The sequence below is a fragment of the Somniosus microcephalus genome, chromosome 28 (genome assembly GCF_052327205.1).
Source record: "Somniosus microcephalus isolate GS21.2 chromosome 28, FLI_Smic_1.0, whole genome shotgun sequence".
NCBI lineage: Eukaryota > Metazoa > Chordata > Chondrichthyes > Squaliformes > Somniosidae > Somniosus > Somniosus microcephalus.
In genome coordinates this window covers 26,209,226-26,281,314 of record NC_141014.1, presented here as the reverse complement: position 1 = coordinate 26,281,314, position 72,089 = coordinate 26,209,226, and the positions used below count along the sequence as shown (strand labels likewise).

General features: G+C 47.3%; 1 protein-coding gene across 1 annotated transcript; it reads left to right on the top strand.

Annotated features, from left to right (window-relative positions):
* The first annotated feature begins 34,544 nt into the window (after nucleotides 1-34,544).
* LOC147099464 (cytochrome P450 2J2-like) lies at nucleotides 34,545-64,487 on the top strand. Its single transcript, XM_085969639.1, has 9 exons — nucleotides 34,545-34,844; nucleotides 41,360-41,522; nucleotides 45,595-45,747; nucleotides 50,672-50,832; nucleotides 52,925-53,098; nucleotides 55,646-55,787; nucleotides 60,047-60,234; nucleotides 62,605-62,746; nucleotides 63,292-64,487. Exons 1-9 carry the CDS (start codon nucleotides 34,635-34,637, stop codon nucleotides 63,483-63,485), a joined length of 1,527 nt encoding a protein of 508 aa, XP_085825765.1. The 5' UTR covers nucleotides 34,545-34,634; the 3' UTR covers nucleotides 63,486-64,487.
* The last annotated feature ends 7,602 nt before the right edge of the window (nucleotides 64,488-72,089 follow it).

Genomic DNA, 72,089 nt, shown 5'->3' with positions numbered 1-72,089 from the left:
CACACGACCTCACTTAGTGCGGGACAGAGCGAACAGGGAATGTGCAGTTGAACAGGGAATATGAACATACGAACAAGGAGGGACAGGTAAAGACCCTCTGGTCCATCCAGCCTATCCCACACAATTGTGATACCTCTCCACCCCATCCAAAACCATGTGACTACAGAGAAGCAGAAGGAAAATAACTTAAAGCTTCTTTGCTATTTCTCTATATGCTTTCACCCTCTATCTTTTTTTAAAATTCATTGATGGGATGTGGGCGTCGCTGGCTAGGCCTGCATTTAGTGCCCATCCCTAATTGCCCTTGAGAAGATGGTGGTGAGCCGCCTTCTTGAACCGCTGCAGTCCATATGGTGTAGGTGTGGTAAACCACTGTTACCGTTCACAACCGTTCACTATTGTTACACTGTTGTTATCACTGTTTACACTGTTGTTATCGCTACACAAGGTTACCTCTTGCCACGCACGCTGTTATACCTAGGCATACCTCAGCTGACTCCGCCCATGGCTCCGCCTGCTTGCCCAGGTATAAAGGTGACCGCTTGGCTAGTATTCTTCCTTGTTGGAACCGATCACCCACGAGGGTGGGCTCTGTTATTTAGCCAATAAAAACCTATAGTTACTACCTTAACTCGTCGCTTTTCATGGACTGAATTGATAGGTATATCAGTAGGTACATCCACAATGCTGTTAGGAAGGGAGTTCCAGGATTTTGGCCCAGCGACAGTGAAGGAACGGCGATACAGGTCCAAGTCAGGATGGTGTGTGGCTTGGAGGGGAACTTGTAGGTGGTGATGTTCCCATGCGTCTGCTGCCCATGTCCTTCTAAGTGGTAGAGGTCGCGGGTTTGGAAGGTGCTGTTGAAGGAGCTTTGGCGAGTTGCTGCAGTGCATCTTGTAGATGGTGCACACTGCAGCCACAGTGCGCCGGTGGTGGAGGGAGTGAATGTTTAAGGTGGTGGATGGAGTGCCAATCAATCGGGCTGCTTTATCCTGAATGGTGTCGAGCTTCTTGAGTGTTGTTGGAGCTGCACTCATCCAGGCAAGTGGAGAGTATTCCATCACACTCCTGACTTGTGCCTTGTAGATGGTGGACAGGCTTTGGGGAGTCAGGAGGTGAGACACTCGCCACAGAATTCCCAGCCTCTGGCCTGCTCTTGTAGCCACAGTATTTATATGGCTGGTCCAGTTCAGTTTCTGATCAATGGTAACCCCCAGGATGTTGATAGTGGGGGATTCAGCGATGGTAATGCCATTGAATGTCATCTCTCTGTTCTGGAGTGATCGCTGAGCACGGAAGCAACTGTGACATGGAGGAATGAGGCGGATGAAAGAAATACTTGCATTTACTTCCACTCCTGGCCGGCCTCCCACATTCCACCCTACATAAACTTGAGGGCCTAGAAATTCACTATGGCCCCGCCAGCTGGCTAGCGCCCAAAAGTTAGCGCTGGGCGGGAAGCCTATAGCGATCGTCAGATATTCATTGTTAGCGCCCCAATTCGGAAGCGGGCACTATACCAGGGTGTGCCCGCCTCCGCTTGGTGCGCTGACACTGAATATCAGCGCTCTTGGCGCCGCTGCGCCAGGCGCTGCGCAGCGGCAGGCTGCGGTACTGCAGGCCTCCTCCTTCTCTTAAGGGGGAGCTGCCTGCAACGGGGAGATCGCCGCTGGATAGTGCCGGCAAATGAGCCCGGCACCACGGAGAAGTGCCAGGCTCGCGGAAAGCAGCCGGCAATGCCGCGGGGGGGGGGTGGAGGAGGCCGGGGAAGGAGGTGCGGGCAGGCGGCCGCCGCAAAAGCGGCCGGCCGCACCTTCCGCTTTAAAGCGCCCCACTAAGGCAGCAGGACGGCCCCGTTTTCTGGTCGCTGTTTGCGGCCGCTTCGGAGGAGGCGGCCGCAACTAAATATGGGGATCGGCGTGGTTTCGGGGCGGAACCGGGGCACTGCGCACACCGATGACGTCATCGGTGCCGGCGCAGCACTAACGGCTACCGCCGCCAATACCGCTGCGCTGAATATCTGCGCAAACTCATTTTTGGCGCAAAATCACCCTTTAGGCGTTAACTGGGCGCAAAGCTGGCAGCGCCTTAATGAATTTCTAGGCCGAGGTCATCCAAAACTCTGCTGCCCGTGTCCTGACTCGCACCGAGTCCCGTTCGCCCATCACCCCTATGCTCGCTGACCTACGTTGGCTCCCGGTTAAGCAATGCCTCAATTTCAAAATTCTCATCCTTATTTTCAAATCCCTCCATGGCCTCACCCCTCCCTATCTCTGTAATATCCTCCAGCCCCACAACCCCCCCGAGATATCTGCGCTCCTCTAACTCTGCCCTCTTGAGCATCACTGATTATAATCGCTCAACCATCGGCGGCCGTGCCTTCAGCTGCTAAGGCCCTAAGCTCTGGAAATTCCCTCTAAACCTCTCTGTCTCTCCACCTCTCTTTCCTCCTTTAAGACGCTCCTTAAAACCTACCTCTTTGACCAAGCTTTCGGTCACCTGGCCTAATTTTTTCTTACGTGGATCGGTGTCAAAGTTTTGTATTATAATACTCCTGTGCAGCGCCTTGGGACGTTTTGCTATGTTAAAGGCACCATGGGGGAGAAATTCGGTATCGCCCCATTTGGGGCGCAATTATTGGCCGGACGCAACGTTTAGCGCCTGGCGCTAATTATCACCTCCGACTGCAAACTTGGCTTCTATCGCCCCTGGAGGTGATTGGAGCGCTAAATCGGGCACTACACACCTCTTTTAAGGCGCTAACGCCGAGGAGCGAGGTGCTACCTCAGAGCGCTGGCGAAGCTCATGTGATGTCAGTCAGCAATGGAACACAGACACACTGGCCAGTTCTTAAAGGGGAGGGTCGATCTTGCTCTCCAGCCACACCGCTCATTGCAGCCTTGAATCTCGGCCTGGAGAGACCTGTATATCAATTCTGCTGGAAAGAACAATGGAGAGGCCCAGGGAAAGAGCTCAGAGTGCTGCCCCCATATTCTCTTCTAAATTGATGCAAGGAAGGTCAAATCAAAATGAACCTGCAAAGTGCTGCTCAGTACCCAAAACTCCTTCACACAGCGTTGAATCTCTCCAGAAGTCTCTCTCTCTCTCTCAGAATGCATGGTGCAAAAATGTCGGCAACAAAAAAAGGCAGGAAGCGGTCGCCTTTAAATAGCGCTCCCCCAGTCCCTTCCTGACTGCAAAATGTTCCCCTCAACCTGTCGTTGTTAGCGGCAGGCGGTAAGGAAGGGGGCGCCACTCAATATCTGGTCCGGGGCGCTGCCAGGGCATTGCACGCTCAACTGACGTCACGATCTGCCGGCACAGGATATCGTGGTGGTAGTGTTTAGCGCCGCCACAAAATGTCTGGTCAATTCCGCGAGCGCCGCAAACATCGCCGTGCCCAGGCGCTAGTTGCTTTGCACCCCATTAGTGCCCACTTAAGGCGCTAACAGGAGGCGCAAACCAACCAAATCTTTCCCCCCTATATAAATACAAGTTGTTGTTGTTGTTGTTTATATAGCACCTTTCAGGACATCCACTAGGCACTTCACAGCCAATGAAGTTGCAATGTCGCAGCAGCCAATTTAGGCACAGCAAGCTCCCACAAACAGTAGTGTGATAATGACCAGATAGTGGCTTTTTAGAGGGATAACCAGGACTTGGATATGAATGTAAAGGGTATGATCAGTAAGTTCGCGGATGATACAAAAATTGGTAGGGTGGTAAATAGCGAGGAGGGTAGCCTCAGTCTGCAGGACGATATAGATGGGTTGGTCAGATGGGCGGAACAGTGGCAAATGGAATTTAACCCGGAAAAGTGCAAGGTGATGCACTTTGGGGGGACTAACAAGGCAAAGGAATACACAATGAATGGAAAGACCCTAGGCAAGACGGAGGGTCAGAGGGATCTGGGTGTGCAAGTACACAGATCCCTGAAGGCGGCGGAACAGGTGGATAAGGTGGTAAAAAAGGCATATGGGATACTTGCCTTCATTAGCCGAGGCATTGAATATAAGAGCAAGGAGGTTATGATGGAGCTGTATAAAACACTGGTTAGGCCACAGCTGGAATACTGTGTGCAGTTCTGGTCGCCACACTACAGGAAGGATGTGATCGCGTTAGAGAGGGTGCAGAGGAGGTTCACCAGGATGTTACCAGGGCTGGAGCGCTTCAGCTATGAAGAGAGACTGGGCAGATTGGGTTTGTTTTCCTTGGAGCAGAGGAGGCTGAGGGGGGACATGATTGAGGTGTACAAAATTATGAGGGGCATAGATAGGATGGATGCTGAGGAGCTTTTTCCCTTAGTAGAGGGGTCAATAACTAGGGGGCATAGATTCAAGGTAAAGGGCGGGAGGTTTAGAGGGGATTTGAGAAAGAACTTTTTCACCCAGAGGGTGGTTGGAGTCTGGAACTCACTGCCTGAAAGGGTTGTGGAGGCAGAAACCCTCACAACATTTAAGAAGCATTTGGATGTGCACTTGAAATGCCATAGCATACAAGGCTACGGGCCAAATGCTGGAATATGGGATTAGATTAGACAGGGCTTGATGGCCGGCGCGGACACGATGGGCCGAAGGGCCTCTATCCGTGCTGTATTACTCTATGACTCTATGACAACAGGGAGAACTCTTTTGCTGTTCTTCAAATAGTGCCATGGGAGCTTTTACATCCACCCAAGAGGGCAGACAGGGTCTCGGTTTAACATCTCATCCGAATGACAGCACCTCCAGCAGTGCAGCACTCCCTCAGCACTGCACCGGAGCGTCAGCTGAGATTGTGTGCTCAAGTCTCTGGAGTGGGACCGAGGGAACTTATTTCAGTTACGTGGATAGACTGGAGAAGCTGGGGTTGTTCTCCTTAGAGCAGGGAAGGTTGAGAGGAGATTTGCTGGAGGTGTTCAAAATCATGAGGGGTCTAGACAGAGCAGGTAGAGAGAAACTGTTCCCATTGATGGAAGGATCGAGAACCAGAGGACACAGATTTAAGATGATTGGCAGAAGAACCAAAGGCGACATGAGGAAAAACATTTTTACGCAGCGAGTGGTTAGGATCTGGAATGCACTGCCAGAAAGGGCGGTGGAGGCAGACTCAATCATGGCTTTTAAAAGGGAGTTGGATAAGTACCTGAAACAAAAAGGGCTAGGGGGAAAGGGCGGGGGAGTGGGACTAGCTGAAGTGCTCTTGCAGAGAGCCAGCACGGGCTCGACGGGCCGAATGGCCTCCCTCCGTGCTGTACAAAAAAGAAAAAACCGCAACCTTCTGACTCAGAGGTGAGAGGGCTACCCACTGAGCCATGGCTGACACATGAAGATCGGAGAGGAGGGTTTTATACTGTGTCCACCTCGTTTCTGACCAGTGACTGTAAAGTTGGAAAACTTCTATTCCTCAATCACAGAAAAATAAACCAGCAAACCCTGTTTAAAAACGATAGTGTCTGGAAAGAACATTGGGATATAAAAAAAAATGTATTTAATAAAAATGGAATGCTGCCTTGAAAGTTGCAGGCAGTGTAATCTTCCTTTTATGAACACCATTATTCCATTGCACAGTAATTTGAAGCACAGATGTAGTAAACATGAAATGAAAGTTTAATGGATCGATATGTTGGATAACACATCCATTTGGACTCCTGCAATTGCGCAACACCAGAGGGTATTTTATAGAGATCTGCACTACACATGTTAAATTTATATTCATAACAATGTCAATATATCTTCTTAATAACGTAGGATTGCATTACTTAGGATATACGGCACAGAAAGAGGCCATTCGGCCCAACCAGTCCATGCCGGCGTTTATGCTCCACTCGAGCCTCCTCCCGTCTTTCCTCATCTAAATCTATCAGCGTAACCCTCTATTCCCTTCTCCCTCATATGCTTGTCCAGCCTCCCCTTAAATGCATCTATACTATTCGCTTCAACCACTCCCTGTGGTAGCGAGTTCCACGTTCTCACCACTCTTTGGGTAAAGAAGTTTCTTCTGAATTCCCTATTGGATTTCTTGGTGGCTATCTTATATTGATGGCCTCTAGTTATGCTCTTCCCCACAAGTGGAAACATTCTCTCTGTATCCACTCTATCAAAACCTTTCATAATTTTAAAGACCTCTATTGGGTCACCCCTCAGCCTTCTTTTTTCAAGAGACATATATCATGTTGCAGCAATGAATATAACTAGCGTGTATGGCAAATGTGAGAGGAAATAGGTTGATAAATTTTAATCTTTGGTAAAATAGAAACTATGGCTGGTGTTAAATACAGTAAAAGCAAATGTGTAGCAATGAAGCCTTTCAATTCTCAACAGTTAACATAAAGCTGTTTCAACTTCGAAAAGCCTCTCATAGAATCAGAGAATGAACAGCACAGAAGGTGGCCATTCGGCCCGTTGTGCCTGTGCCGGCTCTTTGAAAGAGCAATCCAATTAGTCCTACTCTCTTGTTCTTTCCCTATAGCCCTGCAAATGTTTCCCCTTCAAGTCTTTATGAGATACAGGAAACTTTGTTATATCCGGCACCAACGGGACCGAGCTGTTGCCGATCTATCAAAACTGCCGGACATACAATGTTAATGTTGAAGCATACGGAGGTTTTCATCTCCGTATCTGTCAACAAACACTGTTGCTTAGCAACAGCTTGTAAACAGTCGGCCCGTACCTTGGAAGCGTCTCTGTAGCTTAGCAACAGCTTCAGAGAGACTTTCCAGAGCCCGACTGTTGAAAACAAAGCCACGAGAAGAAAAAAAACCTAACAAAACAGCTCCTGATTTCTGCCGGTAGATCGAGGTTTCCGGACATACAACCTCCGGATAAACCAAAGTTTCCTGTATGATGGTTTTTGAAGCTGTGTGGTCCTCTCTGTTTTAGACCCTTCGTATTATCTTGCCAAGTGAGATTGTGCGGGCTTTTTGGTGTTGTGCACTCATCAAGAATATGCTCTGAGTGAGAGGGGATTTTCACCTCAGTAACAGCCTCAAGAACACTCACAACCGTTCCAACGGAATGTAGTTCAAAGCTCCCTCTATAGGCCCTTCCCCCTCACTGCACCACTGTGACGTTTCCATCTTCCACACCAGCCATCTTTGAGTCTGAATGCATTTCGTAAGGATGAGCAGAAAATTGAATCAAAAGATCTCTGTTCTTCTGAATTCAGCTAGATAGGGTCTATTAGAGATTTAAGTTAGATGCTGATTTTTGGGCCATTTGGGAGCGATTTTAACCCAACTCACTCAACAGAAACCTGGCGGGCGGGCAGTTAAAGTCGCCCCTGTCCGAAAGCCGCCATGATCGCAACATCTGCAAGTTTAACCTGCTCTCATGATCAAAGGCACATGTCCGGAGCCAACAGGATCCTTCTTTACCTATGCATGTTGTGGCCCAATGACATCATTGAGACCTGACTGTAATTTTAACTCAGGCCTGAGCGGGGAATCCATCTGGAGTTAAAATTGGGGCCCTCGGAGGTTTCCGTTTACATATTGTAATGGCGTTTGGATGCTCCACCACAACTTTTCTTCAATATATATTTATTCTCAGATGTGGGCAACGGCGACAAGGACCCATTTATTGCCAGTCATTAGTTGCCCTGAGAAGAGCATCTAAAAGTGGTGGACCTTCTACTTTAAACAACTGGCTAAGCAACTTCAGAGAGCATTAACAATCAACTACGTAGTGGCTGGCCTCCCACATTTCATCCTACGTAAACTTGAGGTCATCCAAAATTCTGCTGCACATGTCCTAACTCGCACCAAGTCCCGTTCGCCCTTCTCCTCTGTGCTCGCTGACCTACATTGGCTCCCGGTTCAGCAGCGCCTCGATTTCAAAATTCTCATCCTTGTTTTCAAATCCCTCCATGGCCTCGCCCCTCCCTATCTCTGTAATCTCCTTCAGCCCCACAACCTCCCCGAGATATCTGCGCTCCTCTAATTCTGCCCTCTTGAGGATCCCTGATTATAATCGCTCAACCTTTGGTGGCCGTGCCTTCTGTTGCCTGGGCCCTAAGCTCTGGAATTCCCTCCCTAAACCTCTCCGCCTCGCTACCTCACTTTGCTCCTTTAAGATGCTCCTTAAAACCTACCTCTTTGACCAAGCTTTTGGTCACCTGCCCTAATTTATCCTTATGTGGCTCGGTGTCAATTTTTTTTTGTCTTAAAATACTCCTGTGCAGCACCTTAGGACATTTTACTGCGTTAAAGGCGCTATGTAAATAAACATTGTTGTTGTTGTTGTAGTGTAAATTTCTAACAGGACTAGACAGACTAGATGCAGGAAGGATGTTCCCGATGGCGGGGGAGTCCAGAACCAGGGGTCACAGTCTAAGGATAAGGGGTAAGCCATTTAGGACAGAGATGAGGAGGAATTTCTTCACCCAGAGAGTGGTGAACCTGTGGAATTCTCTACCACAGAAGGCAGTTGAGGCCAATTCAATAAATATATTCAAGAAGGAGTTAGATATATTTCTTAAGGCTAAAGGAATCAAGGGATATGGGGAGAAGGCAGGGACAGGGTACTGAATTTGGATGATCAGCCATGATCTCATTAAATGGCAGAGCAGGCTCGAGGGGCCAAATGGCCTACTCCTGCTCCTATCTTCTATGTATCTGTGTGTGGAACTGGTCACGTGTAGGCCCGACCTGGTAGAGATGGCAGGTTCCCTTCCTTAAATACCTCAGCAAATTATTTTCTTGCTAGCAGAGACAAGGCCCTTTTAATTGCGTCTTAAACCAATTTTTCCAGTCAGTCAGCCAAACAGACACTTGGGCCTAGAAATTGGGTTGGGGCGCCAAAGTGGCGCAAAAGTCGGCTGAGCGCAGGATTTAGCGCAGCGATCGGAGTGATACCGCTCGAGGGAGACGGGGCGAGGCTCGAGGCGCTCCGCGTCCCTCTTAGGGCGCTGAAACTGATTATCGCAGCGCAACGTGCCGCAGCGCCACATGCTGCGGCACGGCACGCTGCGGTACTGCAGGCCTTCCTCCCACTGTTAAGGGGGAGGTGCCTGCAACAGCGCGATCCCCGCTCGTGAGTGCCGGCAAATGAGTCCGGCACCAAGGAGAAGTGCCGGGCTCTCGGGAAACAGCCGGCAATGCCGCGGGGGTGGGGGGGGTTAGGAGGCCGGGGACGGAGGTGCTGGCAGGCGGCCGCCGAAAAAGCGGCCGCCCCACACCTCCACCTTAACTTGCGCCGCTGCCGGCACGGTAAGGCCCCGTGAACCGGGCGCGGGTAGCGAACGGCGCAACTGCGGCGTTCGCTACCAAATATCGCGAAGGGGGCACGAATGGGGCGCTGCGCACACCGATGACGTCATCGGTGGCGGCGCAGTGCAAATGCCTAACGCCACCATTAGCGCCCCTACTGAATATCGCGGGAGACGCAGCCAGTGGCGCTACAGCCACTGACTGCCTCTTTAGGCGCTAACAGGTGGCGCTACTCACCCAATTTCTCCCCCTAGATGCTCGCGAGGGCAGTGTTGTTGATATCTCTGTGTAACAGGCAAGCACTCACACAGCAAGCCTCACCGGTATGATGAACCCTGCGGCAAACCCCACTCAAGTATCCTCCATTTAATTCGATTTAAAAAATAAAACGTCGTGAACTTTGAAGGATTAAGAATGGTTTTAAAACGATGTATAAAAGCAGGGAAGTCAGGGAAGTCCTGCTACAACTGTACAGGGCGTTGGTGAGACCACACCTTGAGTACTGCGTACAGTTTTGGTCTCCTTATTTAAGGATGGATATACTTGCGTTGGAGGCAGTGCAGAGACGATTCACACAGTTGATTCCTGAGATGAGTGGGGTTGACTTATGAAGAAAGGTTGAGCAGGTTGGGCCTATACTCATTGCAATTTAGAAGAATGAGAGGTGATCTTATTGAAACATATAAGATACTGAGGGGGCTCGACAGGGTAGATGCAGAGAGGATGATTCCCCTCGTGGGAAAATCTAGAACTCGGGGGCATAGGGGGCGATTTTCCCACTGGAGGCGAGATGGAGGCGGGTTTCGGTTTGGGTGGGTTTGAAAGCCGCCTCCACTGATAGTTTTCAAAAAATTGAGATTTTTCCATGATTGGCCACTTGATTTCAGAGGTGTGGGATGCCCTTGGTCAATTAGTGTTTTGGGACTGAAACTCGCTTCTGTTGACAGCACTTTTCCAGTCTGATTTTATGGCTTCTTGCTCCCTTGGCTCATTCAATAACATTTCTGCCTATGCTTCACCTCCTGCAACATATTTTGAGAAACCACTATGTCCAATTCCAAGGCAAGGGCCTCCCCGAGGCTCTCGGATGAGGAGCTGCAAATGTTGTTTGAGGGGGTGACAGCTAGCAGGGAGGTGCTCTTCCACTCAAGAAAACTCTGTGGGTACAGCTGGCAAGGGATATAACCTCCAGATCTGTGTGCAGATTGGGAGACTGTTTATGTGTATTGATGAAATGCCATCCCTGTTGGAAAGCATTAAAATGATTTGAAGCCAAAATGTTGGCGTTATGCCATCTGTTCTTTCGCCTTAGGCAGCTCCACATTGCGGGCACCGCCACACTTGCCTTGTCAGGTTGGTGGCCTGAGTGAAAGGAGGCCAGAGAGTCATGTCCATTGTCAATGATGTCCTAGGATGGAGCCAAGGACATGTGCCAACTTGGGCAACCTATGCAAATCTGGCCATGATACGTTCATCCCTTGCATCCCGGGCAGCCATGTGTCCGCGTGCTGCCGCTGGTCGATACACCGGCGCTCTGATCTCCTCCTGCTCCTTGTCCTCCTCCAGATCCTCTCCTCCTCCTCAGCCTCCTCCTCCTCCTCATCCTCATCTGAGGTCCATGCAGAAAAAAAATGAATGGTTCCCATGCTGCTTGTAGATGCCTCCTTTGGGGAAGCGCTCATTGCAAGCGGGGAGAGCGCCTTCCAAGGAGGTCCCAAAGTTGATGGAGTCAAGCTGCAGCACCTCTGAATTCGGAAAGCCTTCTAAAAGTGCTCAGAGACCTTTTAAAGCCAAGGTCTGGCACCTGTAAGAAATCCTTGCTGCAATAAATGATGTCTTGCTAGACCTGCAGCAGCGAGGAGGCCACCCACGAGTCAACCCACCAGGTTTACCTGGCATGGTTTAGGAGGTGCGTGGATCACGCCGAAATCCTCGAAAAATCACAAGGGCCTCTCAAAATAGGCTAAGAGAGGCCCTTAACGAGCATTTAATGATCACAAGTATCGCTATGGCCAGCTGCAGGTGGGACCGTTTCCCGACCTCCAAAACCAGCACCAGCAAAATCCCGCAGAGGCGGGTTGGAGGCGGGTTCCGAACCCGCCCTCGTTGAATCTGATTTTCCCACCTCCAAACCCGCCTCCTCCGATGGCAGAAAATCGCCCCCATTGTTTCAGAATAAAGGGTCGCCTTTTTAGAACTGAGATGAGGAGGAATTTCTTCTCTCAGAGGGTCGTAAATCTGTGGAATTCGCTGCCCCAGAGAGCCGTGGAGGCTGGGTCATTAAATACATTTAAGGTGGAAATAGACAGATTTTTGCAAGATAAGGGAGTGAAGGGTTATGGGGAGCGGGTGGGGAAGTGGCTTTGAGCCCAAGATCAGCCACGATCTTATTGAATGGCGGAGCAGGCTCGAGGGGCCAAGTGGCCTATTCCTGCTCCTATTTCTTATGTTCTTATGTTTTGTCCCGTGAGGTACAATGCGCAGTAAATGGAGAAAAGGGCCAACTAGCCTATTCCTCCCTCTTTCTCTCTCTCGCTCTGTCTCTCTGTCTCCCGTTAGTGTCTGCAGCTGTCCTACTCATTTACTACAAGACATGTTCCTGCCACCAGGCGGCAGGAATGACTCCATTTGTCAATGTCAGAGAGCTGGAGCGTCTGAGAGTAGTGAGCTGCTGCTATCTCTCCTTGGGAGCAGCACGGCGCATTCAACATCTCTGCACTGATGGTGCAATCTGTAGGCAGGCTTGGGTATTTAATATTGCATGTCACTTGTTATATCCGGTAAGGTTTCCTTCTTATTTACTGGTTTTTAAAAGTAGCATCTTTATGTTTTACCAGTTTATGGATGTGGGAGCAGGAGGTTTGATTGATTCAGTCACTGCGGGTTTGAACTTCGCTCACCCATACAGCCTCTTCTGCATTTTGCACGTAAGGAAAGTGCAACATCTACAATGGGGTCACGTCAGTCTTTCCATTCTGGCCTCTCAAGCAGTTTGAAAGTTGAAAGGAGCAGGAAAGGGGAAAAAGGAAGATGGATACAAGGTTTTAAAGCTCGAAAATATAGATTAGGATACCAAACAGTAAAGCCAAATGGATATGTAAAAGTTAGAAAGACTTGCATTTATATAGTGCCTTTCACAACCTCAGGACGTCCCAAAGCACTTTACAGCCAATGAAGTACTTTTTTGAAGTGGAGTCACTGTTGTAATGTCGGAAATGTGGCAGCCAATTTGCGCATAGCAAGCTCCCACAAACAGCAATGTGATAATGACCAAATCACCTGCTTTTTGTGATGTTAATCAAGGGATAAATATTGGCCCAGGACACCTCCTCTTCTTCAAATTAGTGGCCACAGGATCTTTTACTTCCACCTGACAGAGCAGACGGGGCCTCGGTTTAACGTCTCATACAGAAAGACGGCACCTCCGACAGTGCAGCACTCCCTCAGTACTGCACTGGGAGTGTCAGCCTAGACTTTTGTGCTCAAGTCTCTTGGAGTTAGATTTGAACCCACAACCTTCTGATTCAGAGGCAAGGGTGCTACCACACTGAGCCAAATGTAGGGAATGGGAAAGAGAAAATGAGATGAAAGGGCACTGGGCACAATTAAACTGATTACAATTTTTTAGTTTCCATTAAGCTTGTTTTTAATGTACTTAGATTAGTAGTTTAGAGTTAGTATTAACAATATATTAATAAATCAAACCCCTGACATTTGAGCAGTTTTATTGCTGTTAGTTTCTGTTCCAGAGTCGGGAGACGGGAATTGTCCTGTATCTGTTGATAGTCTAAGGGTTAACAGATTGCTGAACAGATGTCTGATTGTGAAGGTCAATAAGGTTACAGATGATCGAGTATTTACACAATTGTTTTGGGGGCTTCAGAAATGTAGAGATTTTCTTTCTTGCTCCTTAGCAGACAAGATCAAATAAACCGGAGATGGAACCTAGCAGCCCAAACTGTGCCTGATCTGTTGGAAGTAGCTAGCTCAATAAGCTGGATCTTCTCTGGCTGCAAAGCTTATGGGGGAGAAATTCGGTATCGCCCCGTTTGGGGCGCACTTATCGGCCGGGCGCAAAGTTTAGCGCCTGGCGCTAATTATCGCCTCCGACTGCAAACTTGGCTTCTATCGCCCCTGGAGGTGATTGGAGCGCTAAATCAGGCGCTACACACCTCTCTTAAGGTGCTAACGCCGAGGAGCGAGGCGCTACCTCAGAGCGCTGGCGAAGCTCCTGTGATGTCAGTCAGCAATGGAACGCAGACACACTGGCCAGTTCTTAAAGGGGAGGGTCGATCTTGCTCTCCAGCCACACCGCTCATTGCAGCCTTGAATCTCGGCCTGGAGAGACCTGTATATCAAATCTGCTGGAAAGAACAATGGAGAGGCCCATGGAAAGAGCTCAGAGTGCAGCCCCCATAGTCTTGAAATAAAGAATAGATTTGCCTTTCTAATCTAGGCTTTATTAACTTTAAAAATCCAGTAGCACATCTTTCAACACCAGTCTCCAACCATGACTGGAGAGAACTGAATTTAAGATGGCCACCACAAATCACCTGACATCCACTACCAATGAGTTTACAGCATATATCTCATGGTAGAAACAAACAACCAATTACAATACTTCTTACTAACACAGAGAACAACCACCCCATTCACCAATCACAATACTTCTTGTTAAACATAGGAAATAATCACCACATTCACCCCTCCTTTTAAAACATGCTCCAACCTAAAACAACCTTTACAATTTATAATTAATTTATTTACAACTAAAATACAAATATAATATTTCAACAATTTTAAAACGTTACTATAAATTTAAAAGTCCATTTTCAATCGGTCGACCAGATATCTTGTTCGTGTCGACCTTCTTAACCTTGGTGAAATTCCTTGCCCTCCCACACCCGGAGACACCGAAGTATCTTCTGCAGGAAGGCTATCCATATCCCGATTATCAACGGTTTCCGGATTGGAAATCCCATCAGGAAGTAAACTAGGATGGTCATGAACATCCATCAAAGGCTGACTAATAGAAGTATAATTATCTGCAGTAGGATTGGAAATATTCGTAGTATCTATAACAACATCCACATTATCTGAATCGTGACTATTATTAGTATCCTCAGAAGAGGGCTGGCCACCACAAGGAGCCAAATCTTTAATTGAAACAGTACTTTCTTTCCCATCTTGGAATCGAATATGAGCATATTGGGAATTTGCCTCCAACAGCTCCACCTCCTCCACTAAAGGATCATATTTTGACAATCTAACATGGCGTCGAAGCAGCACAGGTCCCTGCATAGTAAGCCATGAAGGTACCGAATATCCCGTAGTAGATCTCTGCGGGTAATTAAAGAGCCTTTCATGGGGGGTCACATTAGTAGCCGTTGAAAGCAATGATCTAATGGAATGCAGGGCATCAGGCAGTACCATTTCCCACTGTGTATTCTTAAGGTTCCGGGATGTCAAAGCCAACATAACTGCCTTCCAGATCACCCCATTGTATCATTCGCACTGTCCATTACCCTGGGGGTTATACGGGGTAGTTCTACTAGTAGAAATTCCCTGGCTCTGAAGGTATTCCTTCAACTGGGAAGACATAAAAGAACTTCCCTGATCCGAATGGATATACGCAGGCATCCCAAAGATGACAAAAAGTTGAGTCAGACATTTGATAACTAGCAGCTGATACATCTGTGCAAGGAAAAGCAAAAGGAAACCTTGAAAACTCATCCACAACAGTAAATATGTATCGATTTTGAGTCGTTGAAGGAAGAGGCCCCTTAAAATCAACGCTCAGATGTTCAAAAGGAGAAGTAGCCTTTATAAGATGAGCTTGTTGAGGCTTAAAGAAATTCGGTTTACACCGAGCACAGATAGAACATGATGAAGTCATCCGCTTGACGTCTTCAACTGAAAAGGGCAAATTCTTACTGCGTACGAAGTGTATCATCCTCGTAACCCCAGGATGACATAAGGCATTGTGAAGATTAATAAGCGTATCTCCATGAATCACAGAACAATAAGCCCTCGACAGTGCATCAGCAGCAACATTATCCTTCCCCGGTCGATAAACTATATCAAAATGGTAACATGCCAACTCAATCCTCCACCTCATTATTTTATCATTTTTGATCTTTCCAAAATGTTTAACATCAAACATAAAGGACATAGATTTTTGATCGGTTACCAACGTGAAATGTCGCCCCGATAAATAATGTCTCCATTTACGCAGCGCTTCTACTATTGCATATGCCTCTTTTTCTATTGAAGAATATCTTTTTTCACTATTGTTCAAGGTACGTGAGAAAAAGGCCACAGGTCTTCCATTCTGGTTCAGAGTAGCCCCAATTGCAAAATCAGAAGCATCCGTCTCAATCACAAAGGGAACCTGCTCATCAATAGAATGCACAACTGCTCTTAAGATATCCTTTTTAAAATTATCAAAACATGTCCTGGCCTCCCATGATAGAGGATATGTTGTAACCCGAATAAGGGGCCGGATCTTCTGCGAAAAGTTTGCAATCCAATTAGAATAGTAAGAAAACAGTCCAACAACTCGTTGCAAAGCCTTAGAATTAGTAGGATAAGGTAAATCGATCAATGGTCGCAAACATTCTGGATCTGGTTTAATCTTATTTCCCGAGATAATATACCCCAGTAGATTTACCTCAGTAGTCGAAAAGATACACTTCTCTATATTAAAAGTTAAACCTACTTTTTCCGCAGTTTGAAGGAATCTTTCTAAATTAGAATCATGCTCCACCCTTGATTTACCACACACCGTGATATCATCTAAATATGAAAAGGTGTCAGAGAGAGAGTTATCACTTATAAAAGCATCCATTGCCCGTTGAAAACAAGCAACACCATTAGTAACACCAAATGGTATTCGGCAAAACTGATACAGCTTTCCACCAGCCTCAAAGGCTGTATATGGTTGATCCCTCTTAACAATAGGAATCTGATGATAAGCACTCTTTAAATCAATAGTGCTAAAAAACTTATACTGAGATACTTTGTTGATAAGCTCATCAATCTTAGGCAAAGGGTACGCATCTAATTGAGTATACCTATTAATAGTTTGAGAGTAGTCTATCACCATTCATTTCTTATGTCTCTCGTTAGTGGTGACAACTACCTGAGCCCGCCAAGGCGAACAACTAGGTTCAATGATTCCTTCCAATAAAAGACGTTGGACTTCAGAATTAATAAATTCTCTATCCTGACTGCTATACCTTCTTGACTTGGTAGCAATTGGCTTACAATCCGGCATCAAATTGGAAAAAAGTGATAATGGAGAAATGGATAAAGAAGTTAATCCACAAATGGATAAGGGTGGCTTAGTCCCTCCAAATGAAAGACTGAGAGACTCGTGTAATTTAAGCACATCATGACCAATCAAAATATCCGCACAAAGATTAGGCAAAACAGATAGGCGTATATCAGTATACGTATTACCTAGAAGAATCATTTTCACAAGGCAACAACCAGCTACTTGTGAAGTAAGGGTTGTCTGAGCCATACACACCTGATAAGTAACAGGCAAGATTTTCAAACACTTTTCCTTCGCAAACTGAAGACTTATAAAACTCTCGGTACTGCCCATATCTATGAGAGCCTTCACTTCTAACCCATTAACTTGGGCCATAACTATAGCTTTGTTTAGGCCATGAGCAAATGCAGCAGAAATTGATGCAATAAACGCCCTCTCTACAGGTTGAATAGTCGCAGAAGAGGAGGTAATTGAACCTAATGATTTAAAAACACGTGCATAATGACCTCTCTTTCCACATTTACTACACACAGCCTCCCGGGCAGGACACTTCAAACGAGGATGCCGGACGTTCCCACAAAAATAACACTTCTGAATCCTAGAGGCAACAGCCGCCGAAGTAGAAACTGTTTCAGAATCTAGTAAACCACTCCCATTAAGTCCACCTAATTCTTTTTTGTCCGGAACTGCCGAAACCACAGTCGCAGGTCGATTAGAAAGAGCATAAGAATCCGAACTTCTCTGAGCCATATCCAATGTAGAAGCTTGCTCAAAAGCACTCTTGAGATCCAAAGTCTTATTTTCTAACAACCGCTGACGAATTGATCTAGACAGTAGTCCATTAATAAAAGCATCCCGTACCGATTCTTCCTTATATTCTTCGGCCGTCACGGCTTTATAATTACAGTTAGCACTAAGGTGCCGAAGTGCTTGTAAATAAGTATCCAAAGATTCTCCCACCTGCTGCCTACGGGCAGGTAGAAGATAACGTGCAAATACCTCATTCTTTGGTTTAACAAAAATCTTCTCCAATGTAGAAATAGCCAATTTGTAAGTTTTACAGTCCAAAATATACTTATACACATCCGGAGCAATGTAGTTGATCAGCATATTCAGCTTATTCAGAGACTCTTGTTCCAAAACACCCAAAAAGTTTGTAAATGTACAATACCAATGTTTCCATTTATCATCCACTCCTGCAGAATTAGGGTCAGCATTGAATCATTCTGGTTGAAGATATCGCTCCATTCTGATAAAAAGTTAATAAATTGAAATAAAGAATAGATTTGCCTTTCTAATCTAGGCTTTAATAACTTTAAAAATCCAGTTGCACATCTTTCAACACCAGTCTCCAACCATGACTGGAGAGAACTGAATTTAAGATGGCCACCACAAATCACCTGACATCCACTACCAATGAGTTTACAGCATATATTGTGGTGTATGTGCCTTTAAGAGCAATTGTGGTGTATGTGCCTTTAAGAGCCCCAGGTGTGAGTAATGCCGGTAATTGCCACTTGGGCTATATAAGCCTGTGTATTGTGTATATCCTTTAGAACCCCCCCCAGACTTGCTTAGTAAATACCTATGAACCAACTCCTGTCTTCAGTGTCTTTATCTACACACGGACACTACAGTGGTGACAAAGTGGAAACGGACTTACCTGCAATTCGGCAGCACCTCAAGGACATCGATTCCTCCAGCGTCCAGAAGACTCAAGGAAGTAATAGAAACTGTGGTTTCACCAGCTGGCCAAGCTGGTGGCAGGTACTGTGCTAATCCTTCCTGGGCGTCAGGCTGGGGCTCCAGCGGCGAGCTCTGCAGCTGAGACAGGCAGCAAAATCGGAGGCAAGCAATAACGGACTGGGAGGGTGCACTCGGGAGACGGCCGGCGCGGCAAGCAGGTCAGCGTTTAGACCTCCGTCGGGAACGAGTCTCCAACAGTGAATAAATGGAAACCACAGTAAAACAGCGTTGTTATCGGTAGCAGCGGCGGGAAGCGTCATATCGTTGCTACAGAGAGAAGAAAAAAAAAAAGCGCGGGAAGCGCCATATCTTTTTTTTTTAAATGCCTAAGTCTGGCAATATTGATGCTTTTGATAACGAAACAGAGCCTAACTTTGGCAATATTGATGTTTTTGATAACAAGATAGAGGATTGGACCACATATGTAGAAAGAGTGGAGGTGTTTTGCACCGCAAATGGAATAGAAGATGAAAAAAAAGCTTCAGTACTTCTGGATCTAATGGGCGCAGAAACATACAAGCTGTTACGCAACTTAATCACTCCAGCCGAACCGATGGACAAGAATTTTGAAGAGATTGTTGATACCCTACACTGCCAATTCGAGGCAGGACTGGCAGATTCTCTGCAAGACAAATTCATCTGCAATCCCCTAAGTGTAGAAACACAAAAAAAGGTATCTTCTGGAAAAGATTTAACACTGGACAAGGCTTTCAGTGCAATAGGAGCAGCAAAGATACAGCAAAGGCCACAGGACTTCGGCACCCATGAAATGACACGGGGTTTCGAGAGATGTTATCACTGCGGCAGATCCAACCATGACCAGAGGGATTGCTGGTTCAAAGAAAAAGCATGCAGGCGATGCGGAAAGATGGGACACATTCCACGTGTATGCCGATCTGAAAATAAAAAATCCACTAACGGGAAAAGAATCAATAAGGAAAAGCACAGAAAGGTACAAATGGTGACGGACAGTAGCTCCAAAGACCAGAAGAGCGATAGTGACTCCGGGAACAAGAGACTAAGCTCTCTCAAATTACATAATGTAATTGCCAATGAAGATTACCAGACCATTTGGGTTACCCTCATAATAGCAGGGTCCCCAGTTAAAATGGAGCTAGATACAGGATCAGCTCTAACCGTAATAAATCGACGAGATTACGAGAGGCTATTTTCGCATATACCTCTAAAAGACACATCCATTATCTTAAAAACATATACGGGGCAGAAAGTATACCCCAAAGGAAAAATAAAGGTGCCTGTGGTATACAACGGCAAAGAAATACAAAAGTTGTATTTATACATTCTACAAGATGGTGGTCCACCGTTGTTGGGACGTGAATGGATAAGGAAGATACGTTTAGACTGGCACTCCATTCAGGCACTGACGGTGACCAAGAAGGAAAAAAAACAATGATGACATCATACCTGAACGATTAAAAGACATCTTGGCCAACGTCAAAGAAGTGTTTCAAGAGAAACTAGGAACCTTGAAAGGCATCACCGCCTCAATAAAAGTGGACGATACAGTAATTCCCAAATTTTTTAAGGCAAGACCGGTGCCATACGCAATACGTCCGGCAGTCGAGGCAGAGCTGGAGAATTTGGAAAAGTCAGGCGTATTATCCAAAATAGATTGGAGCGAATGGGCAACACCCATCGTTCCAGTCATGAAAAAAGCATTGAAAAATAACTCTGAGGAACAGAGAAAAATTCGCATCTGTGGGGACTTTAAGGTGACTGTAAACCCGGTCCTTCACACGGTACAGTATCCTCTTCCGAGGATAGAAGATATTTTTGCCTCACTATCCGGAGGGAAACGTTTCACAAAAATTGACTTGGCACAGGCATATCTACAGATGGAGGTTGAGGAGACCTCTAAAAAGTATCTCACAATAAACACACACAAAGGCCTGTACCAGTACAATCGACTGGTTTTTGGAGTAGCATCAGCTCCAGCTATCTGGCAAAGAGCTATGGAGCAAGTCCTGCAAGGGATTCCGGGGACTCAATGCTACCTAGACGACATCCTTATAACAGGAGAAAATGACAACGAGCACCTTGCCAATTTGGAGCAGGTGCTCACTAGGCTGAAAGAACGGGGCCTACGAGCAAATCGCCCCAAGTGCGAATTTTTCCAAAATCAGATATCATATTGTGGCCACATAATTAATAAGGAAGGGTTGCATAAGTCACCTGAAAAAATTGAAGCAGTTATAAAAGCCCCAGCACCTGAAAATGTTTCACAATTAAGGTCATTCCTGGGATTAATAAATTACTATCATAAATTTTTACCGAACTTATCAACTATTCTACACCCTCTTAATGATCTTCTACAGACAGGAGTGATTTGGAAATGGAACGAAGACTGTAAACGTGCCTTCCATAAATGTAAAGACTTAATCACATCCGAGAAAGTTTTGGCTCATTACAACCCATCACTACCAATCAGACTGGCGTGCGATGCATCCCCTTACGGCATAGGAGCAGTATTATCCCATAAATTCCCTGATGGCTCAGAACGGCCGATAGCTTTTGCATCACGCTCATTAAACTCAGCTGAGTGTAACTATGCCCAAATAGACAGAGAAGCACTCAGCCTGGTATGGGGAGTGAAGAAATTCAACCATTACCTACACGGACAAAAATTTACCTTGCTGACTGACCATCAACCCCTCATCTCCATATTCAACCCTAAAAAAGGTGTTCCCGTTATGACAGCACAAAGATTGCAGAGGTGGTCCCTTTTTCTAGGGGCTCACCAATACAACATTGAATACAAAGGATCAAAACAGCATGGGAATGCTGACGGTTTATCGCGCCTACCGTTGCCAACGATAGAAGAGGCACCTACAGTAGACCCAGTGGAGATATTCCACTCTACCATAGTGGAATGTCTACCGGTGACAAATTCTGCCATTGAAAGGGAGACAAGAAATGGCCCTACTCTCTCACGGGTCTGCGATTTAACAGTGAAGGGATGGCCAGCACATGGCGAGCCACTATTGCCAGCATTCTCGCAAAGAAGAGAACAACAGTCAGTGTGCCGAGGAACCTTGATGTGTGGATCCAGAGTGGTGATTCCACCCAAACTCCAGGATAAAGTACTAAAGGAGCTTCACGAGGGGCATCTGGGTGGAGTGAAAATGAAGAACCTAGCTAGAGCGTTTGTATGGTGGCCAGGTATCGATGGAGACATCGAAGACATGACCAAGAGCTGCCTAGGATGCCAGAAGGTCCAAAATGCTCCGCCACAGGCCCCTCTACATCCATGGGAGTGGCCCTCATCTCCCTGGCAAAGGGTGCACATCGACTTTGCTGGTCCATTTATGGACTCAATGCTCTTAATCGCAGTTGATGCACACTCCAAGTGGCCGGAGGTAATAAAGATGTCCTCCATCACCACGGAAAAAACCATCACAGTATTAAGGACCATATTTGCCAGGAATGGGCTGCCGGAACAGATATGTTCTGATAATGGACCGCAATTTGTGTCCGAAGAATTCAGAAAGTTCTTAAAGAACAATGGGGTAAAGCACTACACGTCCGCCCCATACCATCCCGCCACCAATGGATTGGCTGAAAGGTTTGTCCAGACCTTCAAGAAGGCCATAAAGGCCATGGGTAATGAAGACATAAAACTTCAGCACAAGGTGGATAACTTCTTATTTGCATATAGGAATGCAACACACATGGTTACCAACCAAACTCCCGCCATGATGTTCTACAATCGAAACCTAAGATGCCGGCTGGATTTGGTCAAGCCCAACATCTGAAGGGACGTGGAGAACTGGCAGTTTCAGGGCATGAATGAAAGGCCAACTAGGGCCTTCCAGATAGGCCAACGGGTTTTGGCCCGGGACTACCGTACCGAGAAATGGCAGCCTGGAACTATCTGCACACGACTAGGACCACTGATGTATACCGTGGACATCGGAGAAAGCACAATAAGGTGCCATGCTGACCAAATCATCAAGTCATCCGAAAAGGGACAACCTACACCACCACTCTATACATCTAACGATGAAGTAGAGATACCCATATCTATCTCCGATCCGGTGATACTGGAACCCGATGAACCTGACACTGGCATTCAAGCCGAATCAGCCTTGCCAGAAGAACCTACTACACCACCAGAAACTACTACACCCCCGAGGCGTTATCCGGACCGAGTCAGGAAGCCTCCTGAGAGACTAACTTATAATTAATTAATACAGCAATGTATATTATTTTGCATATAACATGTAATTAATAATTACTTAAAAATATGATGTACTGGTTAACTAAAAGGGGAGGAATTGTGATGTATGTGCCTTTAAGAGCCCCAGGTGTGAGTAATGCCGGTAATTGCCACTTGGGCTATATAAGCCTGTGTATTGTGTATATCCTTTAGAACCCCCCCCCCCAGACTTGCTTAGTAAATACCTATGAACCAACTCCTGTCTTCAGTGTCTTTATCTACACACGGACACTACATATATCTCATGGTAGAAACAAACAACCAATTACAATACTTCTTACTAACACAGAGAACAACCACCCCATTCACCAATCACAATACTTCTTATTAAACATAGGAAATAATCACCACAAGTCTCTTCTAAATCGATGCAAGGAAGGGCAAATCAAAATGAACCTGCAAAGTGCTGCTCAGTACCCAAAACTCCTTCACACAGCATTGAATCTCTCCAGAGGTCTCGCTCTCTCTCTCTCAGAACGCGTGGTGCAAAAATGTCGCCGACAAAAAAAGGCAGGAAGCCGCCACCTTTAAATAGTGCTCCCCCAGTCCCTTCCCGACTGCAAAATGCTCCTCCCTACCTGTCATTACTAGCGGCAAGCGGTAAGGCAGGGGGCGCCACTCAATGTCCGGTCCGGGGCGTTGCACGCTTGACTGACATCATGATCTGCGGGTGCAGGAGATCGTGGTGGTAGTGTTTAGCACCGCCGCAAAATGTCTGGTCAATTTCGCGAGCGGCGCAAACGTCGCCACGCCCAGGCGCTAGTTGCTTTGCGCCCCGAATGGGAGGCGCTAACCAACTGAATTTTTCCCCCTATGTTCTTAAGCCTCAGCGGGGGTGCAATGTCGGTTCACTAGATGGATTACTGGGATGAGAGGGCCGTCCTATGAGGAGAGATTGAGTAGAATGGGCCGATACTCTCTGGAGTTTAGAAGAATGAGAGGTGATCTCATTGAAACATACAAGATTCTGAAGGAGATTGACAGGGTAGATGCAGGGAGGTTGTTTCCCCCTGGCTGGAGTGTCTAGAACCAGGGGGCACAGTCTCAGGATAAGGGGTCGGCCATTTAGGACTGAGATGAGGAGAAATTTCTTCACTCAGAGGGTTGTGAATCTTTGGAATTCTCTGCCCCAGAGGGCTGTAGATGCTCAGTTGTTGAGTATATTCAAGACCGAGTTCGATAGATTTTTGGGCACTAAGGGAATCAAGGGATATGGAGATCGGGCAGGAAAGTGGAGTTGATGTAGAAGATCAGCCATGATCTTATTGAATGGCGGAGCAGGCTCGAGAATCCATATGGCCGACTCCTGCTCCTATTTCTTATGATCTTGTGGATGGTATATTGTTTCCTTTGGGGGCATTGGCCAGGACTATGGGTAATAAACAGAGTGGTTGAGTAAGGGGACCATTGATACCAAAGAACAATGGGTGGGTGACCACCACCCAATGACCACTTGCCAGCTGATAACTGAACCTTTCCTCACCTCTAACCAACCACTTGTTAATGAGGCCTGGGAATGAAAATATCCTATTTTCTGTCCTCGCCCGTCCACCCAAAATCAGGGTTGGTGGTTCCTAGCCCTTTAATGTAAAGAACAATTTGTGGACACACAGTTCTATTTCCTAAGACAAGCAATCAAAGGTGACTTTACAATTCTCAATATCATGCTAAAATTAGAAGCAGGCTTAATGAGATAACAAGCTTTATTTCAATACCTTTGGGTAAAGATTGATATAATTGAGATGTCTTGTATTCCCCAGTTTCATTATTCAAGTTCAGTGATCCCTCTCTCTGTTTCTGATTCATATTTTGGCAAAATTAATATGATTTTTAAATCCCTTTTGTGGAAAAACGAGAAAAGACGGACTCATATTACAAGGCTTCTAGAGCACGGATTTCAAGCTCCGCAATCCTTCAAAATACAGATTAGCCTTTCAGATCAAGCCGTTGCTTTGATCTGAAAGATTCTCCTCAATGTTCCGAACAGAAGCCAAGGGCATTAGTCTATTTCCACCGTGGAAAAAAAACACATAGGAAGAACGGCTGAGTTTATGATCTGAGGTTTTGCAGTCAAGAAGAAAATGGTTTCAGCGGATGTGGAGAAATAGGGCATTAACAATTTTAACATTACTACAACCTCAGCCGTGGGTGACACTCTCTGCCTCTGGGTCAGAAGGCTGTGTCCCACTCCAAGGACTTGAGCACGAAAATACCAGGCTGACACTCCAGTGCAGTACTTGAGGGAGTGCTGCATTGTCGGAGGAGCCGTCTTTTGGATGAGATGTCTGCTCTCTCGGGTGGACGTAAAAGATCGCATGGAACTATTTTGAAGAAGAGCAGGGGAGTTCTCCCCGGTATCCTGGCCAATATCTATCCCTCAACCAACATATAAAAACAGATTATCTATCACAGACCTTCCCTTTTGTTCTTTCCTCCCCTCCCCCCTTTCCCTGCCCCTACACTTGCTTAAAAACCTGTTCCATCTCCAACTTTTTCCAGTTCTGACGGAGGGTCATCGACCTGAAACGTCAACTCTGTTTCTCTCTCCGCAGATGCTGCCTGACCTGCTGAGTGTTTCCAGCATTTTCTGTTTTTATTTCAGACTTCCAGCATCCGCAGTATTTTGCTTTTGTGTTATCTAGTCACATTGCTGGTTGTGGGAGCTTGCTGTGCGCAAATTGGCTGCTGCGTTTCCTACAGCACCAACAGTGACTCCACGTCAAAAAGCACTTCATTGGCTGTAAAGCACTTTGGGATGTCCGGTGGTCGTGAAAGGCGCTATAGAGATGCAAGTCTTTTTTTTAATTGAGCAGCTAAGACCCACAATGCAGGACCAAGGTCAGAAAGACTGCAAGAGTGTGATAAGTTTGAGTTTTCACAAGGTGTACATTAAAGGCGGGTGGGCAGGCTACAGGACAGGGTCTATTTTTAAATTTGTTCCCAGGCTGTAGAAACACTGGCAGGGCCACTTTTATCACTCAGCCCCTGTTGCTCTCAGAAGGCCGTCTACTTGATGCAACTGTTTGTACAACTGGCAAAATACCGCGGAGGCCGGGAATCTGAAATAGAAACAGAAAATGCTGGAAACGCTCGGCAGGTTAGCGGAGAGAGAAACAGAGTTAACGTTTCAGGCCAATGACCTTTCAACAGAACTGGAAAATGTTAAGAGATGGAGCAGGTTTATAAGCAGGTGCAGAGCCAGGGAAAGTGGGGGGAAGGTAGGAAAGAACAAAAGGGAAGGTCTGTGATAGGGTGGAGAGTGGGAGAGGTTAAATGACAAAAGGGGACGATGGGGGCGAGGCAAAGGGAGATGGTAATGGGACAAGTAAAGAAACAAAAGTTGGGTCTAGAGGAGGTGTAAATGGCAACAGCAGAATCATTACCGCTCCACTCCCGCTCTGACCTCTCTGTCCTCGGCCTCCGACACTGTTCCAATGAAGTTCAACGTAAGCTCGAGGAACAGCACCTCATCTTTCGATTAGGCACTTTACACCTTCTGGACTCAACATCTAGTTCAACAATTCCAGTTCGTAACCGCTGCTCCCATTTCTTCAGACAGCTGGTCCTACCTCTGTGACCTCACCTGTCTTAAGATCTCCTGATGTGGCTCGGTGTCAAATGTCATTTAATCACACTCCTGCGAGGCGCCTGGGGGCCTTTTACTACATTAGAGGCGCTATGCAAATGCAAGTTGTTGTTGTTGCGGGGACCGGAGGTGCGGACTGGCTCTTCCTGGCCCATGAAGGAAAGATTTTGAACTTGCCGTAGAGGGCCTCATTGTCCTCCTGACAGCTGGTGGGGCAGCCATGCTGGGCACTCCTGCTGGAGGCCGGCAAACCAAGCGGCTTTAAAAGGGGCAATCGCCGGAAACGGGAAATGAAGCCGTTCCATTTTAACTGCCCACCCGTTCCTTTCCCACCAGTCAGGGACAATTAAAATTCCCCCTTCTGTCTCTCGCTCTTATTTGTTGTATTTCATAGGGGTCAGCAATTAAAATGATTACATTTTCTAATTATCTGCAAGACACCAAGTGATTATGAGAGGTTTTCTTTGCTTTCAAAATTCAATTCATTTGATTTTTTTTTTTAAAAGACTTCAAATTAGGATGAGGAAAGACACTGGGATAAGTTTGCATCTTCGCAGCCTGGGTGTTAATCTGGTGGAACGGATCCACCACCCGTTATCGAACTCACCCAGTTTTCAATTCCATTGACTTGAATGGAATGGTAATTGGATGGGTCCTATAATGAGTTGGCAATCCGCTCCACCAGATTACTGGGTGTGGGATGAAGATAAAAAAAATCCCCACTCTGTCCATGGTTTGCTCTCTCTCTCTCTCTCTCTCTCTCATTTTAAAAGCAAGACACATCTTGAAGTTCTAGAGTACCATATTTACAATTCAAACACCACCTAGACACAGATCAGCCATGATCTAATTGAATGGCGGAACTGGCTTGAGGGTCTGAATGGCCTCCTCCTGTTCCTGTGTTCCTAAATGTCCAACAGGTGCACAAATGAGTACAGTCTGTTGGTGCAGCGCAAGGCACAGTTCTGCTTTGCCTCTCTGACGATGCGAGAATATTTCCATGCGGTTGGTGCCAGTGTGGCGATGCCACTGCCAATGGTTGGTGGGCAGCCTAGTGGGTGCTGTCAGTGCCAGCCGATGATCACTCTGTCATCACCTGGTGCAGCTGCAAGAAAGGAATATTGAGATTTAGTGTCCTCTGAGGGCGTCTGGTGAGACCACACCTGGAGTATTGTGTACAGTTTCGGTCTCCTTACCTAAGGAAGGATATACTTGCCGTAGAGGGAGTGCAGCGAAGGTTCACCAAACCGGTTCCTGGGATGGGGGGATTGTCCTATGAGGAGAGATTGAGTAGACTAGGCCTATATTCTCTAGAGTTTAGAAGAATGAGAGGTGATCTCGTTGAAACATACAAAATTCTTACAGGGCTTGACAGAGTATCTTAGAATCATAGGAAGTTACAGCACGGAAGGAGGCCACTTTGGTCCATCGTGTCCCCGCCCCCCCCCCCGGCCAACAAAAAGCTATCCAGCCTGATCCCACTTCCCAGCTCTTGGTCCGTAGCCCTGCAGGTCAGAGCATCCCAAGTGCACATCCAAGTACTTTTAAATGTGGTTAGCGTTCCTTCCTCTACCACCCTTTCAGGTAGTGTGTTCCAGATCCCCACAACCCTCTGGGTGAAGACATTTCCCCTCAAATCCCCTCTAAACCTTCCACCAATTACTTTAAATCTGTGCCCCCTAGTTTTTGACCCCTCTGCTAAGGGAAATAGGTCCTTTCTATCCACTTTAACTCAGCCTCCTCTGTTCCAAGGAAAACAGACCCAGCCTATCCAGTCTTTCCTCATAGCTAAGATTCTCTACTCCCGGCAACATCCTTGTAAATCTCCTCTGCACCCTCTCTAGTGCAATCACATCTTTCCTGTAATATGATGACCAGAACTGCATGCAGTACTCTAGCTGAGGCCTAACTAGTATTTTATACAGTTGAAGCATAACCCCCCTGCTCTTGTATTCTATGCCACGGCTAATAAAGGCAAGCATTCCGTGTGCCTTCTTAACCACCTTATCTACCTGGCCTGCTACCTTCAGGGATCTGTGGACATGCACTCCAAGGTCCCTTTGTTCCTCTACACTACTCAGTGTCCTACCATTTAATATGTATTCCCTTTCCTTGTTAGCCCTCCCCAAATGCATTACCTCACACTTCTCCAGATTGAATTTCATTTGCCACTGTTCTGCCCACCTGACCAATTTATTGATATCTTCCTGCAGTCTACAGCTTTCTTCTTCAGTATCAACCACACAGCCGATTTTAGTATCATCTGCAAACTTCTTAATCATACCCCCTATATTCAAGTCTAGATCATTGATATATACCACAAAAAGCAAGGGACCTAGTACTGAGCCCTGCGGAACCCCACTGGAAACAGCCTTCCAGTCACAAAAACACCCATCAACCATTACCCTCTGCTTCCTGCCTCCGAGCCAGTTTTTGAATCCAACTTGACACTTTGCCCTGGATCCCATGGGCTTTTAACTTCGTGACCAGTCTGCCATGTGGAACCTTATCAAAAGCCTTGCTAAAATCCATATACACTACATCAAACACACTACCTTCACCTACCCTCCTTGTTACCCCCTCAAAAGATTCAATCAAGTTTGTCAGACACGACCTTCCCTTAACAAATCCGTGCTGACTGTCCCTGATTAACCCGTGTCTTTATAACTGAAGATTTATCCTGTCCTTCAGAATTCTTTCCAATAATTTTCCCACCACCGAGGTTAGGCTGACTGGCCTGTAATTACTCGGTCTATCCTTTTCTCCCTTTTTAAACAAGGCTACCACATTAGCAGTCCTCCAGTCCTCCGGCACCACACCTGAAGCCAGAGAGGATTGAAAAATGATGGTCAGGGCCTCTGCTATTTCCTCTTTTGATTCGCTTAACAGCCTGTGATACATTTCATCCGGGCCTGGGGATTTAGCCACTTTTAAAGCTGCTAAACCCCTTAATACTTCCTCTCTCACTATGTTTATTTCATCTAATATTTCACACTCCTCCCCCCTGAGTAGCTGCTGGGCGGATCTTTCACCTGGCTGGGGAGTCTAGATCCAGGGGTCACAGTCTCAGAATAAGGGGTCGGCCACTGAGATGAGGAGAAATTTCTTCACTCAGAGGGTGGTGAATCTTTGGAATTCTCTACCCCAGAGGGCTGTGGAGGCTCAGTCGTTGAGTATATTCAAGACAGAGACCGATAGGTTTTTGAATATTAAGGGAATCAAGGGATACGGGGATCGGGCGGGAAAGTGGAGATGAGGAAGAAGATCGGCCATGATCTCATTGAATGGCGGAGCAGGCTCGAGGGGCCGAATGACCGACTCCTGCTTCTATTTCTTATGTCCTTATGTCTCTTTGCTGCCCTGGAAAAATGTTCCAGAAATAAAGCTGTTTGGAATGAAAGAAAAATGGATGACAAAAGGTCCAATCTGCTAATCATCCAACATGCTTCCATTACGAATGCCAATCCTGATGAATGTAAGAAGTCACACAACACCAGGTTATAGTCCAACAGCTTTATTTGAAATCACAAGCTTTCGGAGCGCTGCTCCTTCATCAGGTGAAGTGGAGAGATGCATATAGGCACAGCATATATAGTCAGACAGCACTGCCAGATGATTACAGGTAATCTTTCTAACTGCCCTTTATCACGCCTCAGCAGAGAGATAATCACAGCAATCAAAGGTGTGAATGGTGTCCAAACAGGTCAGTCAGGAAAACATTACATCAAAGAACAATGAGGTGGGGTCACAAGGGGTCAAATGTTGTAGATGCTGGGGTCTGTATGAAAAACAAAAAACAAACTAAAAACTATTTTTTTGCTGGAAATCACAGCAGGTCCGGCCGCATCTGTGTAGATGAGTAATAGGCCCCTTGTTAAGATTAGAATATTTATGGGTTTTAAACCCGGGACATATGACTTCCAATCTACCACCAGATCCTGGCTGCTCCTTTTTCCTAAGGGGATTGCTTCACTAATGACGGCAGGTCATTCTCTCACAAAAGTGGCAGCTATAATAAAAATAAGTTTCATTCATGACCTACGCTAGCAGATGATTGAATCTGTTTACGCCCTGGTTCAGAAGGACTGAGCGACGGCCTCCTAAATTATTAGCAGGCCGCCGAGTGAGTCAGGGTTGATCAAACACCATTCAATCACTGCACAATTACTGCCAGAGAATGACATGCAGTGAGTGGAAGCGCAGACTCCAGTGAGCAGCACAAAGCCTTTTTTCAGCTCCATGCAACAATTACCAAATCTGAGTTGTGAATTCCAGGGTGTTTACGGCGTCAGCCCCGGGGAGGGCTCAGTTGGCGGCACGCTCGCCTCTTGAGTCAGACGGTTGTGGATTCCAAGCCCCACTCCAGGGACTTGAGCACAAGAATCCAGGCTGACGCTCCATTCGGTGCTGCACGGTCGGAGGTGCCGTCTTTCGGATGAGACATTAAAACCAAAGTTCCGTCTGCCCTCTCAGGTGGATGTAAAAGATTTATCTCGAAGAAGAGCAGGGGAGATCTCCCCGGTGTCCAGGCTGATATTTATTTATCCCTCAATCAACTTCACTAAAACAGATGATCCGGTCATTATCACATTGCTGTTTGTGGGAGCTTGCTGTGCGCAAATTGGCTGCCCTCTTTCCTACATTACAACAGTGACTACACTTCAAAAAGCACTTCATTGGCTGTAAAGCACTTTGGGACGTCTGGTGGTCGTGAAAGGCGCTATATAAATGCAAGTCTTTCTTTGTTTATGGCGCTTGTGAGCAGAGTTAACAACGGATATTTCAGTTATATTCAATTGCAAAGTATGACAAAGTATTTACACTACAGAAGCAGGCCATTTGGCCCAACTGGTCTATGCCGGTGTTCATGCTCCACACGAGCCTCCTCCCACCCCTCTTCACCTAATCCCATCAACATATCCTTCTATTCCTTTCTCCCTCAAGTGTTTATCCAGCTCCCTCTTAAATGCATCTATGCTAGTCTCAACTATTGCTTCTGGTAGCGAGTTTTTTTAAAATTCGCTTGCGGGATATGGGCGTCGTTGGCAAGGCCGGCATTTATTGTCCATCCCTAATTGCCCCTTGAGAAGGTTGGTGGTGAGCCGCCGCCTTGAACTGCTGCAGTCCCGTGTGGTGAAGGTGCTCCCGCACAATGTTCTCCGTAAGCCGCGCGACCGCGCAGCGCTCTGCAGCTTAAAGGGGCCGCGCAACTAAAAAAAGATTAAGGGGAACATTGCGGCCACAGGGCTGTTAGGGAGGGAGTACCAGGATTTTGACCCAGCGGTGATGAAGTAACAGCGATATAGTTCCAAGTCAGGATGGTGTGACTTGGAGCGGAGCGTGGTGTTCCCATGCGCCTGAAACCCTTGTCCTTCTAGGTGGTAGAGGCTTCATAAATAGAGGCAGAGAGTACAAAAGCAAGGAAACTATGATGAATCTTTATGAAACACTGGTTCGGCCTCAACTAGAGTATTGAGTCCAATTCTGGGCTCTGCACTTTAGGAAGGGTGTGAAGGCCTTAGAGAGGGTGCAGAAAAGATTTACAAGAATGGTTCCAGGGATGAGGGACTTCAGTTATGTGGGTAGACTAGAGAAGCTGGAGTTGTTCTCCTTAGAGCAGAGAAGGTTGAGAGGAGATTTAATCGAACATAATAAGAACATAAGAACATAAGAAATAGGAACAGGAGTAGGCCATTTGGCCCCTCAAGCCTGCTCTGCCATTTAATGAGATCATGGCTGATCTGATCTTGGGCTCAGCTCCCTTTCCCTTTCTGCTCCCCATAACCCTTCTCTCCCTTTTTGTTCAAAAATCTGTCTATCTCCACCTTAAATATATTCAATGACAGAGCCTCGATGGCTCTCTGGGGCAGAGATTTCCACAGATTTACGACCCTCCGAGAGAAGAAATTCCTCCTTATCTCAGGTTAAATGGGCGAGCCCTTATTCTGAAACTATGCCCCCTAGTACTAGATTCCCCCATGAGGGGAAACATCTTCTCTGCATCTACCCTGTCGAACCCCCTCAGTATCTTATATGTTTCAATAAGATCACCTCTCATTCTTCTAAACTCCACTAGAGGTGTTCAAAATCATGAGGGGTCCAGACAGAGTGAGACTGTGCCCATTGGCGGAAGGGTCGAGAGCCAGAGGACACAGATTTAAAGTGATTGGCAGAAGAACCAAAGGCGACATGTGGTTAGGATCGGGAATGCACTGCCTGAAAGAGTGGTGGAGGCAGATTCAATCGTGGCTTTCAAAATGGAATTGGATAAGTACCTGAAGGAAAAATTTTGGCAGGGTTTACGTGGAAAGGGCGGGGGGGAGTGGGACCAGCTGAAGTGCTCTTGCAGAGAGCCGGCACGGGCTCGACGGGCCGAATGGCCTCCTTCTGTGCAGTAACCGTTCCATAATTCTATGATTCTAGATCACGAGTTTGGGAGGTGCTGTCATAAACGATGAACAAATGTAGTCTCCGGATATGTGATGGCCTGCAATGTGGATTTGCTAAATGTGTCTTATTGTGAGGAATATTGAGTTGGGTTCTATGTGACCCTGCTGGTAAAGAACGAACAGAGAGACTTGCATTTCTATAGCGCCTTTCATCACCACCGGACGTCTCAAAGCACTTTCCAGCCAATGAAGTACTTTTTGAAGTGCAGTCACGGTTGTAATGTAGGAAACGTGGCAGTCAATTGACACACAGCAAGCTCCCACAAACAGCAATGTGATAATGACCAGATAGTCTGTCTTTGTTATGTTGTTTGAGGGATAAATATTGGAGGATACCGGGGATAACTCCCCTGCTCGTCTTCGAATGACAACCTAGGTGACGGGCAGGTATGGGGAACCACCATAATTGAAAGGAGTAGGATCAAGGGGTTTGAGGAGAAAGCAGGGACCGGGTACTGAACTTGGATGATCAGCCATGATCGCATTGAATGGCAGAGCAGGCTTGAGGGGCCGAATGGCCTACTCCTGCTCCTATCTTCTATGTTTCTATGTTTCTATGAGAGAAGACGGTACAGGGTCAATTTTAACTTACACTGCCGGCAGGAAACAGGGGCAATGGCGGTCCAAAAAAATCGCAGTGCTGCATTTCTCTCCTTGTCGAGGAAGAGGCGGAAGAGGAGCAGGAGCAGCAGCAGGTTGGGGAAGGACAGCTGGGGCCCTGAAGGGACCATGTACAAGGAGGGCTGCTCGCAGGCATCCTTACCATATGGGCCCAGAGTAGGTTACCTCCAATTGTCCAAGGAGCAGGAGGCTACATTTCCCTATTTCGGGGGGAAGAAGAGCAGGGGGAGTTTTCCTCGCTGTCCTGGCCAATATTTATCCCTCAACCAACATCACTAAAAACAGAATGGCCCAGAAATTCGGGTCTCCACGGGTGAGTACGCACGGGGTACTCACGCGTAGGCCCAACGAAAGTGTCGGTTTTGTGCATGCACTGCGCATGCACGGGAAACCGGCACTTCCGTTCCCCTGAAAGAAGGGGTTCAGAAGTCGAACGCGTGCGCCGGAGAGGCTGCGCGTGCGCATCGAACTTACATCTTTTTTGCAGCTTTCTCCGGGAGGGTAAGTCTCCAGGAGTTACACTTTTAAAAAGCAGGTGCAAGGCCTGCTTTTAACAAGGTAAGTGGTGAATTAATTAAAATTAAACCTTTTTTTCCATAGGTTTATTATTTTTAAATACTTTAAAGAAAGGTAAGTTTATTTTTAGCCCCGTTAGAAAAATGTAATTATATTTTTTCAAAAATTTAAATTCTTGTTTAAAATAGTTATTTCATGTACTTTATAGTTTATTTTAAAAATGTGATTTAAAAATAAATTTATTTGAGGTTTTAGTGATGTTTTGGGGCTTATAGTATTTATTTATAGGTTTGACAGCTCTTCCTGTCAAACATATGAATGAAGCATTCCCTGCTACCATTGGCTCTCCATGGCCCACGTGATCCCAGGGGCCGCTTCGAACTAACTGTGTCCCTGGGATACGTGAGCACTGCGCGCCGGCAGTTGGAGGAGGCCCAGGATCGTAATCCCACGCCCACAGCTCAACAGCCAGCGCGCTAGGTAAGTGCAGGTCGGAGGCTTGCACCCGCGGGAAGCCCCCGACCCGAATTTCTGGGCCATTGTCTGGTTGCTGTTTGTGGGACCTTGCTGTGCGCAAACTGGCTGCCGATTTGCCAGTGACTACAGTTCAAAAAAGTTCTTCATTGGCTGTAAAGCACTTTGCTGGACACCTAAAACAGGCATTAGGCCCCTTCGGTATGTTAATGAGGGGCCTCTTTTCACATTTAGAAGGAATTTGCTGCTTGGGAACTCTGCCAAAGATGGTTGGCAAACGATAGCAACCCGACTACAAATAAAAACAATGCAAGCAAAATATCTCCCTGCTGTGCCTCCGGAGGTTTGTCAGCCTCTCCTCACTGTGCAAGCTGCCAACAAGCGAGGCTGGGAAACTGGACTCTAGACCCATCTGATTACAGGAACTGCCTTTGGTAAACAAGTCTTTGAAAAGTCTGGTCACTTTACAAAGTCCATAAATGTTTGCTCCTTCACAAATTACCGATTAAACAAGTTGCCGAGAAGGTTTTCAAAGGCGAGAAATGGAAAGCGCGAAGCTTTTTCCGGGGCTGGCTCCTTTCCGCTGGCTCGATCTGCAGACACTCCTGATATTCCTGGCAGTGTTTTTACTGGTGACAGTCGTAATTCAAGCGAGAAAGACCAGCCACCTCCCTCCAGGGCCCTCTGCCTGGTCGCTTATTGGAAATATCTTCAATCCTGACCAAAGTGCTCCCCATGTCAGTATGACTGAGGTAATGGCTGGGAGAGGGGTTGGGGGGAGGATCTTATTGACTCTTTGCGACAGTGTAAAATGTGCAAAAGCGAATCAACAGCCCTCTCCTGATTATTATTATTGAACTCAACGGAAATAATACTGCCGTGAGCTCAGCCCAGCTGTTTAGTTGTTAAGAACATAAAAACATAAAAAATAGGAGCAGGAGTCGGCCAATCGGCCCCTCGAGCCTGCTCCGCCATTCAATAAGATCATGGCTGATCCAACCTTGGCCTCAACTCCACTTTCCCGCTCTCTCCCCACACCCCTTGACTCTCTTGTAGTTCAAATGCCTGTCAGTCTCCACCTTGAATATATTCAGTGACTCCGCCTCCACAGCTCACTGGGGTAGAGAATTCCAAAGATTCACGACCCTCTGAGAGAAGAAATTCCTCCTTATCTCCGTCTTAAATGGGCGACCCCTTATTCTGAAACTTAGCCCCCTCATTCTAAATACCCCCACTAAGGTAAACATCCTCTCAGCATCCACCCTATCAATCCCCCCTCAGAATCTTATATGTTTCAATAAGATCACCTCTCATTCTTCTAAACTCCAATGAGTATAGGCCCAACCTGCTCAACCTTTCATCATACGTCAACCCCTTCATCCCAGGAATCAACCTCGTGAACCTTCTCTGCACTGCCTCCAATGCAAGTATATCCTTCCTTAAATATGGAGACCAAAACTGTACGCAGTACTCCAGGTGCGGTCTCACCAACGCCCTGTAAAGTTGCTTAAAACTTCTCTACTTTTATACTCCATACCCCTCGCAATAAAGGCCAACATTCCATTAGCCTTCCTAGTTACTTGCTGTACTTGCATGCTAACTTTTTGTGGTTCATGTACTAGGACCTCCAAATTCTGGCCAAAGTGGACTGGGATCAGCTACCTGTAGGAAAATCCACATCAGAGCAGTGGGAGTCATTCAGAAAGGAAATAGAAAGAGTACAGCGCCAACATGTTCCCGTAAAGGTCAAAGGTGGGACCAGCAAGTCCAGGGAACCCTGGATGTCAAGGGATATACAAGAATGGATTAGGAAAAAAAGGGAGGCTTTTGGCAGATACAAAGGACTAAAAACAGTGGAAGCCCTAGAGGAGTATAGGAAGTGCAGGGGGGTACTTAAAAAAGAAATTAGGAGAGCGAAGAGGGGGCATGAAAAAACACTGGCGGGCAAAATAAAGGAAAATCCCATGGTGTTTTATAAGTATATTAAGGGCAAGAGGATAACCAGGGAAAGAGTAGGGCCCATTAGGGACTAAAGTGGCAATCTGTGTGTAGAGCCGGAAGATGTAGGTGAGGTTTTAAATGAATATTTTGCATCCGTGTTCACTGTGGAGAAGGACGATGTAGGCATAGAAACCAGGCAGGGGGATTGTGATATAATTAGCATGGGAGACTGGTTAAGAAGGTAAGAGCCCATGGGATCCACGGCAATTTGGCACATTGGATCCAAAATTGGCTCAGTGGCAGGAGGCAGAGGGTGATGTTCGAAGGTTGTTTTTGTGACTGGAAGCCTGTGTCCAGTGGTGTACCACAGGGATCGGTGCTGGGTACTTTGCAGTTTGTAGTGTACATTAATGATTTAGATATAAATGTAGGAGGTATGATCAGTAAGTTCGCACTTGAAACAAAAATTGGTGGAGTGGTAAACAGTGAGGAGGGAAGCCTCAGGCTACAAGACGATATAGATGGGTTGGTTAGATGGGCAGAAGAGTGGCAAATGGAATTTAACCCTGAAAAGTGTGAGGTGATGCATTTTGGGATGATTAACAAGGCAAGGGAATACACAATGAATGGTAGGACCCTAGGAAGGACAGAGGATCAGAGGGACCTTGGTGTGCATGTATATAGATCCCTGAAGGCAGCAGGACAGGTAGATAAGGTGGTTAAGAAGGCATATGGGATACTTGCCTTCATTAGCCGAGGCATAGAATATAAGAGCAGGGAGGTTATGATGGAGCTGCACGAAACACTAGTTAGGCCACAGCTGGAAAACTGTGTGCAGTTCTGGTCGCCACACTATAGGAAGGATGTGATTGCTTTGGAGAGGGTGCAGAGGAGATTCACCAGGATGTTACCTGGGCTGGAGAGCTTCAGCTATAAAGAGAGACTGGACAGGCTGGGGTTGCTTTCCTTAGAGCAGAGAAGGCTGAGGGGGGACCTGATTGAGGTATACAAGGGTATCAGGGGCATAGATAGGATAGATAGAAAGGTACTTTTCCCCTTAGTAGAGGGGTCAATAACGAGGGGGCAGAGTTTAAAGGTAAGGGGCAGGAGATATAGAGGGGATTTGAAGAAAAGCCTTTTCACCCAGACGGTGGTTGGAATCTGGAACTCAATGCCTGAAAAGGTGGTAGAGGCAGGAACCCTCACAAAATTCAAGAAGCATTTAGATGAGCACTTGAAACGCTATAGCATACAAGGCTACGGACCAAGTGCTGGAAAATGGGATTAGAATAGACAGGGCTTGATGGCCGGCACGGACACGATGGGCCGAAGGGCCTCTTTCTGTGCTGTATAACTCTATGGCCTAGATTTTCAGTGTGCCGTGGGGCGGGCTTTTAGGCGTGTGGGGGGCTAAAATCCCGAATTCGGGGGTCCCGACACCATCCCACCCAAATCCCGCCTCCACGTAAGTTTCAGAGGAGGCGGGTACCCGCCCTGCACTGGGGCCCGCCGACCCGAGGCGGGAAGGGATTAGTGCCAATTACCTGCCTGTTAACAGGTAGTTAACAGGCAGTTTTTAGCCTAATCCCTATTTTGAGGGGTGTCGTGTGGGATTCCCGACGGCTCCAAACCACGCCAGGTTAGAGCAGGCGGGCCGTCGGATTGAAGGAGTTGGAGGGGTCGCGATGTCGGTGTTCAGGTGAGTGATGGGTGCATGAGTGCAAAAGTAAGTGTGTTTGGTGTGTCTAAAGTGTGTAAAGAAGTTTAAATTACCTGTACTTACCTTAACAGCCTTTCTTCCTGTAGGCGTCGGGAGTCCATCACTCAGCCGGCACTGAAAGCTGAATGGCTGCGATCTGTCAAAAGTGACAGCCTTCAGCTTTTAGTGCCCGTGAGAGTTCTAACTGAGTCTGTGTAGAAAGACTCAGGTTAGAAGTCAGACTGTCGGTGTTTGACAGCTTCAAACAGCTGTGAAACACTGATATTTCATCTGTCAAAAACTCTTGACAGATGAAATTTCAGTCTGTGACGTCACCTGTTGCCAGGTGGCCCTGAATTGGCCTGCTGAGCCCGCTGGGCAGGCTCAACAAGGTCAATCAAGGGAAAATCATGTGGATTGGCCGGACGTCAATGTAGGCGGGACTAAAACCCAAAAGTTGTAGTACCGCCTCCTTCCCAACAGCTTACTGAAAATCGACCCCTATGAATCTATGATCCCCAAACCCCTCTGTACCGCAGTATTTTAGAAACATAGAAACATAGAAGATAGGAGCAGGAGTAGGCCATTCGGCCCTTCGAGCCTGCTCCGCCATTTAATGAGATCATGGCTGATCATCCAAATTCAGTACCCTGTCCCTGCTTTCTCCATAGTCTACATAGATTTTGTAGTCACTCCCCATTTAAATAATAATTTGATTTTTCATTCTTCCTTCAAAAGTGGATAACCTTAAGGCCATATTTTCCTTTGTCCGCTAGCAAAGAAAGAAATGCAATTTTTATAGCGTCTTCTCACGTCTTGAGGGTGTCCCATGATGGCGCTAAGTGACCAGATAATTATTTGCGGGTGGTGTTGGTTGAGGGAGGAATGCAGAAATTAAAATGTGCTGAGTTTTTTGGGGGCGTAAAACAAGCACAAAAAACTTATCAATGTAGCAGTGGGAGAGCCAGCGCCCAATCTGCCGAGGTGTTGGCTGTCCCACTGCTAAATGCCTAGGGCCCACAAACTAGATGTGTCGGTCAGATGCCTAAATCAGGAATGCGTCTTCCAGAATCTTTTTCTCCCCCACATTTTACAGGAAAGGTGATCCTTGATCTTAGCATTCCTCCGCTTCAGCAGCACAGCTCTCTGACAGCTCATGTGCGTCTACACCTAGATACTTTGCAGATCCAGAACATGCCTCTGCATGCACAACACTAGCCTGGCTCATGATGCCACCCGTAATTCCAAATTCCTAGGGTGTTACTAGAACTGATTCTCTCTGGCCTGCCCGGTCTTGCAGATTTAGACCAATCGGGCTGGATTTTGTCAATGGGGACGTGATGGAGGCGGGACTCCCACTTGTTGGGTTTTAGTCCCGCCTCCATCGACTTGTGGCCAACGCACGCTATTTTCCCTTGATTGACCTTGTTAAGCCCATCCAGCGGGCTCAGCAGGCCAATTAAGGGAAAGCCGGTTACTGGTGACGTCAGCGAGTGCCGTTTCATCTGTCAAGGGCTTTTGATAGATGAAATGTCATCGTTTGACAGCTCTGTGAAGCTGTCAATCACTGACAATCTGTCTTCTAAGTTGTGTCTTTACTCAAGACTCAATTAAAAAGCCTTCCTGACCAGAAAGCAGAGGCTGCAGCTTTTGACATTTCAGCGGCCATTCTGCTTTCTGTGCCGGTGAGCTGAGGGACTCCCGAGACTTGAAGGGAGGAAGCCTGCAGAAAGAAGTAAAGGTAAGTAAAACTTATTAAAACACTTTACACACACCTCACACACTTACCTCTGCACACATGCACCCATTACTCACCTGCACACCGGACATCTCGGACCCTCCGACCCCCGCAGACCGACGGCCCGCCTCGCTGACCCTGGCGAGGTTCGGAGCCATCGGGAAGCCCACACTTCAGGGCTCAAAATAGGGATTAGCCAAAAAAACTACCTGTTAACAGGCAATTAATTGGCATTAATCCCGTTCCCTCTCGGGTCCCAGTGCAGGTCGGCTACCCGCCTCCTGGCAAGATGGCATGGAGGCGGGTTGGGGGCAGGTTGGGCACCCGCCCCCAAATTCTGCCATTTTCCCGGCAGTCCCACCTCCAAACCCGCCTCCGCAGGGCTGGCAAAATCCAGCCCATTCTGTCTCAGCACTGAATTATCAACAAAGATTCGCTCTTATAGAATCATAGAAAGTTACAGCACGGAAGGAGGCCATTTCGGCCCATCGTGTCCGCGCCGGCCAACGAAGAGCTATCCAGCCTAATCCCACTTCCCAGCTCTTGGTCCGTAGCCCTGCAGGTTAGAGCGTCCCAAGTGCACATCCAAGTACTTTTTAAATGTGGTTAGGGTTCCTGCCTCTACCACCCTTTCAGGCAGTGAGTTCCAGACCCCCACCACCCTCTGGGTGAAGAAATTTCCCCTCAAATCCCCTCTAAACCCTCCACCAATTACTTTAAATCTGTGCCCCCTGGTTTTGGATCCCTCTGCTAAGGGAACTAGGTCCTTTCTATCCACTTTTTCTAGGCCCCTCATCATTTTATACACCTCAATAAGGTCTCCCCTCAGCCTGCTCTGTTCCAAGGAAAACAAACCTAGCCTACCCAGTCTTTCCTCATAGCTAAGATTCTCTACTCCCAGCAACATCCTTGTAAATCTCCTCTGTACCCTCTCTAGTGCAACCAAATCTTTCCTGTAATGTGGTGACCAGAACTGCACGCAGTACTCTAGCTAAGGCCTAACCAGTGTATTATACAGTTGAAGCATAACCCCCCTGCTTTTGTATTCTATGCCACGGCTAATAAAGGCAAGCATTCCGTATGCCTTCTTAATCACCTTATCTACCTGGCCTGCTACCTTCAGGGATCTGTGGACCTGCACTCCAAGGTCCCTTTGTTCCTCTACACTAGCCTTGTCAGCATTTCATTCAGTCAGCCTCTTGCTGCTCAGATTTTTTAAATTCATATTTGGGATGTGGTCGTCGCTGGCAAGGCCAGCATTTATTGCCCATCTCTAATTGCCCCTTGAGAAGGTGGTGGTGAGTCGCCTTCTTGAACCACGGCAGTCCATGTGGTGAAGGTACTCCCACAATGCTGTTAGGGAGGGAGTTCCAGGATTTTGACCCAGCGACGATGAAGGATTAACGATATACTTCTAAGTCAGGATGGTGTGTGACTCGGAGGGGAACTTGGAGGTGGTGGTGTTCCCATGCGCCTGCTGCCCTTGTCCTTCTTGATTATAGGAATTTAAATGCACAAACATATACAGGAAACTTTTGATTTACCGGCACCTAAATAACCGGAAATCTCGGTTAACCGGCAAAATTCAGGAGTAGGTTCAGGTAAGTTTTATTACTTTTTTTACTCCATTTGTTGCTGTGCAAGGGTGTGGCTGCAGCTGTTGCTATGCTACAGAGACGCTTGCAACTTGTGCCCATTGTTCTGAAGCTTAAGCAACAGGGTTTGTTGCTTTATACGGAGCTCTCAGCTCCGTATCTTTTACTATAGCGTTCGGTTATCCGGAATTTTTGATGAACCGGCACCACGTCGGTCCCGTCCGTGCCGGATAAAAAAGTTTCCTGTAGTTGGTGATGGAACTCATCTTTCTCTTTCCTCCTGTTATGAAATAGCTCTCCAAGAAGTATGGGAACATTTTCACAACCCATATATTGTGGATTCCTATCATTATTCTAAATGGGTTTCATACCATTCAAGAGGCGCTGATCCAACATGGCAGAGAATTTGCTGGGCGACCATGCTTGCGTATAAATGATCTTTTGTCAAAAGGTCAAGGTAATAAGTTCTTGGAATTTCATTTCTTCTCAGGTAATGACTGGAATTAGTTAAAGCTCCCCCATACAATAAAGACTTGGGGGTTGATTTTCAGTGTGCCGTGAGGCGGGCTTTTAGGCGTGCGGGGGGCTAAAATCCCGAATTTGGGGGTCCCGACACCATCCCGCCCAAAACCCGCCTCCATGTAAGTTTCAAAGGAGGCAGATACCCGCCCCACACTGGGACCCACCGACCCGAGATGGGAAGGGATTAGTGCCAATTAACTGCCTGTTAACAGGTAGGTAACAGGCAGTTTTTAGCCTAATCCCTATTTTGAAGGGTGTCGTGTGGGATTCCAAACCACGCCAGGTTAGAGGAGTCGGGCCGTCGGGTTGAAGGACTTGAAGGGGTCGAGATGTCGGTGTTCAGGTGAGTGATGGGTGCATGAGTGCAAAGGTAAGTGTGTTTGGTGTGTCTAAAGTGTGTAAAGAAGTTTAAATTACCTGTACTTACCTTTTCAGCCTTCCTTCCTCTAGGCTTCGGGAATCCATCATTCAGCCAGCACAGAAAGCTGAATGGCTGCGATCTGTCAAAAGTGACAGCCTGCAGCTTTCAATGCCGGCGAGATTTCTAACTGAGTCTGCGTAGAAGGATTCAGGTTAGAAGTAAGACTGTCAGTGTTTGACAGCTTCAAACAGCTGTGAAACACTGATATTTCATCTGTCAACACGGCTTTGTAGTGTATGTACCCGTCTACCTTTAAGGGAACTATTGAATGTAACCGTTCACCTTTAAGAGAACTACTTTAGGTGTGGCACTATTTGTTTGGCTTCTGTATACTGTAATACCGATAGTGACCACACCAGTATATAAGTGTTGTGGCAGGATTGCTGGGGCAGATTCGCCCGGACCTTCGAATAGTAAAGACCTGTTTGTTTGTTACTTCTGAAGTCTGTGTATTTATTAACTGCACAACCCACAGACTTTACAGTGGCGACGAGTCCGATCGTACCCTGCGGCAAGACTACCAAAAGCAATGAAGAGCGTCGAAGAGAGTCAACCGCCCTCGTCGTGCTACCAAAAGAAAACACGAGGCTGCAACAACAGAAAGCAGGAAGACTAACAACAAAAGCTGTATCAGCAACAGGCACTGACTACCCTTCTGCCACGGTGCGGAGTGAGCCGACCAGCAAGAAACAAGGTGGCCGAAGAGACTGTGAGTAGGGGAAGGTGTAGAAGTATCCGGAGGATAAGGGCAGAGCACTCGACCTCGGTCGAGGGGGAGCTGTGCCGGCCAAAAGTCGGGTCCAACGGCGTCGGGTGACAGCCGGACCGCGATCGGGGGAAAACTCCGGGCAGCGACCGCAGCCACGAAGCGCTGAGCCTGCGAGTAGGCGCGGGAAGAGAAACCCAGCCGCAGCCGGCGAGGGAGACACCGGTCTGCGAGAGGGCTGGGGAGGCGAACGGGAACCGTGCGGGTGAGAGCCGGGTGCGGAGCGAGAGACTGCGAGGAGCCAGTCCAGCGGCTGAGCTGTTCTCCACCAACGGGGTACTCAGAGCCGGCAAAACCGAACATGCGGGAGTGGGTGAGAGACACAGCCGAAAACGGGGTGAGAGACTGCGCGAGAGCCAGTCCAGCGGCTGAGCTGTTCTCCACCAACGGGGTACCCAGGGCTGGTAGCACCGAACGTGCGGGTGAGAGAGCGACAGAGCCGGGTACGGAGAGAGAGACTGCGCGAGAGCCAGTCCAGCGGCTGAACTGTCCTCCGTTAACGGGGTGTACCCAGCGCCGGTAGAGCCGTGCGGGCTGGAGGAAAAGACATAGCCGAGTAAGGGGAGCTGTGCGGTAGCCAGCCAGCAGCTGAACCTGTCCGCTGTGGGGGAAGCGTACCCCTTCCACCGGGAAGAAACGCGGGAAGCCGCCATTAGGCGGAGAAGACGCCAGAAGCGGGAAACCGCCATTGAAGTGGGCAGGGCGAGAAAGGAAGAGCGGGAAACCGCCATTTTCGCGGGAAAACCGCCATCTTGATTGACATACCACCATTGAAGTGGGCGGGGAGAGAAGGAAAGAGCGGGAAACCGCCGATTTCGCGGGAAAACCGCCATCTTAGAAACAAACAAATAAATAAGAATACTTAAAGAAATACTGGTGCTGCTCCCAAGGGAAGAAAGATGTCTAGGGAAGGAACCACAGTCAGCTAACGTCCAGATGGGTGAGGAGGAAGAAGAAGGCTCTCTCGCTGGCCTAACTCAGGACGAACCCGAATATTACCATGACCTGTTGAGTGACACTGAATATTACGAGGATGTGGTCTGCCCAGCTTGTGATGAAAACTCCCAAAGTGCTGAAATCCGGAGGAAGCACTTAAGGTCTAAGGAACATAGAGAGTTGGTGGCGCTACAGCTGGCAGCCGAGAAAGGAGCTCCGAGAGTTTCAAAAAGGCAGAAAAGAAAAAGAAGAAGCAGAAGATAATAACTGTCTAAAATATTAGCACTTCTACCATCTCAGGCGGAACACTACGAAAGGAGCTAAATTAGTTGAAAAACTGGAAAATGTCAAGACAGCCAGTTGGTTGTAAAAGTCCGCACTGCTGGTTCAACAGGACGAAAGTTCAAGCTGTTACGTCAAGAAAAAGGCTATGGAGGAGTCACGCTAGCCAGGTGAACCAACTACACCAAAGAAATGTTGTTCGGAACGAGTCAAGATCAGAGACTGAATCTATGAACTGTTTCCGCAGAGACTGAACCTGTGAACTGTTCCCACCGAGATTATATCTGTAAATTGTTTTATATGACATTGACTCCACCGAGATTATATCTGTAATTTGTTTATAGGAAGTTGAAGATATGTATGTTTAACGGAGACTCTGTAAGTAATAAGCTAAAAAGGGAGGATTGTAGTGTATGTACCCGTCTACCTTTAAGGGAACTATTGAATGTAACCGTTCACCTTTAAGAGAACTACTTTAGGTGTGGCACTATTTGTTTGGCTTCTGTATACTGTAATACCGATAGTGACCACACCAGTATATAAGTGTTGTGGCAGGATTGCTGGGGCAGATTCGCCCGGGCCTTCGAATAGTAAAGACCTGTTTGTTTGTTACTTCTGAAGTCTGTGTATTTATTAACTGCACAACCCACAGACTTTACAGGCTTGACAGATGAAATTTCAGTCTGTGACGTCACCTGTTGCCGGGTGGCCCTTAATTGGCCTGCTGAGCCCGCCTCCTTCCCGACTCTGCAATGAAAATCCAGCCCTTGCATTTGTATAGCGCCTTTCATGACCACTGGACATCCCAAAGCGCTTTACAGCCAATGAAGTACTTTCGAAGTGGAGTCACTGTTGTAATGTGGGAACGGCGGCAGCCAATTTGCGCACAGCAAGCTCCCACAAACAGCAATGTGATAATGACCAGATATTCTGTTTTTAGTGATGTTGGTTAAGGGATAAATATTGGCCGGGACACCTTGGAGAACTCCCCTGCTCTTCTTCGAAATAGTGCCGTGGAATCTTTTGCGTCCACCTGAGAGGGCAGACGGGGGGCCTCGGTTTAACGTCTCATCTGAAAGAAGGCACCTCCGACAGTGCGGCACTCCCTCAGCACTGCACTGGGAGTGTCAGCATAGATTATTGTGCTCAAGTCTCTGGAGTGGGACTTGAACCCACGACCTTCTGACTCAGAAGCAAGAGTGTTACTAATTGAGCAATGTTCCCTTTAAGCTGCGTGGTCGCGCAGCGCTCTGCAGCTCATGCGCAGCTGGCTCACCGGCTTTTAAACAGGAAAATCCACGCCTGTGCAGTATTTTGAATGGGCCGCTCAGCCCCTTAAAGGGGTGGCACACCAAAAAAAAAATTAAAGCGAACATTGCAATTGAGCTGCGGGTTACACCCCACTGCTACCCAATTCCTGCCAGTAATGATTGTCGTGTGAGATCTCAAAACTTAAGCAAACTATTTATATGTTTTAGTTAAGGAGAAGCCACTCGTGGATCACTATTGTGCTGTGTGGCTTTTCTCCCACACCTCAAAATGGAGGCAACGGAAACTGGTTATTATTATTATTTAATCCACTGCTTTCCCCCTTTCTGTCAGGGATCATAGCAACCCCCTATGGGAGGTCCTGGAAACAGCAACGCAGATTTGCACTGACGGTTTTGCGAAACTTTGGTTTGGGCCAGTTGGCCTTCGAGGAGGAAATTCTGCAAGAGGTCCAGTATTTGAGTGAAATCTTCAGAGCATCAGAAGGTAAGAACCTGTACACCAGCTCACCTTAGTTTGCCATGACTGGGGCACGGCAGCACTCTGTAGTGATACATTGGATATTGGCGCCAGATCTGTTGGCTTTGTTCGACTGCCAAGCCTTGCAATGGGCCTCTAGGACTTCCCGTCGTTCTAATGCATCTGCTGGAAGTGTTGAGCTATCTTTCCCCTTCAAACGCTGATTGACCTGTTGTGAATTTTCCGGTTTTCCGGTTTTATTTTTTCCCATTGTTACTTCATTTCCCATACTACAAAAAAAAAAGATATAGAAGCACTAGAATAAGTGCCAAAAAGATTTCCAGGGATGATACACAGAAACATAGAAGATAGGAGCAGGAGTAGGCCATTCAGCCCCTCGAGCCTGCTCCACCATTTAATGAGAAAATGGCTGATCATCCAAATTCTCCCCGTATCCCTTGATCCCTTTAGCCTTAAGAAATATATCTAACTCCTTCTTGAATATATTTAATGAATTGGCCTCAACTGCCTTCTGTGGTAGAGAATTCCACAGGTTCACCACTCTCTGGGTGAAGAAATTCCTCCTCATCTCTGTCCTAAATGGCTTACCCCTTATCCTTAGACTGTGACCCCTGGTTCTGGACTCTCCCGCCATCGGGAACATCCTTCCTGCATCTAGTCTGTCTAGTCCTGTTAGAAGTTGAGGCTGCAACTATCAGAAAAGACTCAACAGGCTGGGACTCCTTTCTCTACAAAAAAGAGAAGACTGAGGGGTGACCTAATAGAGATCTTTCAAATTATGAAAGGGTTTGATAGGGTAGTGTTATGTTCATAAATAAAGAGACGGTTTCATTATGAACAGCTAGCTTGTGCTAGACATTTATTCAGCCATGTGGACTAGTATCCAGCATCCATCTTGACTACTGCCTTGTGGGTAGCCTACTGCATCATGGGTAGCCCCACTCTTATATACATACAGCTCCACCTAGTGTACCATTCTGTGATGATATGTTAATGATCATTACATCCCATCTCGTGTACCATTCTAGGATGACATGTTACTGATCATTACAGGTAGATGTGCAGATGTTTCCACTGTTGGTGAGTCCAAAAACTAAGGGCCGTAAATATAAGATAGTCACTAATAAACCAAATAAGGAATTCAGGAGAAACTTCTTTACCCAGAGAGTGGTGAGAATGTTGAACTCGCTACCACAGGGAGCGGTTGAGGCGAATAGCATTGATGCATTTAAGGGGAAGCTAGATAAGTACATGAGGGAGAAAGAATATAAAAAAAGAAAGACTTGCATTTATATAGTGCTTTTCATGATCTCAGGATGTCCCAAAGTGCTTTACAGCCATTGAAGTATTTTTGAAGTGTTCTCTTCTTCTTCTTAGGCAGTCCCTCAGAACTGAGGATTGTAATGATATCAGCAAATAGAGATGGTATTTGCCTGTTCGATTATGATGCCTTAATAGCATGTTTGCATGTATTGATTGCTTGTGCCTGACCAGCAGAGGGCATGTGACCGAGAGAAGCAAGGCAGTTAGTATTAGTTTCAGTTTCGTTCTAGATGCATCACAAGCATGGTGTCTCCTGTAAAAGCTGTATAAAAGAGTTGAACAAGCTTTAGATTAAAAGTCATTCTCTTTCATAAATGTCTCGTCATTGAACCCACAAAGAAATCAATACATGGTGTCAGAAGTGGCTGAAAGAGACGAAGAGAAAAAATCTGAAGTTAAATCAGCTCTCCACAAATTAGCAAGCCAAAAGAGAACATCGTTGCTTACCATTAGAGAATAGCTAACGAAGTGAAAAATGGAAGGTTTACTCCCACCGGCGATGCTTCAGTTGACAGGTAATGTGGCTGAAAATTGGAGGAGATTCAAACAACGTTTAGAGTTGTATTTATCGGCAATTGGAGCTGACGAGAAAAGTAATAAAAAGAAATCGTCAGTGTTCTTACATGTCGTGGGTGATGAAGCGCTGGAGGTGTATAATAACTTCACATTCGCTGCTAATGGAGACAAAATGAAGCTAGATAAAATAATGGAACAGTTTGAGGCCTACTGCATACCTAAACGTAACGTGACGTTTGAGAGGCACAGATTTTTCACATGTATACAGAAAACGGGTGAGACTATTGATCAGTATGTGACTGAACTGAGAAACCAAAGCAAAACATGTGAATTTGGGGGACTGACAGATTCGCTGATAAAAGACAGACTGGTGTGTGGTATTCCAGATAATGGTCTAAGGGAAAGACTGCTAAGAGAGCAAGGTCTAGACCTGGGAAAAGCCATAGCACTGTGTAGGGCTACAGAGACTGTGAAGTTGCAGGCAAAGAAGCTGTTCAGTGACAGTAGCTACAACGTGGATGCAGTGAGAAAGAACGGATACAAACCGTTTAACAAAAAGCGCCAATGTGAAAAAAGAGGCGTGGCCAGCGAACGAAAATGAAAGGGACAATCGAAAGTCATGTAGTCGATGCGGTACACAGCATCCACCAAGAAAGTGTCCAGCATATGGTAAAAAATGCAATAGTTGCAACAAAAACAACCATTATGCCCATTGCTGTAAGAACCAAGCGCAACAAAGCAAGGTCCATACAGTAGATGAAAGCGAGATAGAGGAGTCCTATGTAGATGTTGTGTCTGAAAACAAAAAAGAAGAAAGAGACTGGATGTTGACACTAAAAGTGAATGACATACACATTCCATTTAAATTGGATACTGGAGCACAAGTTAATGTGATATCAGAGACTGATTTTAAGAAAATTAGACCCAGACCAAAGATACATGGAATCAAAGTGAAAGTGACAGGATACTCAGGTACTGAAATACCAGTGAAAGGAAGATGCATTGTCAAAGTGACACACAAGGGCAGAGAGCACATGCTAGCATTAATCGTGGTGCCAAAGGATGTGCAAGCCATACTAGGTTTAAAAGCCTGTTAGAGACTGAACCTGGTAAAGAGAGTCCTCGTTGTGGAAAGCGAAGGAGAGACAGTCTATGATGAACTGAATGTTGCGTACACACCGGGTAAGCTGATGTATACAGCAGACATGTTGTCCAGAGCTGTTGGCCCAGGAGAGCCCGCAAACACAGTGAAAAGACTGAAGTACAAGGCAAAAGACAGTGGAACTGACTTCTACCAGAGCATGCTTGTATACCGCACAACGCCGCTCGAGTGTGGTATGTCACCAGCCCAACTCCTGATGGGACGTCGGCTAAGGTCAAACCTACCCATCCCGGAGAACCTCCTGAAAACAAAAGAGGGGGAGAAAGTGAGGAAGTTCAAAGAGCAACAGAAAGAAAAGCAAAAGTACTACTATGACAGAGGAACACAAAACCTACCTGAACTCCACACTGGTGACCAAGTAAGGTTCAAAGACAAAACAAACACATGGACTCAGAAGGGAACTGTCCTGAGTGAAGTTCAACCAAGATCATACACCATTCAGACAGATGAGGGTGCTGTTCTGAGAAGAAATCGTCGAGATCTTCTCATGGGACCAGCCACAGCAGGTCAAGAGACTGATACTGGTGAACAACCTGATCACACAGCTGAGAACCAATCATCTGAGGCAACAACTCAGATTCAAGGACAATCAATCAGAAAATCCTCAAGACACGTGAAGCCTCCTGAGAGACTCATTGAGCAAATTTAAGGACTATTGTTATAGAAGGAAGTAATGTTATCTTATTCTTTCTTCAAGTTCTAGTGTATTGACATATTTCATGTGAACACACAAAGCAAGGTTAAAAAACCTTGATCATGATAATGATAATGTAAGTTCATTAAGTGTTACAGTTAAAATGCAGATTAATACAAAGAAAACATGTTGTTAGTTAAAAGTAAAATACTTGTGTTTTAAGAAAAGGAGATGTAATGATATCAGCAAATAGAGATGGTATTTGCCTGTTCGATTATGATGCCTTAATAGCATGTTTGCATGTATTGATTGCTTGTGCCTGACCAGCAGAGGGCATGTGACCGAGAGAAGCAAGGCAGTTAGTATTAGTTTCAGTTTTGTTCTAGATGCATCACAAGCATCGTGTCTCCTGTAAAAGCTGTATAAAAGAGTTGAACAAGCTTTAGATTAAAAGTCATTCTTTAATAACTCCAATTAATCTTCGGAGGGGGGGAACATATGAAATTTTGCGAATCCCTTCAGTAAGGAGACCATAATTGTACACAGTACTCCAGGTGTGGTCTCACCAAGGCCCTATATAATTGGAGTAAGACTTCTTTACTCCTGTACTCAAATACTCTTGTAATGAAGGCCATTTTCATGTAGATTCAACACACCCACCCGCATTTGTACAAACACATTCAAATTCCCCTGTCTTTGCTGGCAGAAGGTCCTGGAACTAGTGGCATAGACTGGGGGAGTTAGCAGAGTGGCTTCCTGAGAGATTCCTGTCCTGGTCCACTGGAGTTACACAGAGGACCAACCGAGAACTCTGGCCCATGTACTGAGCAGAACATTGGTTCTAAATGAACGGGACTGTGAGGTGACGAAACCTCAAAGCCCTACTTCATCGGGGCTGCTGCTTTTTGTAATAGCGGATGTTAAGCAACCTCCTCTCTCCTCTGGTTCACAGTGACACGTTTCGAGTAAGCACGAGACTCTGTAGTGGAGCATACGGAACAGACGTTATTGGTACACAGTCAAGGTGATCGGTCTTTAACTGTATAGAGAGAGAGTGACTTTACCGATTTCTGTATCTCTCGAGCACACTCTGAGATACTGTTGAAAACCATGGTCCTTTATACACCGTATTTTGACTACAGCAAAGGAAAATGTCATAATGACACATCTATTTCCCAAATCCTCTGAACTCCCTTTTATCTCCCTAAGATATCCAACATACATCTTTTCAGGAGGTCTAACAGCGGAGTCGTGCTTTTCTGAATCAGATTGATCCACCTTGTGCTCTTGTGTAGGTCGGCCCGTTGATCCCCACGCTATCATCACCAGTGCTGTTTCCAACGTGACTTGCACAATAGTCTTCGGCAAGCGCTTCCATTATGAAGACAAGACCTTCACGCGACTAGTCGAGTTGTTTGATGAGGCACTGACGCTCCGGGGAGAATTCTGGACACAGGTAAAAAAAAATATTAACTTCGATAAATTCTCTTTTTTTTTCAGGGATACGAGAACAGCTTCCTCGAAATGCAGGTGTCAAAGAACTGATTTGTAGGCCCTGAATTTGAAGTGGGGGGGGACGGGTACGGTGCAAGGCCATAAATCGGATGGCCCATCCGGGAAGATCAGGGAGGTGGCGGTCCGATCTTAATGGCCAGGCCTCATTTGAGTAAATGCGAAAGAGCCCCAGTCTGTTGAGTCTTTCCTGCTAGTTATAACCTCTCAGTTCTGGTATTACAACAGTCCTATTTCTGAGTTAAACCCAATCAAACCCCACTTCTTTTTCAAAAATGGGTGTCTTGTCCCTGATTGCTGTCTTACGTATCTGGATCAGTGCCACTGTGGGAAATCACCTGGCTTCAATAATGTTACATAAGAACATAAGAAATAGGAGCAGGAGTAGGCCACTTGGCCCCTCGAGCCTGCTCCGCCATTCAATGAGATCATGGCTGATCTTGGGCTCAAAGCCACTTCCCTGTCCACTCCCCATAACCCTTCACTCCCTTACCTTGCAAAAATCTGTCTATTTCCACCTTAAATGTATTTAATGACCCAGCCTCCACATCTCTCTGGGGCAGAGAATTCCACAGATTTACAACCCTCTGAGAGAAGAAATTCCTCCTCATCTCAGTTCTAAAAGGGCGACCCTTTATTCTGAAACTGTGCCCCCGCGTTCTAGATTTCACCAATCCTCTCTGCATCTAGCTTGTCAAGGTCCCTCAGTATCTTATATGTTTCAATAAGATCGCCTCTCATTCTTCTAAACTCCAATGAGCATAGGCCCAACCTGCTCAACCTTTCCTCACAAGTCAACCCCCTCATCTCCGGAATTAACCGAGTGAATCGTCTCTGAACTGCCTCTGAACTGTTGCGAGTGACGCTGTCATATGGGACATTGATCCTGTACACCCAAAACGGCTGAGCTTTTTATCGGAACGACTTAACCTGTCCTGCCATGGAGCGACTTGTCCACAGTTACAATCTCCTGTATCCGACTTACACCACAAACAGAAGGTGCCAGTGCTCGCATTACCATGTGCTAGGTTGCCAATTTGCTTCTGTGACTCCTCACACTGCAGCTTCTCAATCTTTGGGGCATTTCCTAGGGCTGTGGATGCTCAGTCATTGAGTATATTCAAGACAGAGATACATAGGGGTAAAAATTGGGTAGCACCCCCTTGGGGCTTACGGAGAGTAGCCGGCACCCCGCGAGGGGGCTTCACGGGGGCCAGGGACAGCAACGGGGGTGGGGGGGGGGCAGGTGCTGGCAGGCGGCCAGCAACAAAAAATGGCCTCCCGCCACCTCCCCTTTAACTAGCGCCGCCCCGACCACAGGTAGGCCCCCCCCCGACCCCGGCGGACATAGCGTCCGGTGGTAAGTCGGGAGGCGCCACCCAATATTACAGCCGGGGCACGAGTGGGGCGCTACGCACGGCGATGATGTCATCACCGGTGGCGCAGTCCCGCGCGGCGCTAGTGGTTAGCGCCGCCGCTAACCTCCTGCTGAATTTCACGGGAGGCGTTAGCGACGCCGCGCCCAGGCGCTAGTTGATTTGCGCCCCGTTAGCGCCAATCAACCGAATTTAGCCCCCATAGATTTTTGGACACTGAGGAAATCAAGGGATGTGGGGCTAGGGCGGGAAAGTGTTGAGGTCGAAGGTCAGCCCTGATCTTATTGAATGGCGGAGCAGGCTCGAGGGGCTGGATGGCCGACTCCTGCTCCTATTTCTTATGTTCTTATGTAAGAGAAGAGAAATGGCATGAGTGCCGTGCCAGGCACCTTTTAGCCCCCCTCCTGGGGCCTGTTGGCAGACATTTGTCCTTCTAAAGGCTTGTTGTGATCAGGCTCCTTCCCCATGTGAGCTGGACAAAGGTTTGACCCAACCCCAATGGCCCACGCTCCCCCCCCCCCCACCCGATCACTGCGTTCCAATAAAACTCAGTCTTGTGCCAAGGTTACATCGGCCTCTTAAAATGACCATTCTAAGCATTAAAACCTTGCAACTTGCTGTTAAAACAGAATATGAATCATGCTTGTGTTTTCCTGCTAGGTGTGTACCGCAGTTCCTATCATCCATCATTTCCCGGGGCCTCATCAGAGGTTATTTGAAAACCAGGCTTCAGTTGAAGCCATGCTTCAGGGTTTCATCGACCAGCACAAAGGCACTCTGAACGGTGACGAGATCCGGGATTTTATTGATGCCTATTTACTGGAAATGGCAAAGGTGAGCGCAGCGCGTGAACATTTCTGTTGGTGGTAGTTGCTGCAGGTCAGGACATTGTCCCCTTAAGTCTTGGATTGTGCCCATGCTCGACTGACAGCATGAAATTCTTTCCACTTTATTGATTTGACTCAACGATAACTCAGCTCAGTTTCTAGTAGGTGGGAGTCAGGGCACTAAGCTGCCCACAATGCGCCACCCACTGGAAGCAAGCTGGCAGTCTAATTCAGAGCCAGTGTGGGACCGAGAAGTGCCACGGGAATGTTGAAAAGTAGGGGTTAAGGCATATTGTTGCGGCAGAGCACTGGATGCTTGAAATAACTTTAACACATTAACCAAGTTCTTGGGGGGAGGGAAATTGGGTTGCACCCCCTTTGGGGCGCTAACTTCGTCGGGTTAGCGCCCCCCGCGCCCGAAATTCAATGGTAGCACCCAAAGCAGGAGGTGCTAGAAGCGCTCCCCCTCCCCCTTGGGGCGCTCCCATTGAATATCGCGGCGCTACGTGCAACAGCGCCACCGCGCCTCAGCACGTAGCGTGCGGTACTGCAGGCCTCCCTCCCCTGATTAAAGGGGAGGGGCCTAGCGCAGCGCGCACTGGGGCCTTGCTGGACCACCGGGGAGTGGGGTGCCGGCAAAAGAGGCCCGGCACTCAAGAGGAGTGCCGGGCTGCCCGATCGTGGCCGGCACCCGGCAGGAGGAGGCAAGGGGGGGCAGGTGCTGGCAGGCGACCCAAAGAAAAATGGCCGCCCGGCAACTGCCCTTTAATTATCGCCACCCCCGGCCGCAGGTATTGCACCCTGACCTTGTCGGATATATCGTCCGGCGGTTGGTCAGGGGGCACGAGCGAAGTTTGCGGCCGGGGCGCGAGCGGGGTGCTGCGCACGGTGATGACATCATCACCGGAGGCGCAGCGCCATGGGGGGGGCGCTACCGGCTACCGCCGCCGCTAACCTCCCGCTGAAGTTTACAGGAGACGTCAGCGGTGTCGCGCCCGGGCGATAGGTGCTTTGCGGGTGAGGGGCGCTAATGGGAGGTGCAAACCAACCGAATTTTCCCCCCCAAATGTTCTTTTTGTGATTTGGTTGAACTTTGTAGAGATATTGGCCTGGATTTTCTGGGGCCTTTGACCGCGTACGTGCCCCGCAAGTTCCAGAATTTGCAACCTGTCGAGTTTCAGCTTGACAGAACCACTGCATCCTCGGAAAATGGGCATCCACTGGCGGAGACCCAACTGCTGCCCAGCGAATGCCCGTGAAACTCTTATGCCTGGTAAAAGCAGGCGTAGGGCCTTCTATTACCAGCGTAAGTGTTTAAATAAATATTAAAATTATTATTTTTTAATTATTTAAACCTAAAAACTTTAGAATTAGTTGTAGGTTATTTTTAGCCCCTTTACAACGTTTAAATTTATTTTTCAAAAAATTAAATTTTTATTTTAAATGTTTAATTTAATTTTATCTTAATTAATTTTGAACATGTAAGGATTTATTTTTGGTGTGTAATTGTATTTTTTGGGTGATTCCTATTCATACTTATGGGGATCCTGTACGTAAATGGAATCCCCATAAGCATACTAGTGATCCCCCTTTTTGATTGATTGGCCTGGCCCACGTGATCCCAGAGGCGCTTGCGAACCACCTGCGCCCCGGGATACGTGGGCCTTTACGCAGGCCGACGCCTGTAGGCCCAGGACCGCGAGCGTTCGAACCTCCGGAGCCATCAGGTAGGTTCGTACTTTTCTCACGGTTCAGAGGCATTCGCTCAATTTTTTTTAAATTCGTTAATGGGATGTGGGCGCCGCTGGCAAGGCCAGCATTTATTGCCCATCCCTAATTGCCCCTTGAGAAGGGGGTGGTGAGCCACCTTCTTGAACCGCTGCAGTCCGTGCGGTGAAGGTACTCCCACAGCGCTGTTAGGGAGGGAGTTCCAGGATTTTGACCCAGTGACGATGAAGGATCGGCGATATACTTCTAAGTCATGATGGTGTGTGACTTGGAGGGGAACTTGGAGGTGATGGTGTTCCCATGCGCCTGCTGCCCTTGTCCTTCTAGGTGGAAGAGATCGCGGGTTTGGGAGGTGCTGCTGAAGAAGCCTTGGCCAGTTGCTGCAGTGCATCTTGTAGATGGTACACACTGCAGCCACGGTACGCCAGTGGTGGAGGGAGTGAATGTTTAAGGTGGTGGATGGGGTGCCAATCAAGCGGACTGCTTTGTCCTGTGTGGTATCGAGCTTCTTAAGTGTTGTGGGAGCTGCACTCAGCCAGGATAGTGGAGAGCATTCCATCACACTCCTTACGCAGATAGGGTTAGATGAAAAAGGTTGGTGGGAGGCTGGGGTGGAGAATAAAAGCAGGCATAGACCAGTTGGGCCGAATGGCCTGTTTCTGTGCTGTAGACTCAATTTAATTCTAAAGGTACAATCATGTTGTTATTAACCCACTATGCAACTTCTTGCCCTCGGCATAGTAGCACTCTAGTTGGCAGTAAGAATGGCTTAGAGTTTGGTAATGTTGGCAGGTACTTGAACAGAGGGACAACATCTCTTTTTCAGGAACGTGACTTCCCTGATACTTGTTTGATGGACGGAAACCTGCTGTATAATATCTACGACCTCTTCCTCGCTGGGACTGAGACCACAACGACTACTCTTCGCTGGGGGCTTCTCTACATGATGGCGTATCCGGATATACAAGGTCAAACCAAGCCTGCAACAAAAAGTAGAAAGCTGTTCAATGGGGATTCCTAAAAACCCAAAGCACCATAAAGTGCTCTTATCAATGACGCTCAGCCACCTTTCATTGAAAAAAAGAAAGATTTGCCTTTCAGGACGCCCCAAAGCACTTTACAGCCAATGAAGTATATTTTTGAAGTGGAGTCACTGTTGTAATGTGGGAAACGCGGCAGACAATTTGCGCACAGCAAGCTCCCACAAACAGCAATGAGATAATGACCAAATAATCTGTTTTAGTGATGTTGATTGAGGGATAAATATTGGCCAGGACACCGGGGATAACTCCCCTGCTCTTCTATCAAAATAATGCCTTGGGATCTTTTACGTCCACCTGAGAGAGCAGATGGCGTCTCGGTTTAACGTCTCATCCGAAAGATGGCACCTCCGACAGTGCAGCACTCCACCGGAGTGTCAGCCTAGATTTTTGTGCTTAAGTCCCTGGAGTGGGACTTTGAACCCACAACCTTCTGATTCAGAGGGCAAACGTGCTACCCACTGTAATGGTCAGTAACATGTCATTCTAGAATGGTACACTAGGTGGAGCTGTAGAGCTGTATATATATAAGAGTGGGCTACCCACGATGCACTAGGCTACCCACAAGGCAGTAGTCAAGATGGATACTGTAGAAGTCCACATGTACTGAATAAAGTGACTAGCTAGAAGCTAGCTGTTCATAATGAAAACGACTAGTTATTAATGAACATAACACCCACTAAACCACAGCTGATACTGTTGGTCCAGTTTATGTTCTAGGGCAGCCTGGGAGCAGACATTTTGTGCGGCATCATGAATCGCAATACTGCATTATGGGTAGATTTTCCTATTCATGGGCCTTTCGTTGATGCTGCGTTAGTTTTGCAGGCGCAAAGCAGGCACCTCAGCATCCAATATGGCGGCTGTTGTGGGCGTCCGCACGCCACACTGGAATTGCGCCGCCCGCCATATTGGTAAGGGCATGAAGGATAGGTGTCCAGGGCTTGCACCTGTTTCATGCCCCTTCCTGAAATTGGACTACCCTAAATGCAGCTAAGTCTACCTGTGGCCTAACTGGAGTCCTTAAAGGGACTGCTGCAGGCCGCTACAAAAAGGTACATTTTTAAAACCAATACCTTCCTGGATTTGGAGCTGGGGGGAGCAGGAATGCCGGTGTACACCTCCAGTCTCCACTGCAGTCCCATAGGCCATTACAGGCCCCCGTCTGAACCCTCTCGATCACCTCCCCTTCATCCCGACCACCTCCCTCCCTCCTGATCACCTACCCCATCTCGATTGCGCCCTCCACCCACCATAACCCCGACCCCCCGCCCCACACATGACCTACATAAAGGCCGCTGCTGGCGACAGAGCGGGATGGGATTTAATCCGCGCTTGCAGCCCGCTGGTCTAGTTTAAATGAGGGCCAATATCGATTATGCCTCGGGCCTACACGTTCAGGCACAAGGATCGATCCCCACGCCTGGTTCGTGCCAGCAGGCTGGAGTTAATCCAAATTCACCCCCACGATGACAGCGACAAGAGGTTTATGGGGTCACCCGCATTATATGAACATAAGAAATCGGAGCAGGAGGAGGCCAATCGTCCCCCTCGAGCCTGCTCCGCCATTCACTAAGATACTGCATGGCAAATGCAATATAACATGGATAAATGCGAGGTTATCCACTTCGGTGGCAAAAACAGGAAGACAAATTATTATCTGAATGGCAATAGATTGGGAAAAGGGGAAGTGCAACGAGACCTGGGTGTCCTTGTGTACCAGTCGCTGCAGGTAAGCATGCAGGTGCAGCAGGCGGTTACGAAGGCAAATGGTATGTTGGCCTTCATAACGAGAGGATTCGAGTACAGGAGCAAGGATGTCTTGCTGCAGTTGTACAGGGCCTTGGTGAGACCACACCTTGAGTATTGTGAGCAGTTTTGGTCACCTTATCTGAGGAAGGATGTTCTTGCCATGGAGGGAGTGCAGTGAAGATTCACCAGGCTGATACCTGGGATGGCAGGAATGACGTATGAGGAGAGATTGGGTCGATTAGGCTTATATTCGCTAGAGTTTAGAAGAATGAGAGGGGATCTCATTGAAACTTATAAAATTCTAACAGGACTAGACAGACTAGATGCAGGAAGGATGTTCCCAATGGTGGGGGGAGTCCAGAACCAGGGGTCACAGTCTAAGGATAAGGGGTAAGCCATTTAGGACAGAGATGAGGAGGAATTTCTTCACCCAAAGCGTGGTGAACCTGTGGAATTCTCTACCACACAAGGCAGTTGAGGCCAATTCATTAAATATATTCAAGAAGGAGTTAGATATATTTCTTGAGGCTAAAGGGATCAAGGGATATGGGGAGAAAGCAGGGACAGGGTACTGAATTTGGATGATCAGCCATGATCTCATTAAATGGCGGAGCGGGCTCGAGGGGCCGAATGGCCTACTCCTGCTCCTAGTTTCTATGTTTCTATCATGGCTGATCTTTGACCTCAACTCCACCTTCCCGCCAGATCCCCATATCCCTCGAGCCCCTTAGTGTCCAAAAAATCTATCGATCCCAAATGTTGCACAGCGCGTGGCTGCTTCCAAGTATCTGTAGAAGTGATTGTGCATCTTCCCTTGGTATTGCCGACGGATAGTCAGGACAAAGCGACTTCTCCTCAGAGTCCATCAGTGAATCAGCGAGCCTTCAGATGGGGATCGGTAGCTTGTCGAGCTCAGGATGCTCCAAGGAGTGGTGGACGTGTCCTGCTGTGGGTGTCACTGAGTTAGTAGATAGCTATTTATAACGGGGGAAAACCCTATGGAGATGCCCAAATAAGGAATACTCCATCTGTATTGCAAACTTAATATTATACAATTCTGGGAATAAAATGAGAAAATAGTCTGCTTTCTATGTTATCATACAGCACAGAAGGAGGCCATTCGGCCCATCGTGCCTGTGCCTGTCTTTAAAAGAGCTCTCCAACTAGTCCCACTCCCCCTGCTCTTTCCCCATAGCCCTTCAAATTTTTCCACTTCAAGTATTTATCCACTTCTCTTTCGAAAGTCTCTATTGAATCTGCTTCCACCGCCCTTTCAGGCAGCACGTTCCAGATCATAACAACACACCGCGTAAAAAATGTTCTCCTATCTCCCCTCTGGCTCTTTTGACAATCACCTTAAACTGTGTCCTCTGGTTACCGACCCTTCTGCCAGTGGAAACAGTTTCTCTGTATTTACTCTATCAAAACCCCTTATGATTTTGACCACCTTTATTAAATCCTCTTAACCTTCTCTGCTCTAAGGAGAACAACCCCAATTTCTGTAGTCGCTCCACCTAACTGAAGTCTTTCATCCCTGGTACCATTCTAACAAAATCTCCTCTGCACTCTCTCTAAGCCCTTGACGTCCTTCCTAAAGTGTGGTGGCTAGAATTGGCAAAACACTTCCGACCCAGTTGACCGCGCACTGACCCCCTCCACTGACTCCGGCTAAATTCCCAGGATCCGCCTATTTTTCAGATTCAGATTCAGATTCAGATTAGATTTATTTGCCATATGTAACAAGTACAATGGAATGCTTGCTCCCCGTAGGGACGCGTCAGCTATACATACAGCGCCGCGTTCAGAGTCAATACAATGGCTTCCCGTGGCAGTGGGAGCACGATGTCCCTCAGCCGCTCCGTCCTCCTCTTCACCGCGGCCTCCTCCTCACTGTTGCCGGCTCCACGTGTGGTGGCCTGCTTCTCCCGCCCTGGCCACCATGCCCGGCTCCCCTCCTCCCATCCGGACTGCGAGTTACCCGAAATGGAGCTGCCGGCCGACGTGCTGCAGCGTGCCGTGAGTCTGCTGCTGCTGCTCGTTGCGCTGCGCTCCTCTGCCCGACTCGCCGAACACATCGTCAGGATGTGAATGCTCCAATGCGGCCTCTTCTTCACCGTCGCCGGCTCCACGCTCCACGACCCGGGGCCTACTTCTCTCTCTTCACGGGTCAGCCTCTGGCCGCCATGCTCGGCTCCCATTTAGATCATTGTCAGCTCCTGCTGGAGACACAGCAGAGATGGCGGAAAATTCTGGAAGTGGCGGTAGGGATCCACTGGAGCAGAACCCTCCTCCCCGTGGCCCCCTCCCCCCCGCCACCCCCGGCTCAATTTCTATCCCCCACCCACTCCAGATCCGTCCAAGAATCGAGTGCAATGACCTGGAAAATTGGCAGCCCAAGTGAGTTGTTTCGATTTGTTGTCTGTTCTGTTTTGCAGAAACGTGTCAGAAGGAGATAGACAAGGTGATCGGCTGGTCCCGTGCCCCATCCACGGAGGATAGACCCAACATGCCGTATGTCAACGCTGTTATTCATGAGATTCAAAGATTTGGGAACGTACTCCCATTTTCAGTCCCCCATGCAACCACACAAGACACTAAGTTTATGGGATACACAATCAAAAAGGTGACTCATTCGTTCCTATAACTGTGATTTTCCCTGATTATCATTTTTATTGGTTACATAGAATTACATTGAATGTACAGCACAGAAACAGGCCATTCGGCCCAGCTGGCCTATGCCGGTGTTTCTGCTCCGTACAAGCCTTCTCCCACCTTAATTCATCTCACCCTATCAGCATTTCCTTCTATTCCTTTCTCCCTCATGTGCTTATCTAGCTTCTCCTTAAAGAAATCTATGCTATTCACCTCAATTACTCCCTGTGGTATTAAGTTCCACATTCTCCACAAATAAGTATCCCCTGAATTCCTTACTTGGTTTATTGGTGACTATCTTATATTGATGGCCCCAGTTCTGGTCTCCCCCACAAGTGGAACCCTCTTCTCTACATCTACCCTATCAAACCCTTTCATATTCTTAAAGACCTCTATCAGGTCGCCTATTTACGACCCCGAGTTTTGGACTCCCCAGCAAGTGTCTATGTCTAAGCAGTTTAGGTTCTAAAGACTAGTACGGGCATATCACAAATGTAAGAATCACATTGAAAACCTGGAAGTGTTTTATCTATCTCCGTCCCTCATTTTACCTTTCTCCATCCCCACACAAGAGGACAAGGGTTGACGAGCTCCCAACAATGTCATTTGAAGTGCCAAGCATTGATTGGATTCTCCCTCTCTTCCTCAGGTATAACACCTCCCCAGGGACAACTGAGAGCAGAAAGTTATGGGGGAAAAAAAAGACTTGCATTTATATAGCGCTTTTCTCGACCTCAGGACGTCCCAAAGCGCTTTACAACCAATGAAGTACTTTTGAAGTGTAGTCACTGTTATAATGTAGGAACCGCGGCAGCCAATTTGCGCACAGCAAGGTCCCACAAACAGCAATGTGATATGGACCAGATAACTCCATTTTTTTTTAATGATGTTGGTTGAGGGATAAATATTAGCCCAGGAGAACTCTCCTGCTCTTAACATAAGAACATAAGAAATAGGAGCAGGAATAGGCCACTTGGCCCCTCGAGCCTGCTCCGCCATTCAGTAAGATCATGGCTGATCTTGGGCTCAAAGCCACTTCCCCGCCCGCTCCCCATAACCCTTCACTCCCTTATCTTGCAAAAATCTGTCTATCTCCACCTTAAATGTATTTAATGACCCAGCCTCCACGGCTCTCTGGGGCAGAGAATTCCACAGATTTATGACCCTCTGAGAGAAGAAATTCCTCCTCATCTCAGTTCTAAAAGGGCGACCCCTTATTCTGAAACTATGCCCCCGAGTTCCAGATTTCCCCACGAGGGGAAACATCCTCTCTGCATCTGCCTTGTCGTGCCCCCTCAGTATCTTACATGTTTCGATAAGATCACCTCTCACCTTCCTCAACATATTTTGTGATCAATTCTGATGAAAGGTCATCGACCTGAAACGTTAACTCTGTTTCTCTCTCCACAGATGCTGCCTGGCCTGCTGAGTGTTTCCAGTGTTTTCTGTTTCTTATTTCAGATTTCCTGCATCTGCAATACTTTGGTTTTGTTTCAGCAAATATTAATTGGCTAATGATAGATGACCACAATATATATGATACACATCAGAAAACATTTATATCTACTCCAAAATGGGCCAAAAAAAATGTCAAAAAATCTCCAGGGAATGTGCACCCCAGATCCCCAGAAAAATAAATGACCTGTATGGCGTGCCCACATCATGCGATCGCCCGCCTTTGCATTGAATGTCCCGAGATGCTTTGCAGAGGCAGAGCGGAAGCCAAGTATCCATGTGAGAAGCATTAGAGGCTACCAAAGGCAAGGTTGAAGATGTAGGTTATTTTGAGGAGACTTTGGAAGATGGGGAGAGAGAAAGAAAAAGGCAGAGGGACTTGGGGAAGACCTGTACAGTTTAGGACCCAGCCCTGATGGCTCGTCTACAATGATGGAACATAGAGACATAGAAAAATAGGAGCAGGAGTCGGCCATTCGGCCCTTCGAGCCTGCTCCGCCATTCAATATGATCATGGCTGATCCTCAATCTCAATACCATATTCCCGCTCTCTCCCCATACCCCTTGATGCCAGAAACGGGAGGGGTTGCAAATTGGACTTTAAGAAAAGCAAACCCGTCACCTTTTACATGAAGTCCTGTTCTGGTTGGAATCCTATGTCTTCTTTGGTGTATAACATTTCACACCAAGTGTGTTGTACGCAATGCGGACAGAGATTGCAACGGTGTTCTCTGGGGCGTAGATGCTTAAGGCGGAATGAGTTTGTTGTTTCATTATACGCCAGATTGGAAAATCCAGGCTACAGAGTTAATAACATGTACAAGAAGTGAGTGTAGTGTCTCTATTTAACCACATACCTCAATGTTGTTTCGTTTTGTGGTTTCAGGGCACTTTGATTCTACTGAACCTGTCATCAGTCTTGTTTGAGGAGACCCGCTGGAAACATCCGAACCAGTTCAATCCGGAAAATTTTCTGAATGAAAATGGAGACTTCTTCAAGCCAGATGCATTCATTCCATTCTCAATGGGTGAGTAGTGCGCTGTTGCTGGCCTAAATTCTTATTTCAGATCAGCGTGGCTTCATTTGATTTTCACCTTACCTCTATCCCATTGGACTGCCAACTGGACCAGTAGGAATGGACAGCACTCGATGAAGGTAAAATTCTGAAGGTGGCGCTCAGAGGTTGATGGATCTCCACTCTTCCAACATGCGGCTGTCAATATTGTCTAATTTGTAATGTATAGTGTTATAAATCTCATCATCATAAAGAAACTACTCATGAAATAATGCTGGACAGCCAGCTGGTGGCGCTGTCCAAGGAGTATAAATACTTGGGCGTGGGCCCAGCTTGCCCAGGGACATTTTGTAAGACAGGAACTAGTGAAGTACAACTAGGCCTCCATGTTCTAAAACAAGTTGATTCAACCAAGTGCGTAATGAGTTTTATTACGTCATATAGTGTTGTAGATGTGTTACGGCCCGCTAGCAAGAGGATTTGAAATATGGTGTGAGCACTTTAACTGCAGCTGAGCTTTGCTAAACTCATCTTCTTCCATCTTGAATCACCAATAGGTCTACGGGCGTGCCTGGGAGAAAAATTGGCCAAAATGGAGCTCTTTCTGTTCTTCACCTCGCTCCTTCGGAACTTCAAGTTTTGCTGGCCTGACGAAACCTCTTCTCCAGACCTGAAAGGCCTCTATAAAGTTATGCTGACACCACGGCCATATAAGATGCAAATAAGGTGCAGAAAAGACACTGAGCGATGACCTGTGACCTCCGAGTTAACGCACCGGCGATGAGGCGACGTCAGCTTCAGAGAAGTCTGGAGATTACGTGATAGGAATGGGGCTGATCGTGTGTTTATCTCATAAACTACAAAGCAAGGAATGATTTATGTACACAGGAACGGGAGTTGGACATTCAGCCCCTTGAGACGGTCCTGCCATTCAATTAGGCCATGGCTGATCTGCATCTAACTCCATTTACCCGCCTTTGATCCATACCCATTGACACCCGTACCTAACAAAATCTATCGACCTCAGTCTTGAAAACTTCAATTGACCCCCGCCCCACCCCCCCAGCAATCACAGCCTTTTGGGGCAGCAAGTTCTAGATTTCCACTACCCTTTGTGTGAATAAGTGCTTCCTGATGTCACTCCTTAATGGCCTAGCTCCAATTTTAAGATAAGAACATAAGAATTAGGCCCCTTGCTTCCAGCTCCACGATCGCCATCTCCCTCCGATCTGCACCCACCCCCTCCCCCCACCTCCATGCTCTCCCACCCTCCCCACGATCTCTCCCCCGGCCATGAGCTTCCCGACCATGATCTCTCGCTCTCGTGATCTGCCCCTCCCTACCTGTTCTCTGCTCCTTGGTTGCGGCCTTGTGCCTCAGGCTTTTCCCGCCCGCCAATCAGGCTGGCTGTCGGGCGGGAAACCTGGTGGAAAAAATTTGAAATACGTCCTGCAGTTAATTTCTGCAGGCCGTCCGGGAGACCTTTACTAGTCCAGAACTCCACCCCCCTGCTCCCTCCCCGCCTCCCCGTAAATATTGGGGCCAATGTATGTTGTCAACACCACATTCTCCTCATTGTACAGTGCTTCAGATAATTCATACTTCAATGATTGGTTTGCGTTTTTCTGCAGATACAGAAGGATCATCCTTCAATACCATTTATGTGCAGTTAGTGGAAATATACTCTAAAATTAAATGACTGAGGCATTAATTGCAGGATGTAGCATCATCGATAAACTCTTCATGTAGTATTTCCCTCTGCTGTTTTAATATGGTTGATTTATCATTTAGCAGACTGAACCTACAATATAATTATATAGTTCTTTACAACTGAAATTAATGCATATCTTTTTTGTTAATGCGCCTTAGCTAGCCAACACTTCAAAACAGAACTTATGGATCATAATTTAAATGATAAAACATTTAGAGAAGCAGGGGACGTGTGTTGAAACCTCATCCATCAGCATTTAGCAGGGCAAAATCCTGCTGAAAGGTTGTTACCAGGGAAATGTGGAGCCGAGGCCCTGTCTGCCTGTTAAATGTTAAATATCCCACGGAACCAGTTGAAGATCACAAGAGTTCACGTAATTGTGTTGCAAGAAGGGCTTTGTACCTTCAACGGTGCGCTCTGAGGAACGTAAAAACATAAGAAATAGGAGCTATTATGTTCATTAATAACTAGACATTCTTATTATGAACACAGCTAGCTTCTAGCTAGTCATTTATTCAGTACACGTTCTCTAGGTACAGTATCTGTAGCGATGCAGCATGTGTGCTCCTGTGTGCAGGCTGCCATCTTGACTGTTGCCTTCTGGGTAGCCTAGCCTCATGGGTAATGTAGTCTTAATATATATGTAGCTGGGTAGTGTAGTCTTATACATACAGCTATATACAGTTCTACGGCTCCACCTAGTGTCCACTATAGAATGACATGTTATTGATCATTACAGGAGTTGGAGTCGGCCATTCGGCCCCTTGAGTCTGCTCTGCCGTTCAATAATATAATGGCTGATCTGATCTTGGCCTCAACTCCACCTTCCTGCACTATCCCCATAACCCTTGACTCCCCTATAACTCAAATATCTCTCTATCTCCGCCTTGAATTTATCCCTTGATTCCCTTAATATCCAAAAATCTATCGATCTCTGTCTTGAATATACTCAACGACTGAGCCTCCACAGCCCTCTGGAGTAGAGAATTCCAAAGATTCACCACCCTCTGAGCGAAGAAATTTCTCCTCATCTCAGTCCTAAATGGCCGACCCTCTTATTCTGAGACTGTGACCCCTGGTTCTAGACTCTCCAGCCAGGGGAAACATCCTCCCTGCATCTACCCTGTCAAGCCCTGTAAGAATTTTGTATGTTTCAATGAGATTGTGTGGGGAGGTGAATGAAGATTGAAGTAAGAATCTGGGGTGGGTGGGATGGGGTGAAATTGGACCTGGCCAGGGATGCAAGCTAGGTCTCAGCGCATCGGTCACCCATTTTACGCCACACCCCAGATTCAGTTCCATTCACTTCAATACAACTGAATATCGGGCGTGCAGTATAATGGCCGCCAAAAGCAATAACGCCTTCCATGTCCAATTTCACCCCTGGGGCTCTATGTGGGCTCAGTAGTTTATACAGAAAGTATTCAATAATATTGATTTCCGGTCAGCTGTGGCTCAGTGGGTAGCACTCTTGCCTGTGGGTCAGAAGGTTGTGGGTTCAATTCCCACTCCTGAGACTTGAGCACAAAAATCTAGGCTGACACTCCAGCGCAGTGCTGAGTGAGTGCTGCACTGTCGGAGGTGCTGTCTTTCAGACGAGACGTTAAACTCAGGTGGGCATAAAAGATCCCATGGCACTATTTCAAAGAAGAGCAGGGGAGTTCTCCCAGGTGTCCTGGGCCAATATTTATCCCTCAGTCAACATCACTAAAAAACAGATTATCTGGTCATTATCACAGTGCTGTTTATGGGAGCTTGCTGTGCGCAGAGTTGGCTGCTGTGTTTCCCACATTACAACAGTGACCACACTTCAAAAAGTACTTCATTGGCTGTAAAGTGCTTTGGAACGTCCAGTGGTTGTGAAAGGCACTATATAAATGCAAGTTTTCTTTTTTATTTTAATGGAGCAATGGCTTACTGGGTAAAGACTCCAATTGGTGTTGGGGTGAGTATGCACCCTCCCTAGGGAATGCACCTTGACATGGTGGGAAGGCTTGTGTGTTCCTAATGGCCCTGAGCGCTATGCTGGCAGAAGTATAGCTCCCAGTCAGGCCACAGGTCGAAAGGTCGGAGCCAGACCAAAGGCAGACCACTGGTCATAGTGGTAGGAGGTTGCGAGTCACGGTAACAATCTAGTCACGTAGAAACGCCTCTCATTACGGAAACAGCCCAGGGACAAGGCGGGTCTGTTACAGGCTTGCAATGTCATCAACTATGGAGGATCACGATCTACTGGTGGTAAGGCATGATGGTACTACGATCGGAGTCAAATGTCTTGCTCCAGACAGACAGCAGTGGAAGAAATGGGTTGTCCATGTGTCACCAGGATCAGGGGCCTCGAACTAACTAACAATCAAGCCGACTAGCCAATTAATTCGACAGAAGAGAAAGTCCTCGGTCTGCGTTGGAGTTCATTCATCTTGGCTGCATTGGCAATAAGGCCGCAACAGTTGGCCTCAGAACCCCTAGATTGGGGAAGCGGGAGGAACTATCACTCAATGTTCCCCTCCTGAAGGTGATCCAATGGATTGCCAATGGTTCCTGTTGGAAAGTGTGTGTCTGTGCATTGAGCTTGGGTAAGGATGCAATTAGACTCAGCTGTGATGCCCTCTATGTTTGAATAGCCACTGACACTCTGGGCAGGAATTTAACTCAGGAGTTGGGTTGGAGGCGGGACTACAACTTTCGGGGTTGTAGTCCCGCCTCCATCGAGATGCGGCCAATCCACGCGATCTTAACTTGACTGACCTTGTTGAGCCCGCCCAGCGGGCTCAGCAGGCCAATTAAGGGCCACCCGGCAACAGGTGACGCCACAGACTGAAATTTCATCTGTCAAGAGGTTTTGACAGATGAAATATCAGTGTTTCACAGCTGTTTGAAGCTGTCAAACACTGACAGTCTTACTTCTAACCTGAGTCCTTCTCCACAGACTCAGTTAGAAATCTCTCCTGCACAGAAAGCTGCATGCTGTCACTTTTGACAGTTCGCAGCCATTCTGCTTTCTGTGCCGGTTGTTGTGTCGGTACCTTTCTACCTAGACACAATTTAGGACTCAGAACTCAGAGATTCAAACATGAAGTGCTTTATTGGAAGGAAAGGAAGTTCTGGAAAGTTCCAAACAAAGAGAGCTAAACTTAACAGAGAACACCCAACCATTTATCTCCTGTGACAGCGCCACCACAGGTGGGAGGAGAACACACAATAGAACACACAATACATAACATTTCCTCCCCTCTTAAATGGAAGGTCCACATTATTCCTCAACAGGTAAGTTACTTTCAATGCACTCAACGAACCTAGGGCAGAGGTAGACTGCCTCAACCCCTGACTTTACCCTGGGGTTTATTCTGCCCCAGTCTTGTGGGTAAGTCACTAAGCCTACAGATCCAAGCATCTTGGAGGCCGCCGCTCTCTGACAGGATACCGGCGGTCATCGCTGGCTTCCACAGCAGTAGGCATTGACACAGGCCTGGATGGAGAAGGTGCCTGTGTCAGTCGAAAGTCAGGATTTTGCACAGGTGGAACAGTCTCTTTGACTTCCTGTGTTGGAGAAGAGCACTGTGGCAAAGGATGCTGGTTTGCGGTATCATCCGGAAACAGTTCAGGCCAACCAGCCGTTGGAGCCTCTGTGGCTGTCTCTGCTCCTAGCAACAGTTGATCTGTGTGTCTTCTCCAGATGACGTCCTCAGCAGTCTCAACCGTGTAAGATACAGGGCCCGTCTGCGCGATCACCGTAGCAGGAACCCATTTCGGTCCAGTGTTGTAGTTTCGAGCTAGGACATGCTCTCCAGGGTGAAACCGTCTCTCCTTGGCTCTTTTCTCTCTCTTTTCAACTTGAGTTTGTTGTTGACAATGGACAACCTGTTCTGCCCTTGGAGGTTTGAGTAAGTCAAAACTTGTCCGCAACTGCCTCTTCATCATGAGCGAAGCGGGGGAAGTTTTGGTTGTGGCATGCGGCTCGTTCCTGTAGGACAACAGGAAGCTGTTCAGACGTTGGTGGATTGAGCCCTGACCTTGCGATGCCTTCAAGGCGTGCTTCAAAGTTTGCACAAACCTTTCTGCCTGGCCATTAGTAGAGGGATGATAGGGCGCAGACCTGATGTGTTGGACACCATTCACATGCAGGAAGGTTGCAAACTCCTGTGATACAAATTGTGGACCGTTGTCACTTACGAGTTGTTCCGGTGAGCCATAACGGCTGAACATCTCACCAAGTTTCTCAATTGTTTTCTCTGCCGTGGTAGACCTCATCACAGCGACCTCTGGCCACTTGCTACGAGCGTCCACAACCGCCATAAACATCTTCTCTTCGAAAGGACCGGCGAAGTCCACATGTACTCGCTGCCACACTTCTGCAGGCCAATCCCAGGGGTGTAGGGTTGCCAGCTGTGGAACATTCCGGACCCTTTGACATGGGGAACATGTTTTGGCTTTCTCCTCAATATTCCCATCGAGACCTGGCCACCAGAAGTAGCTTCTTGCCATTTCCTTCATCCGAACCATCCCACTGTGGCCTGTATGAAGTTGTTGCAGTATAGGTTCCCTCAGAGGTGGCGGAATGATGACACGGCGTCCCCAAAGAAGACAACCTGCCTGAATGGAGAGCTCATTTCTTTTTGAAACATAAGGTTTCAAACTAGGAGAATCTCCGATAGCTCTCCCTCGAATGACATCGTCCATTACCTCAGACAGGACTGGATCGTTGCGGGTGTACCTTCGCATCTGAACTGCAGTGACAGGTGCTCCCTCCACTTGTCTAAAGTAGAAGATGTCCATCTGACGAGGCTCTGGGGGAGTAACAGGCAAGGGTAGCCTCGAGAGACCGTCTGCGTTGCCGTGCAAGTCTGATTTGCGATATTTGATGTCGTATGTGTGTCCTGACAACAGTAAAGCCCACCTTTGCATCCTGCTTGCAGCGAGAGATGGAATTCCGGTGTGGGGCCCGAAGATTGAAGTCAATGGACGGTGGTCCGTCAGGAGTGTGAACCTTCTCCCAAACAGGTACTGATGAAATTTTCGAATTCCAAAAACGATTCCCAAGGCCTTGCACTCGATCTGCGCATAGTTACTCTCGGCCTTGTTCAAGGTGCATGATGCGAAGGCGATAGGTTTCTCTTCACCCGAAGGCATGATGTGGGATATGACTGCTCCCACACCATATGGTGATGCATCACATGCTAGCTGCATGGGTAGCTTTGGGTTGAAGTGTGTCAGGACCTCCGATTTCAGCAATGCTTTCTTTGCTTGGGCGAAAGCTTCGTTGCACAGTTCAGTCCATTTCCATGTTTTGCCTTAACATAGCAACTGATGTAATGGCTTCAGCAATGTTGCTAAGTCTGGAATAAACTTCCCATAGTAGTTAAGTAGCCCCAGAAATGAACGTAACTGGCTCACATTCTGGGGTGCTGGGGCCTCCACGATCGCCTTGACCTTTGACGGTGCCTTATGCAGGCCAGTAGCGTCAATCACATGCCCCAGGTACTCAACTGAAGACTGAAAGAATTCACATTTGTCTTTATGAACTCTGAGTCCGTACTCTTTCAGTCGTTGTAGTGTTGCATCCAAGTTCAGAAGATGATCCTCCTCATTTGTCCCAGTGACAAGGATGTCGTCCAGGTAGCACTGGACTCCTGGCAGTCCACTCAAAATCTGATCCATTGCCCTTTGGAATAGAACAGGGGCCGACGTAATTCCAAACAGAAGGCGGCAGTACCTGTATAGCCCCTTGTGTGTCACAATTGTCAGCAGCTCCTTTGATTTGTCATCGACATGCATTTGTAGATAAGCCTGGCATAAGTCTATTTTGCTGAACTTTTGCCCTCCGGCCAGGCCCATAAAAAGATCATCAATGAGGGGAAGAGGGTACTGTTCCGCAGACAGCACCGGGTTAATAGTCACTTTAAAATCCCCGCAGATTCAAACAGATCCATCCTTTTTCAGGACAGGAACAATGGGTGTGGCCCATTTGCTCATGCTCACAGGCTCCAGGACTCCATTCTCGACTAAGGCCTCCAAGTTAGCCTCAACTTTTGGCCTAATTGCATAGGGTACAGGTCAGGCTTTGTGAAACTTTGGCTTGCTGTCAGGTTTAATGTCCAGTCTCACGCTAATCTTTTTCATGCTCCCAAGTTCCCCATTGAAGAGTTCTGCATGTTTGTTTAACACTGCAGTCAGACCTGACTCCCCTTTTGACATCATGCGGACTGCAGGCCAGTCCAGCATGATTTTCTCTAGCCACGCACGTCCCAGTCGCGATGGGTAATTTCCCTTTACCACATATAGTGGCAGTTTTGCAGTCTGTCCATTCAATTTAACTGTCACCTCAATGACGCCTCTCATGGCCACAGATTCGCCGGTATACGTCTTTAGCACAATGTTTGTTGGCTGAAGGGTAAGATGCTTTAGCATTTTGTTGTAGACAGTGTCTGAAACAAGGGACACAGCCGCACCTGTGTCCACCTCCATCCGCACTGATTGTCCCTCCACCAGTGGTGACACCCAGTAGCCATTTGAATCACCTGCAACCGTCAGTATGTGCACCTCTTCCTCCTCAGAGGTGTCGCTCCCCTCTGTTTTGCTTGTTCCATCATACTGCACTGAATGAACACTCTTTTTCCTCTCTTGTCCAAATACAGACATTTTGCTTCCATGCTTCCCAGCTCTGTCTGTTCTTTTTTTACCTCTACAGGCGCATTCAATGTGACCCTTTTTGCCACAATTTCGGCATTCCAGCTCCGTACACCAGCAGTCATTAGCGTGATGGCCCATTTTCCCACAACGGTAACATGTGCCGTTCCGCGCACCTTTAGGCTCAGACGACACCTTGTGAACTCAACTGGTGAGCCTCCTTTTCCACCATCTCCATGGAGACACTAACTTCAATGGCCTTTTCAAGAGTAAGGTTGTCCTCAGTAAGAAGGCGCTTCTGTGTGGCTGCATTTTGCAGACCACACACGAGTCTGTCTCTAATGGTTTCATTCAGCACCTCCTTGAACTGGCAGTGTTCCGACAACCTTTTTAAAGCAGCAATAAACATCGTCACTGATTCCCCCTCCTCTTGATTCCGTTTGTGAAATCTAAATCTCTCAGCAATAACCAGAGGTTTTGGTGAAAAATGTGCTCCAAGAATTTCCACTAGTTGCTTATATGTTTTAGTTCCTGGCTTATCTGGCTGCACGAGGCTGCGAAGTAAATTGAATGTCTTCGGCCCGATTACAGTCAAAAAGGTAGGCACGACCTTTTCATTTGCCACCGCATTCGCCAATACAAAATAGTCAAAACGTTCCGTATATGCGCTCCATTGCTCCACATTTTCATCAAAATCACCGATGTTTCCTAATATAGTAGCCATCTCACGTTTCAAATTAAATTTTCTGTTTACTCACTGCACCCGTAACGTACGCAGATTCATCCGCTCCTCGTTGCCACTTGTTGTGTCGGTACCTTTCTACCTAGACACAATTTAGGACTCAGAACTCAGAGATTCAAACATGAAGTGCTTTATTGGAAGGAAAGGAAGTTCTGGAAAGTTCCGAACAAAGAGAGCTAAACTTAACAGAGAACACCCAACCATTTATCTCCTGTGACAGCGCCACCACAGGTGGGAGGAGAACACACAATAGAACACACAATACATAACACCGG

Bases quoted from the DNA above. Each gene is read 5' to 3' on its own strand.
- LOC147099464 (XM_085969639.1), top strand. From the start codon at position 34,635: ATGGAAAGCGCGAAGCTTTTTCCGGGGCTGGCTCCTTTCCGCTGGCTC. The intron at 34,845-41,359 runs GTAATGGCTGGG...GTTATGAAATAG, and splicing joins CCCATGTCAGTATGACTGAG to CTCTCCAAGAAGTATGGGAA. The intron at 60,235-62,604 runs GTGACTCATTCG...TTGTGGTTTCAG, and splicing joins TGGGATACACAATCAAAAAG to GGCACTTTGATTCTACTGAA.